This window comes from Rutidosis leptorrhynchoides, chromosome 11, assembly GCF_046630445.1.
Source record: "Rutidosis leptorrhynchoides isolate AG116_Rl617_1_P2 chromosome 11, CSIRO_AGI_Rlap_v1, whole genome shotgun sequence".
Lineage (NCBI taxonomy): Eukaryota > Viridiplantae > Streptophyta > Magnoliopsida > Asterales > Asteraceae > Rutidosis > Rutidosis leptorrhynchoides.
In genome coordinates this window covers 280,817,285-280,889,373 of record NC_092343.1, presented here as the reverse complement: position 1 = coordinate 280,889,373, position 72,089 = coordinate 280,817,285, and the positions used below count along the sequence as shown (strand labels likewise).

At 33.9% G+C, this 72,089-nt stretch overlaps 1 protein-coding gene across 1 annotated transcript; it reads left to right on the top strand.

Moving 5' to 3' along the window:
* The first annotated feature begins 52,744 nt into the window (after positions 1–52,744).
* LOC139876314 (GDSL esterase/lipase At1g28580-like) lies at positions 52,745–63,854 on the top strand. Its single transcript, XM_071863616.1, has 5 exons — positions 52,745–52,985; positions 53,091–53,315; positions 62,606–62,754; positions 62,850–63,126; positions 63,561–63,854. The coding sequence occupies exons 1-5, from the start codon at positions 52,769–52,771 to the stop codon at positions 63,791–63,793; spliced, it is 1,101 nt and encodes a 366-aa protein (XP_071719717.1). The 5' UTR covers positions 52,745–52,768; the 3' UTR covers positions 63,794–63,854.
* Positions 63,855–72,089: the final 8,235 nt, after the last annotated feature.

Sequence of the window (72,089 nt, the reverse complement as noted above, 5' to 3'; positions counted from 1 at the left end):
CCACATTCTTACTTATAGATCACTTTACCATTTTCCGAATATTGTCAAAAAGAATAGATTTCTTAAATCACAGTGGACCTCATAACATTGGCCCATAATCATATCATCATGTATCTGATAATTCAATCATTTGATATTTTCTCTTAATTCTATCGATAAATTTATCGAAACAAATACGTTCATGTAAAGTATCATATATATCAAATACTTTGTTAATGTTTTCAGTTATTATATATTATATATACATATCTATATACACATAATTGTTCGTGAATCGTCAAACACGATCAAAGGGTAATTGATTACATGAATGTAGTTCGAAACTTTTTGAGATTCAACATTACAAATTCTGCTTATCGTGTCGGAAACATATAAAGGTTAGGTTTAAATTTGGTCGGAAATTTCCGGGTCGTCACAGTACCTACCCGTTAAAGAAATTTCGTCCCGAAATTTGATCGAGGTCGTCATGGCTAACTATAAAAATGTTTTCATGACGAATATGAGTTGATAAATAGAGTTTTATCATCATTGAGTAATATAGATAAAACAATTTGATTACGCGAAGAGTATAAGTGAAGCTATCGCAAGAGAGTGAAATGAGTAAACGTATATTCGTTTTAACCGATGACGTAGTTATGATTGATTTCCAGAATTCATGGAATTTAAAGAAAATCTTTGCAATAAGATTTGGTTCTTTGGCGATTAAGGAAATCAGGATCTTATTTGATTAAATGCGATAATTTGTCTCGATTTCTCTGTCTGATATTTTACTATAAATCCGCCCCTTCATTTCTTTATTTCCACAGCTCACACCTTCTAGTCTTTCTCCCCAATTCATACTTTAAAGCATTCGTTAATATGCTTCATCCAGTATTGATTCTTGATATACTCTTAACTTTCATATCTGTCATTCTTCTTTTTTATCTACCACCGGAGGAAGTTATTTTCTTCTACCATTACCTTGGGGTTATTGTGTTTTTCATCCTCCCGTGTCTTTATATTGCTATACGCATTGATATACAAGGTTTGTAATTTCGGGGTTGTTATCGGGCTTTATATTCTCCATTATATTTCGGAGCTTCATGCTTTCGTTTTCTCTTCCCGACCTTAAGTCAAGCGGATAATGGTCCAGAATTTGTAGATATGAATTTTTGGATGAACATAGTTAATGTTCCAAGAAGAAAATCGTAATGGCACGATCTTGATTTGGCAAATTACTAGAATATCCGAAAATATAGAGCTATCAAGATGATATGTTCTTAATATGTTTGGAAATTGGGTAGAATGTAAGAGTCGTGTAAATAGTACATGATGACGGTATGTTCTGTGAATCATCACGTTCCATTAGAAACTCAGTATGACTTACTGTAATATAATCACATTGATCAAGTGTCATTATATTATACTAACTCATGCTTCAGTTCCCAATACTACTTCAAAAACATTCCTATTTTAAATTCGAATTTTTTTTCTTCAGAATTTAGAAACTAACACAGTTTCTTTTTATGTTGTAACGCAGATATTGCGAATAGATAGAAGATTTCGGATAAGAATAGTTGTGAAAATATCTTCAGGAATATCGAAGATATTTATAATAAAAGATACGATGATATCTTAGAATTCTTAACATAGATGGATGATGAAGAAGATTTGTCTGTGAAGGTTTAGAATAAGAAGTAAGGTGTTTGCTAACGATTTCAGTAGACACTGAATCATTTAGATCCTTTGAAGGCAGGTTTAGTCTTTGTGATTTGTCCATAGCCTCCTTCATGGTCTGCTCAATCTGTTTTCCAGTTTCAAACCTTCTCTTTTTCTTAGCTTTACCACCATACTATTCTTTATCATCAAACTTTTGACTGTTAAAGTCGTTTACAGTTTTTGCTGCTTCATCAGCATTTTTCCAATTTCGGAGAACTAGTTCATAGTTTGGGATGTTTTTCAGAAAATTCACATTCGAAGTATGTAAGTCTAGGAGATAGACGTTATATGTATACATATAACTTTTGATGTAAAATTGTAGCGAAATTCAAAATACTAATTGCTAATTCCCAGTAGTTGGTGTGACAATTATTGTTACAGGATGTAGGTAAGTACATGATGGGGTTTTAATGAATAAGTATAGTGGCTTTTCGGAGAGGCTTAAGTCGAAGGTTAATGAAGTTGTTGATAAGTTTACTGCTAATGTGGCGAGATATGAAAGGTTCCCCTGTAACAATGATGAAGGGGTAATTGTTATAATAAGGTTTATTTGTATAAACAAATGAAGGTGATTTGTTGAAGCTATGACAAAATTGTCTATTTTGGAAAGAGATTGAAAAATTATATTTGGTAATAAATATCAAAGGATCTGACACGGATACGTGTTAAACTATAACTTTGGTTTCGAGAGCTTTTCAGGTGCATGGCAGTGGGTAATGTATGGTTGGATCATCATCTCGCATGTCTTTAATAATTTCGAAGTGTTTGAACACATATTGTAATTGTTAATATACATATGATATTCTAAGATTTTGAATGATACAAATATTTTTGTGAGTTCCATGAATAGAAATGAGGTTCTAGGACAGTTTTGAAGTCAAAGTATAGTTTTGAAAGATGTAGAAATATAAGAGTGATGATTTCGGTTATATCTTGAATCGAATTTTGAGATTTCAAAATCAGAATATGTAATTAGATTTTGAAGGAGTATGGTTGTTTTGATTTCTATAAAAGAATGTATATTGTTGTGAAAGTAGGGAGTATAATGGATGATTTGCTGAATCAGATTCGAAGAATGTAACATATTAATTGTGAATTTATGTATCTCTCGGGTATTACCTACCCGTAAAAAAAAAATTTCACAATTAATATTTTGTACAAAAAAATTTTATTACAGTCTTTATGGAAATATATATGTGTATATTTCTTCAGATATAATATAGATTTAATGAGTTAATATTAAATTAAACTCATTTGATTTATGGTTAAGGCTAGCATAGATAATTTCTAAACTTTAGAAATTACATAATCGTCGTAGAATGTTTCCCCAATGAAGTTATGAATCAATAATTCATCGTTGTGGTATTCCTTGGTATCTACATGGCGTATGACGTCGATGCTCGTGGGACAGATTGTGAAGTTGAGGTTTGCGAAGTGGTTGTTGTTGGTGGTGGTAATGGTACTGTTGATGTTGTTGATGGTGGTACTGGTTATGCTGCTGGTGTTTGTAACCTTTGCACCATATTCTCCAAAGCCACTACCCGAGCGCGAAGCTCGTTGACTTCTTCTATTACACCGGGGTGATTGTCGGTTCGGACGAGCGGATAAATAAGATCTAGAATTTGGTGTAGTATATAATCATGACGAGATACTCTGGAAATGAGAGAGAAAATGGTGTTTCGGACAGGTTCGCCAGTAAGTGCTTCAGGTTCATTGCCAAGAGGGCAATGTGGTGGATGGAAAGGATCGCCTTCTTCTTGTCTCCAATGATTAAGGAGGCTACGAACCCATCCCCAATTCATCCAGAATAGATGATGGCTGATTGGTTGATCCATTCCAGTCACACTGCTTTCGGAGCTTGAGTGGGATTACATTTCGGAATCCGAGGAACTTGAACTGATGACGAATTCCATTTCGTACGATTTGATAAAGGATTTTTTTGATACGAAATGATTTTCCAGCTATCGGGTGGTATTCTAACTACATAGAATATCTATATATATATATATATATAGATCAAAAGATTTCATTGATTACGGAGGAATTTACGGAATATGTCAGGCAAAGTTTACGGTAATAGATACGATAAGATATGATTTAGCAGATACGCTAAGATATGAATTTTGTCTATACACTATTCATGCAATCAATGCAGCAAGACGTGTCTAGACTAAGAATGATAAGCAGGTAATTTTCGACAAGAATGATGAGCAAAACTTTTGAAATGTAGACACGGTCGAAGTACAGACTCACTAATGCATCCTAACGACTATCAGTTAGACACACTAATGCAGACCTGGTTCGCTAAGACCACCGCTCTGATACCAACTGAAAGGACCCGTTCATATACATTATAAACGATTCACAATAGTTGATTACATCGCGAGGTATTTGACCTCTATATGATACGTTTTACAAATATTGCATTCGTTTTTAAAAGACAAACTTTCTTTACATCAAAAATTGACGGCATGCATACCATTTCATATTACATCCAACTATAATTGACTTAATATTAATCTTGATGAACTCAACGACTCGAATGCAACGTCTTTCAAAGTATGTCTTGAATGACTCCAAGTAATATCCTTAAAATGAGCTAATGCACAGCGGAAGAATTCTTTAATGCCTGAGAATAAACATGCTTTAAAGTGTCAACCAAAAGGTTGGTGAGTTCATTAGTTTATCATAATCCATCATTTCCGTAATAGTAATAGACCACAAGATTTCAGTTTCTATAAATATCCGTACACTCGCAAGTGTATAAAAGTATTCTATAAGTTGTAGGCACCCGGTAACAAGCCTTAACGTTCATGTTATACCCTCTGAAGTACACCAGATCAGGTGTGTTTAATATAACCTTGAAGTACTAAAGCATCCCATAGTCAGGATGGGGTTTGTCAAGCCCAATAGATCTATCTTTAGGATTCGCGCCTGCCGTACATAGACAAGTAGTTTAATGTTACCAAGCTAAGGGTATATTTCTGGTTTAAACCCACATAGAGTTAGTTTTAGTACTTGTGCCTATTTCGTGAAACATTTATAAAACAGCGCATGTATTCTCAGCCCAAAAATATGTATATTGCAAAAGCAATTAAAAAGGGAGCAAATGAAACTCACAATACTGTATTTCGTAGCAATTATGTATATGACGGCACTGAACAAGTGCAGGGTTTGTCTCGAATTCATGAACCTATATTAAGTATATATATATTTATATGTTGGTCAATATCTGTCTAACAATTTAGGTCAGGTCGTAGTGTATCACAATCCTAATGCTCGAGACCGACATGCAAAAGTCAACAAAAGTCAACTTGACCCAAAATGACTTCCAAAATCTATACATGTTTATTATATAACTTATATATAGTCGTTTTATATATTTAAATATATTTATCAGATCTTATTATACTAAATAATACAAGTCATTTATTAATAAATAAAAATTTATATTTAAATTCATATATGATAAAAATATACTTTTATATATCTCAAGTAATAAAATTTATAAAATTCACTTAATATCATAAAAATATAGTGGTATGTATTATTAATGTAATTATATTACGTGTGGTAAATATATATTTGTACGCATATTTATTTGATTAAATAATATTGATAATAATAATAATGATAAAAATAATAAAATGATAGTTTCAATAAAAATATTAATTTTTAGTAATAAAGATAATTTTAGTAATAACATCAACTGATAACAATTATAATAATAGTTTTAATAATAATATTAAAATTAATAATAATTCAGTTGGCCATATCTTTTAATCCGTTCATCGAACCCACACGATTTCTAAATGAAAAGTTATTAATTTTTCTTTAGCTTTTTAACGACATGCATATCATATATCTTATCTCAGTAGCATATGTATCAAATTCGTGATTTATCATAAACTATTTAACGACAAAACTAAGCATACAAACATGCATAATCATATATACTCGAGCACTAGTCAGGGATACACTATGAATATAAAAAAATTAAGATATGAATGCTCACGTATCAATATTGTGATTCAATATTGCAGGAAAGTACGTAGACGCAACGAAAATGATAAACGTTAGGTTGACCTCACGAGCAATACCCTCGAACAATACCCATAACCTCCATAGCTATAACCCATAATTTCCTTAGCTCTATCCCGTTTGAAAACTTATTTTGAAATCGTCTGAATATAACTCCGTCGTAGTATTTTATGTATACTAATAATATCTTGAAATAATACTAAGTAAATATATATATGTAATTCGATTGAGAGAGTTTAGAGAAATATATTTTCAAGTTTCTATGAAATAATGAAACCTATTGAATTCTATTTATAATAGATTTTTGAATTATTAAAGTGAATTATTAAAGTATGAATTATTAAAGTGAATTATTAAAGTATGAATTATTAAAGTGAATTATTAAAGTATGAATTATTAAAGTATGAATTATTAAAGTGAATTATTAAAGTATGAATTATTAAAGTGAATTATTAAAGTATGAATTATTAAAGTGAATTATTAAAGTATGAATTATTAAAGTGAATTATTAAATTATGAATTATTAAAGTATGAATTATTAAAGTTAAAGTAAAGTAAAAGTAAAGTAAAGGTAAAGTTAAAGTATAGTAAAAGTATAAAACTATGTACGTATAATACGCGAATAAATATATTTAATATTAATTTAAATCGTTATATCATAAAACATTTTAGAAAAGTAGAATTATATATATTCATAATAGGTTTCAAGTTTTTAAATTACAGTCTGTTGGTGAAGCATGGGATAAAGTCCAAAGGTTTAATAAACGTATGAAATCGTCTTAATGAAAAATGTCGAGTTACTTAACTTGTCGATATCCAACATCTAAGTTATTTACACTCCACATTCTTACTTATAGATCATTTTACCATTTTCCGAATATTGTCAAAAAGAATAGATTTCTTAAATCACAGTGGACCTCATAACATTAGCCCATAATCATATCATCATGTATCTGATAATTCAATCATTTGATATTTTCTCTTAATTCTATCGATAAATATATCGAAACAAATACGTTCATGTAAAGTATCATATATATCAAATACTTTGTTAATGTTTTCAGTTATTATATATTATATATACATATCTATATACACATAATTGTTCGTGAATCGTCAAACACGGTCAAAGGGTAATTGATTACATGAATGTAGTTCGAAACTTTTTGAGATTCAACATTACAAATTCTACTTATCGTGTCGGAAACATATAAAGGTTAGGTTTAAATTTGGTCGGAAATTTCCGGGTCGTCACATATATATATTTGTATTTTTATAAAAGTAAACTAATCTAGCGTTAAGCCTTGTTTAAAAAGATTCCCTGTGGAACGAACCGGACTTACTAAAAAAACTACACTACTCTACGATTAGGTACACTGCCTATAAGTGTTGTAGCAAGGTTTAAGTATATTCATTCTCTAAATAAATAAATATCTTGTGTAAAATTGTATCGTATTTAATAGTATTTCCTGCTAAAATTAATAGCTATTTTATATACACCTCGTACGACATCAAGTTATTTTTGGCGCCGCTGCCGGGGACCCGCTTAAAAGCCGGAAGCGCAACGCTAATATAAAAAAAAAGAGAGAGATTTTTAGTTTACTTTTATTAAAATTCGTTTTTATAAAAATACGTTTTAAATATTCGAAAATATTAAAATAAAAACAAAAATATAAGTATTTTTAAGATTTTGTTAAATATTTAAATTTTATAAAGTTTCTTTTTTTTATTTTATAAAAATATAAGTCTTATTTAAATATTTGGTTTTTATTTAAAACATATAAAAAAAATAATAATAAAAAATAAAAACGCGTCGAATTTTAAACAAGCTGTCAGTTGAATTTTGGAACCCCGCGATTCGCGGAGTTTTCTGCTTCGGTCACCGCAACTCGCGGAGCCGTCTGACACGAACCTGGTCCAGCAATTAATTCGATTTAGGTTTTAATTATTTATTATTATTATTATTAAACCTAATTAGGTTTTATATATAATATTATTTAGTTTAAGTTTTTAATTAATTTGTAATATTAAATTTTAATTAGTTTTATTTATATATAAAAATTAATACTATTATTAAATAATTAATATAAAAATAATATTTTTATAAAAATTGTACTTTTTACAACTTTTTGTATATTTTTATATTTTGTCCCTTTTTATTCGTTTTAGCGTAATATTTGTATTTTTCGCTCATATTTAGTTTTAAACTTAGTTTTTGCCATAGTTATTTTTACTTCTAGATTTTTAGGCTTTGCCGTACAATTCCTTAAGTGCTTTTTCTTTAGACTAAGATTTAGGTACTCTAGAATTTTGCGACGCCTTTTTAAGTTTTAGTTTCTTTTTTAAGTTATTTCCATTTGGGATTTAGTTTTTCCTGTAAGCTTTAATATTTTTAGACGACTTTTACCTATGTATCAATTATCATTCCAATTAGTAATCTCAATTTGCGATTATAATTTTAAGTTAGTTGTAGTAATAAGGTTAGGTTAGTCAAGTATTTTTAAGTTTTATAAGTTTCTTTTATTTTTCCGTCACCTTTTATTTTTCAACCATTTTTCTTTTTCGACCTTTTTCGACGAACTCTTTTTCTTTCTTATTTCTCGCTATTCTAGTTTTAGGACATAGATTTTTATTCTACTTCTTCTCTAAATTTCTTAAAATTACGAAAATTTATTTTAAGTGGTTAAATTGATAGACATCAAAATTTTCTGGTTCGTAGTAATAGTTGGATTTGTACGTGGACCGGGTTATTGGAGCCAAACAGTCCTCAATTATATTGAGACCAAACGAATCTTGCCCCTCTGCTGCATCTTTTGGCTATTCGAAACGTGGGCAAAATCAGAAAATTCTATTGATTGGATAACTTATTATAATTTTTCTTTCCTTTTTAAAACTAATAGGATATTCAGTGAATGCACCGAGCAAGACGTTCACCACCTTTTGTACGTTCACCACATGTAACTAGATCAAGACATTTAGCAAATATTACTGCAGTTGATTTTTCTTTAGAATCGTCATCCAGTCGACCAAGTACTCCAGTTCAAATTTCCGATAATCCATTTTTTGAACCCGACCTCACAATTGAGAATCCGGAGAATATTCAGGAATGATTCGTAGATCCTGAACCACTAAACTTTCCCCCGGAACCACCAATCATTCAAACAGAGATTGTTGAGGAACGAACCATTAAATCAGAATCCTCTAGTGATTCGGATTCAACAAATTCAATTATGGAGAATCTGGAACCTTTAAGTATGGAAGACCGAATGAGAGCTAAACGCACTGGCCAAGGTCACGCAATTACTCATCCAGACATTAATGCGCCAGATTATGAAATCAAAGGAAAAATTCTACACATGGTGACAAATCAATGCCAATTTAGTGGTGCACCGAAGGAAGATTCAAATCAACATCTACGTACCTTTAATAGGATCTGCACACTATTTAAAATCCGAGAAGTGGAGGATGAACAGATATATCTCATGTTATTTCCCTGGACTTTAAAGGGAGAAGCCAAAGATTGGTTGGAATCGTTACCTGAAGGGGCGATTGATACATGGGATGTTTTAGTTGAAAATTTTCTTAAACAATTCTTTCCGGCATCTAAAGCCGTAAGACTTCAAGGAGAAATTGTTACGTTTACACAGAAACCAAATGAAACTCTATATGAGGCATGGACTAGATTTGGAAAGTTGTTAAGAGGATGTCCGCAACATGGTTTAGGCACCTGTCAAATAGTACAAATATTCTACCAAGGATGCGACATCACTACAAGGAAAGACATAGATATAGCAGCTGGTGGTTCTATTATGAAGAAAACCGAAACTGATGCTTACAAAATAATTGATAACACTGCTTCCCACTCACATGAGTGGCACCAAGAAAAAGATATCGTTAGATCATCTAAAGCAGCTAGAGCCGATTCTAGCCATGACTTAGATTCCATTTCCGTAAAGATAGATGCTGTGGAGAGACGAATGGAAAAGATGACTAAAGATATTCACTCAATACGAATTAGTTGTGAGCAGTGTGGAGGACCACATTTGACAAAACATTGTCTCAGTATTGAATTAACAATGGAACAAAGAGAGAATATTTCATACATAAACCAAAGGCCTGGAAATAATTATCAGAATAATTATCAACCGCCAAGACCGATTTACAATCAAAACCAGAATTATAACCGAAATATTCCATACAACAACCAACAAGGTCCTAGCAATCAACAAGTATCCAATAATAATTACAATCAGCAAAGACCTAATTTTCAAAACAAACCACCACAACAAACCGATGATAAAAAGCCGAATTTAGAAGATATGATGACGAAGCTAGTTGAAACTCAAACGCAGTTTTTCACATCTCAGAAACAAACCAATGAACAAAATGCTCAAGCATTTAGAAATCAACAAGCTTCCATTCAAAATCTGGAACAAGAAGTAAGTAACCTAGCAAGGTTAATAGGTGAAAGAAAACCGGGAAGTTTACCTAGTGATACAAATGCTAACTCCCGGAATGAAACAGCTAAAGCCATTACCACAAGAAGTGGTACAACACTTAAACTACCTGAAATACCTGTAACTTCTGATGAAGCTATTCCTACTCCACAAGAACCACAACCTGATCAAGATAAGGAAAAAGAACCGGTAGTTGAAAAGGTTAATGAAGATAACACAGTTAAGGCTAAACCTTATGTTAAACCATACCAACCACCACTTCCTTACCCGAGTAAAATGAAGAAAGAGAAACTTGAAGCCGAGCAATCCAAATTCTTGGATATGTTTAAACAGATAAATGTAAATCTTCCTTTCATTGATGTGATTTCAGGAATGCCTAGATATGCTAAATTCTTGAAAGATCTAATCTCAAATAGAAAGAAAATGGAAGAACTCTCGGCTGTTACTATGAATGTTAATTGTTCAGCAGTGCTGTTGAATAAGATACCAGAAAAACTATCTGATCCAGGAAGTTTCACAATTCCATGTTTTCTGGGTAGTCTTAGTTCAATAGAAGCATTAGCAGATTTAGGTGCTAGTATAAATCTAATGCCGTATTCACTATACGTTAAACTAGACCTTGGAGAATTGAAACCAACCAGAATAAGCATACAACTAGCCGATAGATCAATAAAATATCCTAGAGGGATAATGGAGAACATGCTAGTTAAAGTTGGTACTTTAGTATTTCCAGTAGATTTTGTTGTTTTGGACATGGAAGAAGATTCTCAAGTTCCTCTCATATTAGGAAGACCATTCTTAAACACGGCTAAAGCAATGATAGACGTGTTCGGTAAGAAATTGACCCTAAGTATAGAGGATGAGAGTGTTACCTTTTCAGTTGATAGAGCAATGCAACAACCGCAATCTGCAGATGATACATGTTATTATATTCAAACTTTAGATGCACATGCAGAATTATTAGAAGAATTTCCAGAATTACAAGGAACAGGAGAATGTTCTTTAGGAGAAGGTAATGAACCAATTGATGAAGCTGAAATGTTAGCTACACTTATAGCTAATGGATATGAACCAACAACAGAAGAAATTCAAATGCTAAAAGAAGAAGACAGATATCGATACAAATCATCGATAGAAGAACCACCGAAATTAGAGTTAAAGCCACTTCCAAACCATTTGGAATACGCTTATTTACATGGTGAATCTGAATTACCTGTAATAATATCGTCTTCTCTTACTAAAAATGAGAAATCACAACTCATTTCTGTGTTGAAAGCTCATAAACCAGCCATTGCATGGAAGATTCATGATATTAAAGGAATAAGTCCTTCGTATTGCACACATAAAATCCTTATGGAAGAAGGTCATAAAACATATGTGCAACGCCAACGAAGACTAAATCCTAATATGCAAGATGTAGTTAAGAAAGAGATTATTAAACTGCTAGATGCAGGTTTAATTTATCCAATTTCTGATAGTCCATGGGTAAGCCCAGTCCAATGCGTACCTAAGAAGGGTGGCATGACTGTCATTACAAATGAAAAAAATGAGCTTATTCCTACTAGGACTGTAACAGGATGGCGTGTGTGTATTGATTATAGAAAATTAAATGACGCCACCAGAAAAGATCACTTTCCCTTACCTTTTATTGATCAAATGTTGGAAAGATTAGCCGGAAATAGTTACTATTGTTTTCTAGATGGATTTTCCGGATATTTTCAAATTCCAATAGCACCCGAGGACCAAGAGAAAACCACATTCACGTGCCCTTATGGTACTTTTGCTTACAAACGCATGCCATTTGGACTTTGCAACGCCCCTGCAACCTTTCAAAGGTGTATGATGGCGATTTTTCACGACATGATAGAAGAATGCATGGAAGTTTTCATGGATGACTTTTCAGTCTTCGGTGATACATTTGAATCATGTCTAGTTAATCTGGAACGAATGCTCGTTAGATGCGAACAATCAAATCTAGTACTTAATTGGGAGAAATGCCATTTCATGGTTAAAGAAGGCATCGTTCTTGGTCATAAAATTTCAAAAGAAGGAATTGAAGTGGATAGAGCTAAAGTAGATGTAATTGCTAAACTTCCACATCCCACCAATGTTAGAGGAGTTAGGAGTTTTCTAGGGCATGCCGGTTTTTACCGACGTTTCATAAAAGATTTTTCTAAAATTGCCACTCCTATGAATAAACTCCTAGAAAAGGATGCTCCATTCATCTTTTCAGATGAGTGTATCAAATCTTTTAATATTCTTAAAGAGAAACTCACTAATGCACCGATCATGATAACACCAAATTGGAATCTACCATTTGAACTAATGTGCGATGCAAGTGATTTTGCAATGGGAGCCGTTTTAGGACAAAGGATTGAAAAACGATTTCAACCTATATATTATGCTAGTAAGACATTACAAGGAGCACAAACGAACTATACAACTACTGAAAAAGAACTCCTTGCTATTGTCTTTGCTTTTGACAAATTTCGATCATATCTCGTTCTAGCAAAAACGGTGGTCTATACCGACCATTCTGCTCTTAGATACCTATTTTCAAAACAAGATGCTAAACCAAGATTAATCCGTTGGATCTTACTCTTACAAGAGTTTGATATTGAAATCCGAGATAAAAGAGGAGCAGAAAATCTCGCCGCTGATCATCTTTCTCGTCTTGAAAATCTCGAATTAGAAGTTCTAAATGAATCGGCCATACAAGACAACTTTCCTGATGAATATCTATTGAAGATAGATTATAAAGAAATCCCATGGTTTGCAGACTATGCAAACTACTTAGTTTGTGGATTCCTTGAAAAAGGATTATCGTACCAAAGACGAAAGAAATTCCTCAGTGATATAAAACACTGTTTTTGGGAAGATCCATATTTGTTTAAAAGTTGTCCCGATGGAATAATACGCCGATGTGTATTTGGAGATGAAGCTAGTAAAATATTAAACCATTGTCACACAGGACCAACTGGAGGGCATTATGGGCCTCAACTAACAGCAAGAAAAGTTTATGATGCTGGATTCTATTGGCCTACAATTTACAAAGACGCACACCTTCTTTGCAAATCCTGTGATGCTTGTCAAAGAGCCGGAAAAATAAGTCAACGTGATGAAATGCCACAAAATGTCATCCAAGTATGTGAAGTATTTGACATTTGGGGTATTGACTTTATGGGTCCATTTCCAAAATCTCATAATAATCTATATATACTCGTAGCCATTGATTATGTATTTAAATGGGCGGAAGCACAAGCTCTCCCAACTAACGATGCACGAGTTGTAGTCAACTTTTTAAAACGTCTTTTTGCAAGGTTTGGAACACCGAAAGCTTTAATAAGTGATCGGGGTACTCATTTCTGTAATAATCAACTTGAGAAAGTTCTTAAAAGATATGGAGTAACTCATAAAATCTCCACCGCATATCATCCACAAACAAGTGGACAAGTTGAAAATACCAACCGAGCTTTAAAACGTATTCTAGAGAAAACCGTAGGAACAAATCCGAAGGAATGGTCCATTAAATTGGAGGATGCACTCTGGGCTTTTAGAACAGCCTACAAAACTCCAATTGGAACCACACCTTTTAGACTTGTTTATGGAAAAGCATGTCATCTTCCAGTAGAAATTAAACACAAAGCATTTTGGGCTTTGAAGACATGTAATCTTGATTTACATGAAGCCGGACGTCTACGATTAAGTCAACTAAACGAATTAGAAGAATTAAGACATGAAGCATACGAAAATTCGTTAATCTATAAAGAAAGAACGAAGAAATGGCATGATAAAAGAATCAGAAGTTCAAAAGAATTTAAAGAAGGAGACAAAGTTCTTCTTTTCAATTCACGATTCAAGCTATTTCCTAGAAAATTGAAATCAAGATGGTCTGGACCATTCATAATTAAAAGAGTTTTTCCATACGGAACGATAGAATTGATAAATTCAAATGGGATTGAATTTAAAGTTAATGGTCACAGAGTTAAACACTACATAGATAGTCCGATGGAAGTCGACAACGAAGTTAATCACAATTTCGACACCCCAGCTAACTAAGTGTGGGGAGAATCAAGTCTTTAAAGGATAATATGTATTTCTGTTAGAGTTAGATTGTCTGTTTTCGTGTAGTTCTCGAAAATGGAACCCGAATGGTCTTTCCCTAGCAGACCCTAAAGAACTAGTCTTCTCTCCCCATTCTGAATTTTTATTTTTTTAGGTTTTTACAAAATGAAGACTGCCTGTGAACTAAACCATGGTCTAATGCTACACGCTTTGATCACTAAACATAATAATGACACACTTCCGAGTGAAATAGTATCAGTAATCAGAGAAAGAATGGACGGAGTAAGAAAAGAATCCAGATGCGAAGATAATAAGTTACAATTTGGTAAAGGAAAATCAAAATCCGCAGCAAGAAGAAGAGCACGACACCTAGAAAGATGTCACAAATGCGGAAAATGGTCACATGGAGGTAAATGTTCAAATAATCAAACCTATTCAAATACCGAATTTGTTACTTTATGCAGAGACGGACCGTTCATATGTTTAGAAGAAAAGACACTGAATGCTCGAGGTTACGCCTATGTAGCTATGGAAAACCAATTAAACCGACTATCTTATGAATGGGATAGATCATATAACTAAGAAATCTATTTCACAGGTAAGTCTGTTCAGTTTTTTTTTTTTATTTTTTTTTATTTTTAACCTTTTGATAATAAACGCTAATTTGTTCGCTATAAAGTATTAAATTGGTATTGAATAAAATTAGGTTTGGCGACCGAAATTATTGATATCATTCAAAAATTTATTACATCACTGCGAAATTTAACGTTTATTCTTAAGGTATAAATATCTTTAATCAATCAACCCAAAATATTTCAAAAATTCGTCATGAGTTAAATTAGGTCTTGGAACCGAAATTACTTTACCAAAAAGAGGGGCGCATATTTTTGATAATATTTGATTGATTAAAGTGGGATAAAAAGCCAAAAAGATTTTTAATTTTATTTTTACCATGTTTTTAAAATTAATATATAAATCTTAAATTAATATTGTAAACTTTGTAAAAACAATATATTTAAAATTGTAAATGTTTAAAAAATTAATATAAGTTTGGTGTGAATTTATAATATGAATTTTTAAATTAAGTTTGGCATGAATTTTTAATTTTTAAAATATGAATTTTTAATTTTATGCATTTCAAATTTTAAGTTTGGTGTGAATTTTTAATATTAATTTTGAATTTTATATTTAAATTGTGTGAATTTAAAACCAAAAATTTACTTTATCTCATTAAGTTAAAAATATGATTTTTAAAATTCGTCGTAAATTGAAGACTAGGTCGTTGAACCGAAATTGCTTTACCCGAGGGAGGGACGAGAACTTTTATTATCATTATTTTTTTTTTAAACTTATTGAATTAAAGTATGCCAAAAACATAAATAAAAAAAAAAAAAAACCAAAAATCTTAGCTTTTAAAACAATCGCTACAAAAAGACAAATTTTAAAATTTTGTCGAGGGACGGACTAGGACATCGATCCGAAACGACCTCGTCCTAAATAACAAGGGAAACAAAATTTTAAAATTAATTACTTAATTATTTTAATTAGTATAAGATATATATATATATATATATATATATATATATATATATATATATATATATATATATATATATATATATATATATATATATAAAATACAAACTCCGCGAGTCGCGGATTTTGAAGGGTCCAAACACCGCGACTCGCGGGAGGACCAAAAATCAGAAAAAAATAAAAACGCAGAACAGCTCAGTCCACACCACAAACTCAAAAAAAAACTGCCAAAAAAACTGCGAAAAACTGCGAAAATACACCCCCAAAATCACAATTTTTAACCGTTAATCATCAAATCTTTTACTAAAATCATGTTGAGAAGGATGCTATCAAGGAATTACTCAAGAAAAACGGTAAATTTCTACACCTAAACACCATTTAATCCGAAAATTAGTGTTCTTGAGCAATTTTTTCCCCAATTTGATTTTGATGCTTTTTAGTGTAATTATGCTTAAATTGTAGTGACCCAAACTTTTCCATGTTTATATATATTAATTGAGATTGATATTTACATGATTAAATGTTTCCAACATGTTAAGCAATCAAACTTGTTAAGACTTGATTAATTGAAATATGTTTCATATAGACAATTGACCACCCAAGTTGACCGGTGATTCACGAACGTTAAAACTTGTAAAAACTATACGATGACATATATATGGTTATATATATAGTTAACATGTTTTTATTATAAGTATGTATCTCATTAGGTATTTTAACAATGAGTTATATACATAAAAATGAGACTATTAATTTAAGAAACTCGAAAACGATATATATAACGATTATCGTTATAACAACGTCTTACTAGGTACATATGAATCATATTAAGATATTGATACACTTGGTTAATTATGTTAAATGATAAGTAAATATATTATTAAGTGTATTAACAATGAAATACATATGTAAAAATAAGACTACTAACTTAATGATTTCGAAACGAGACATATATGTAACGATTATCGTTATAACGACATTTAACTGTATATACATCATACTAAGATATATTATATATCATAATATCATGATAATATAATAATTTAACATCTCATTTGTTATAATAAACAATGGGTTAACAACATTCAACAAGATCGTTAACCTAAAGGTTTCAAAACAACATTTACATGTAACGACTAACGATGACTTAACGACTCAGTTAAAATGTATATACATGTAGTGTTTTAATATGTATTCATACACTTTTGAAAGACTTCAAGACACTTATCAAAATACTTCTACTTAACAAAAATGCTTACAATTACATCCTCGTTCAGTTTCATCAACAATTCTACTCGTATGCACCCGTATTCGTACTCGTACAATACACAGCTTTTAGATGTATGTACTATTGGTATATACACTCCAATGATCAGCTCTTAGCAGCCCATGTGAGTCACCTAACACATGTGGGAACCATCATTTGGAAACTAGCATGAAATATCTCATAAAATTACAAAAATATGAGTAATCATTCATGACTTATTTACATGAAAACAAAATTACATATCCTTTATATCTAATCCATACACCAACGACCAAAAACACCTACAAACACTTTCATTATTCAATTTTCTTCATCTAATTGATCTCTCTCAAGTTCTATCTTCAAGTTCTAAGTGTTCTTCATATATTTTACAAGTTCTAGTTACATAAAATCAAGAATACTTTCAAGTTTGCTAGCTCACTTCCAATCTTGTAAGGTCATCATCCAACCTTAAGAAATCTTTGTTTCTTACAGTAGGTTATCATTCTAATACAAGGTAATAATCATATTCAAACTTTGGTTCAATTTCTATAACTATAACAATCTTATTTCAAGTGATGATCTTACTTGAACTTGTTTTCGTGTCATGATTCTGCTTCAAGAACTTCGAGCCATCCAAGGATCCGTTGAAGCTAGATCCATTTTTCTCTTTTCCAGTAGGTTTATCCAAGGAACTTAAGGTAGTAATGATGTTCATAACATCATTCGATTCATACATATAAAGCTATCTTATTCGAAGGTTTAAACTTGTAATCACTAGAACATAGTTTAGTTAATTCTAAACTTGTTCGCAAACAAAAGTTAATCCTTCTAACTTGACTTTTAAAATTAACTAAATACATGTTCTATATCTATATTATATGCTAACTTAATGATTTAAAACCTGGAAACACGAAAAACACCGTAAAACCGGATTTACGCCGTCGTAGTAACAACGCGGGCTGTTTTGGGTTAGTTAATTAAAAACTATGATAAACTTTGATTTAAAATTTGTTATTCTGAGAAAATGATTTTTATTATGAACATGAAACTATATCCAAAAATTATGGTTAAACTCAAAGTGGAAGTATGTTTTCTAAAATGGTCATCTAGACGTCGTTCTTTCGACTGAAATGACTACCTTTACAAAAATGACTTGTAACTTATTTTTTCGACTATAAACCTATACTTTTTCTGTTTAGATTCATAAAATAGAGTTCAAAATGAAACCATAGCAATTTGATTCACTCAAAACGGATTTAAAATGAAGAAGTTATGGGTAAAACAAGATTGAATAATTTTTCTCATTTTAGCTACGTGAAAATTGGTAACAAATCTATTCCAACCATAACTTAATCAACTTGTATTGTATATTATGTAATCTTGAGATACCATAGACACGTATACAATGTTTCGACCTATCATGTCGACACATCTATATATATTTCGGAACAACCATTGACACTCTATATGTGAATGTTGGAGTTAGCTATACAGGGTTGAGGTTGATTCCAAAATATATATAGTTTGAGTTGTGATCAATACTGAGATACGTATACACTGGGTCGTGGATTGATTCAAGATAATATTTATCGATTTATTTCTGTACATCTAATTGTGGACAACTAGTTGTAGGTTACTAACGAGGACAGCTGACTTAATAAACTTAAAACATCAAAATATATTAAAAGTGTTGTAAATATATTTTGAACATACTTTGATATATATGTATATATTGTTATAGGTTCGTGAATCAATCAGTGGCCAAGTCTTACTTCCCGACGAAGTAAAAATCTGTGAAAGTGAGTTATAGTCCCACTTTTAAAATCTAATATTTTTGGGATGAGAATACATGCAGGTTTTATAAATGATTTACAAAATAGACACAAGTACGTGAAACTACATTCTATGGTTGAATTATCGAAATCGAATATGCCCTTTTTATTAAGTCTGGTAATCTAAGAATTAGGGAACAGGCACCCTAATTGACGCGAATCCTAAAGATAGATCTATCGGGCCCAACAAGCCCCATCCAAAGTACCGGATGCTTTAGTACTTCGAAATTTATATCATATCCGAAGGGTGTCCCAGAATGATGGGGATATTCTTATATATGCATCTTGTTAATGTCGGTTACCAGGTGTTCACCATATGAATGACTTTTATCTCTATGTATGGGATGTTTATTGAAATATGAAATCTTGTGGTCTATTATTATGATTTGATATATATAGGTTAAACCTATAACTCACCAACATTTTTGTTGACGTTTTAAGCATGTTTATTCTCAGGTGATTATTAAGAGCTTCTGCTGTCGCATACTTAAATAAGGACGAGATTTGGAGTCCATGTTTGTATGATATTGTGTAAAAACTGCATTCAAGAAACTTATTTTGTTGTAACATATTTGTATTGTAAACCATTATGTAATGGTCGTGTGTAAACAGGATATTTTAGATTATCATTATTTGATAATCTACGTAAAGCTTTTTAAACCTTTATTGATGAAATAAAGGTTATGGTTTGTTTTAAAATGAATGCAGTCTTTGAAAAACGTCTCATATAGAGGTCAAAACCTCGCAACGAAATCAATTAATATGGAACGTTTTTAATCAATAAGAACGGGACATTTCAGTTAGTATCCGAGCATTGGTCTTAGAGAACCAGAATTTTGCATTAGTGTGTCTTATCGAGTTTGTTAGGATGCATTAGTGAGTCTGGACTTCGACCGTGTTTACTTGAAAAATGATTGCTTAACAAATTTTGTTGGAAACTATATATTTTTAACATGTGAATATTATGTGATATATTAATCTCTTAACGCGTTTGATATTATGTGATAGATGTCTACCTCTAGAACAAGTCCCATTGACTCACCTAATAATAATGAAGAGTCAAATGTAAATTGGAATGATTCGTGGACTGATTCACAAGTTCCCGAAGAGGAACCGGAAGAAGAGTCGGAACCGGAAGAAGAATCGGAACCGGAAGAAGAATCGGAACCGGATGAAGAAATAGAACCGGTGGGCGAAATAATAAAACGGTTAAGTAAAAGAAAATCCTCAACCAACCGAAAAAAGGTTAATTATGGTCAATGGTGTTTCCGCCAAGGAAGCAAAATATTGGGAGGATTACCAATTCTCCGATGAATCGGATTCCGACGAGAATTCCGATGATGTTATAGAAATTACCCCAACTGAATTTAAAAAGGCAAAAGAAAATAATAAGGGAAAGGGCATAAAAATAGAGAAATCTAATTCCAACCCCGATGAACTTTATAGGTATCGTCAACCCCCGAAGTCCTTAAGTTGTAACAATGACCCGGGAACCTCTAAACCACCAGGTTTTTCTAAACCAATGTGGAAAACGACGGCTCGTATTAGGGGAACATCATATATCCCTAGAAACTTGGCAAAACGAACCAAAACCGAAGAAGAAGAAACGTACGAGTCAGAATAAGATAGTTGTATTCGTGTGGTGTAATATAAGTAATATAGTGTGCTTATGCTTTATGATATATGTAAAAATTGCTTGTATTAATAAGTATTTTTTTTTATGAATCTAACTCTTGTCTATTTTACAGTATAAAAACACAAAATGGATAGACAACCCAATATTTTAAGAGACCTACCCGGAGACATGATTGATGAAATCTTGTCTAGAGTCGGTCAGAATTCTTCGGCACAACTATTTAAGGCGAGATCAGTTTGTAAGACATTCGAAGAACGTTCCAAAAATGCCTTGGTTTATAAAAGGCTTTCGTTCGAAAGATGGGGGATATCACATTGGGAAATCCATAAGTTACGATGTGTTTACTTTGACGCATATATTGCGGGGAACCCAAATGCTATTTTACGCAATGGGTTAAGAAATTATTTTGACTCAATATATCCGAATATTGGACTTCGTGATTTAGAAAAAGCGGCTAACATGCAACATAAAGAAGCATGTTATGCTTACGGATTAGTAATGTTCGCTTCTCACCAAAGTGAGAACAAGAACATCGGGCTACAACTATTAAACAAAACGTTCCCACAAGTGACGGAGTCGGTAATTGGGGTAAGAAATGAGGTTTTTAGATTGTTACTTGACTGTTGGACATTACGTAACCCTCGTCCCTTTGACGACGTTACAACACGCTGTCTTATCAATGGCCATAACGGTTATGTTCCACAAGACCAAGGATGGGAAGTAATCCTAGTAAAACCAGAATGCATGACTTGTTTCTGGACGTATGAATTACTTGTCTTTATTGCCTTTACTGAACGACTTGTGTACTAGCTAGAATTATCTTCACAACTATCTTGTATCAAAGTTATTGTGTGCTATATTTCATGCTATATGTAAAATAAGCGGTATTGTAAGTTTGTAAAATATTGTGTAAAAGTTTGAACGCGAAATATTATTATAATCAGTTTTTCATATAGAATTGTAGTAGTTGAATTGTATATTAGCTACTAAGTATGAACTTAACGGGTAGGTACTACCCGAATTTAAACTTATAAAACGCTAATATGAAGAAAAAGCTTTTATAAATGAGTTCATATTATGCTACGAAATACTATTAACTACTCTTAATATTCTGTATGATTAACTTGTTCCATTTGACTATTTTGAAGGAAATGGCACCGACTACTCGACACACCGTGAATATGAATGAAGAGGAATTCCGTACTTTTCTAGCTTCAAACATAGCCGCAGTACAGGCTGCGCTACATACCAACAATAACCTTGGATCTAGCAGTACAGGAAATCGTGTAGGATGCACCTACAAAGAATTCACTGCCTGCAAACCTTTGGAATTTGATGGAACCGAAGGACCGATCGAATTGAAACGGTGGACCGAGAAGGTCGAATCGGTGTTTGCCATAAGTAAGTGTACTGAAGAGGACAAAGTGAAGTACGCTACGCATACCTTCACAGGTTCTGCGTTAACATGGTGGAATACCTATCTAGAGCAAGTGGGACAAGACGATACGTACGCACTACCGTGGTCAGCATACAAGCACTTGATGAACGAGAAGTACCGTCCCAGAACCGAGGTCAATAAGCTCAAGACAGAACTTAGAGGGTTACGAACCCAAGGATTTGATATTACCACGTACGAAAGACGATTCACAGAATTGTGCCTATTGTGTCCGGGAGCATTCGAAGATGAGGAAGAGAAGATCGACGCGTTTGTGAAAGGATTACCGGAAAGAATCCAAGAAGATATAAGTTCACACGAGCCCGCCTCTATACAACAGGCATGTAGAATGGCTCACAAACTAGTGAACCAGATTGAAGAAAGAATTAAAGAACAGACTGCTGAAGAGGCCAATGTGAAGCAAGTCAAAAGAAAGTGGGAGGAAAACGGTGATAAGAATCACCAATACAACAACAACAGCAATTACAACAATAATCGCAACAATTATCCCAACAATCGCAACATCAATCGCAACTACAATAAACGGCCCAACAACAACAACAACAACAACAACAACAACAACAACAACAACAGTAACTACAACAATCATCCCAACAACAATAATAACCGCAACAACAACAACAATCAGAAGCAGCTATGCCAAAGGTGTGAAAAGTATCACTCGGGGTTCTGCACCAAATTTTGCAACAAGTGTAAAAGAAATGGTCATAGCACGGCGAAGTGTGAGGTCTACGGACCAGGGGTTAATAGAACGAAAGGAACAAATGGTGTCGGAACGAGTAATGGCGGAGCAAGTAGTGTCGGAGCAAGTTATGCCAATGTAGTTTGTTATAAATGTGGAAAACTGGGCCACATTATTAGAAATTGCCCGAACCAGGAGAACACGAATGGACAAGGCCGCGGAAGAGTTTTCAATATTAATGCGGCAGAGGCACAGGAAGACCCGGAGCTTGTTACGGGTACGTTTCTTATTGACAATAAATCTGCTTACGTTTTATTTGATTCTGGTGCGGATAGAAGCTATATGAGTAGAGATTTTTGTGCTAAATTAAGTTGTCCATTGACGCCTTTGGATAGTAAATTTTTACTCGAATTAGCAAATGGTAAATTAATTTCAGCAGATAATATATGTCGGAATCGAGAAATTAAACTGGTTAGTGAAACATTTAAGATTGATTTGATACCAGTAGAGTTAGGGAGTTTTGATGTGATAATCGGTATGGACTGGTTGAAAGAAGTGAAAGCAGAGATCGTCTGTTACAAAAATGCAATTCGCATTATACGAGAAAAAGGAAAACCCTTAATGGTGTACGGAGAAAAGGGCAACACGAAGCTACATCTTATTTGTAATTTGAAGGCACAAAAACTAATAAGAAAAGGTTGCTATGCTGTTCTAGCACACGTCGAGAAAGTACAAACTGAAGAAAAGAGCATCAATGATGTTCCCATTGCAAAAGAATTTCTCGATGTATTTCCGAAAGAATTACCGGGATTACCCCCACATCGATCTGTTGAATTTCAAATAGATCTTGTACCAGGAGCTGCACCAATAGCTCGTGCTCCTTACAGACTCGCACCCAGCGAGATGAAAGAACTGCAAAGCCAATTACAAGAACTTTTAGAGCGTGGTTTCATTCGACCAAGCACATCACCGTGGGGAGCTCCTGTTTTGTTTGTCAAGAAGAAAGATGGTACATTCAGGTTGTGTATCGACTACCGAGAGTTGAACAAACTTACCATCAAGAACCGCTACCCACTACCGAGAATCTACGACTTATTTGATCAACTACAAGGCTCGTCTGTTTATTCAAAGATTGACTTACGTTCCGGGTATCATCAAATGCGGGTGAAAGAAGATGATATTCCAAAGACTGCTTTCAGAACACGTTACGGTCATTACGAGTTTATGGTCATGCCGTTTGGTTTAACTAATGCACCAGCTGTGTTCATGGACCTTATGAACCGAGTGTGTGGACCATACCTTGACAAGTTTGTCATTGTTTTCATTGATGACATACTTATTTACTCAAAGAATGACCATGAACACGGTGAACATTTGAGAAAGGTGTTAGAAGTATTGAGGAAGGAAGAATTGTACGCTAAGTTTTCAAAGTGTGCATTTTGGTTGGAAGAAGTTCAATTCCTCGGTCACATAGTAAACAAAGAAGGTATTAAGGTGGATCCGGCAAAGATAGAAACTGTTGAAAAGTGGGAAACCCCGAAAACTCCGAAACACATACGCCAGTTTTTAGGACTAGCTGGTTACTACAGAAGGTTCATCCAAGATTTTTCCAGAATAGCAAAACCCTTGACTGCATTAACGCATAAAGGGAAGAAATTTGAATGGAATGATGAACAAGAGAAAGCGTTTCAGTTATTGAAGAAAAAGCTAACTACGGCACCTATATTGTCATTGCCTGAAGGGAATGATGATTTTGTGATTTATTGTGACGCATCAAAGCAAGGTCTCGGTTGTGTATTAATGCAACGAACGAAGGTGATTGCTTATGCGTCTAGACAATTGAAGATTCACGAACAAAATTATACGACGCATGATTTGGAATTAGGAGCGGTTGTTTTTGCATTAAAGACTTGAAGGCACTACTTATATGGGGTCAAAAGTATTATATATACCGACCACAAAAGTCTTCAACACATATTTAATCAGAAACAACTGAATATGAGGCAGCGTAGGTGGATTGAATTGTTGAATGATTACGACTTTGAGATTCGTTACCACCCGGGGAAGGCAAATGTGGTAGCCGATGCCTTGAGCAGGAAGGACAGAGAACCCATTCGAGTAAAATCTATGAATATAATGATTCATAATAACCTTACTACTCAAATAAAGGAGGCGCAACAAGGAGTTTTAAAAGAGGGAAATTTAAAGGATGAAATACCCAAAGGATCGGAGAAGCATCTTAATATTCAGGAAGACGGAACCCGGTATAGGGCTGAAAGGATTTGGGTACCAAAATTTGGAGATATGAGAGAAATGGTACTTAGAGAAGCTCATAAAACCAGATACTCAATACATCCTGGAACGGGGAAGATGTACAAGGATCTCAAGAAACATTTTTGGTGGCCGGGTATGAAAGCCGATGTTGCTAAATACGTAGGAGAATGTTTGACGTGTTCTAAGGTCAAAGCTGAGCATCAGAAACCATCAGGTCTACTTCAACAACCCGAAATCCCGGAATGGAAATGGGAAAACATTACCATGGATTTCATCACTAAATTGCCAAGGACTGCAAGTGGTTTTGATACTATTTGGGTAATAGTTGATCGTCTCACCAAATCAGCACACTTCCTGCCAATAAGAGAAGATGACAAGATGGAGAAGTTAGCACGACTGTATTTGAAGGAAGTCGTCTCCAGACATGGAATACCAATCTCTATTATCTCTGATAGGGATGGCAGATTTATTTCAAGATTCTGGCAGACATTACAGCAAGCATTAGGAACTCGTCTAGACATGAGTACTGTCTATCATCCACAAACTGATGGGCAGAGCGAAAGGACGATACTGTAAAGACCTCGACCTTATCCTCCCGGACGAAGTCTTCAACAGTTGATCCCATCGCGATGATCGACTCCAAGTAATATTCTTTAAATGAGCAAATGCACAGCGGAAGACTTAATTCGTACCTGAGAATAAACATGCTTTAAAATGTCAACATAAAGTTGGTGAGATATATAGGTTTGATGCTAGCAGCGTAATAACTATGGACCACAAGATTTCATATATAAACATTTTAATGAAAATATTCTAAGTGGTTGAGCACTTGGTAACCATACTTAACATTTAATCACGTCGCATATTCCCTTTATTATAAAATCTTACTATACTGTACCAAGTATAGTCACGAAACGAAGTACTGTGCAACCGTTGAATACTGGTCGTCCAGTCCGGTTGGGGTTGTCAAGCCCGATAGATCTATCAACGGGATTCGCGTTTACAATACCGCTGTAAATAGTAGTTACCAAGCTACAGGGAAGTATGCCAGTGGTACAACTCAACGTAGAATATATTTTTCAGTTACTTGTGTCCATAACGTAAAACATAAAATACATGTATTCTCATCCCGAAATATTTAGAGTTTAAAAGTGGGACTATATACTCACCTAATGTATTTTGTAGTAAAAATACATATAACATCATTGTAGGGTTGGCCTCGGATTCACGAACCTATATCATTCGTATCTTTATTAATACACATAATCGTATTCGAACACATTTATTTATCATGTTATGTATTAAGATTAATATATATTTTTTTTTATAATAATGATACTTATAATAATAATAATAGTACAATAATTAATGAAATGATAATTTTTAATAAAAATAGTAATTTTAATAATAATGATAATGAAAATAGTAGTTTTCTTTTTAATAATAATAATAATAATAATAATAATAATAACAATAATAATAATAATAATAATAGTAATAGTAATAATAGAAAAGAATAACAAGATATACCCTTTAAAATTTGATTAAAAAGAGTTGTTGAAGATGGGACTCGAACCCTAGACCTCACGTTAACTAGAACAACACCTTAGCCATCCTTCCATCTCGACTTTTCTGTTTTAATTCATCATTTAATCCTTACTAACCCGTAATTATCATAATCATAATGGACCTGACTTGAGTAGCTTAAATAAAAAAATAAACGCAGCATGTGAGAATCGAACACAGGACCATTCGTTCAACACCCCAACCCTTAACCATCTCTCTGATCATGCCTTTCTGACTTAGCTACAGCCTAAAACGTTTTAAAGTGTTTATATCTGTTTTCCTTTTCTTTTCAAGAAACAAGACCCAGAACTATTAACCACAATCATCATCTCATCAATATTTTAATACTTAACCTCTTCACTGCATCAATAATCCTAATTTCGTATCATAATCATCATTGTCATACTCAACAGAAAGATAAATTTAGCGGTTCATGTTCGGTTATAATGAAAACTGAATCACCACTCCATAATCCAAGGTTCACAAGTAATAAATGTCTTTGGTGTATGTACGTATCAGAAGGCAAAAAGAAAAAGAAATTGGAGTATTGCAAGTGGGTGGGGTTTAGAATTCACTAACTTGTTCCATCAGGACCCTTCTCCTCTCATCTTTTAAAATGTAAAAGTAACCTTCAATTCAATCCATAAGTTCACGGCCTATACATATTTTAAATTAAAGTGTTCGATTGTGTTTATGGTGGGGTTTTTATCTGGTAATACCGACACAATCAAAGTCATAGCTTCCTCCTTTACAGCTCATTACTTACCCCATTATCTATCTTATACATCTCAATCACATCATTATTATCTAGCCTCACCCTCAATAAACCTCATCGTCATTTGTAATTCACTGTAAATGAAGATATATCAACGGTTCATAACAGGTGATCGAAGGTGGATAGTTATGGGTTTTATGTTTGTCGGCCATGAAAAGAAATACGTAATAGCAGCAGTTGCAGCGAAGGAAAGGAAAATATAATGATAGAATGATGGTTTCGGTTAATATCATGTGATAGCAGATGTAAGCTTGATCAAATAGGGTTTCGGTTCTTGATGGGTTGCAACCGAATCAATAGATGATAGTGGGTTGAGATTGTGGGTTTGTGTAAGTCGGTTTGGTTACAACGAATAACGGTCACAAAGGAAGGAAACATAAAGGAAAGGGAGATGGCTTGGTGATATTTACGATGGTAATAGAAAATAGAGGGGGAAGAGAGAGAGGTTAACGTGATGGATTTCATGGTGATTTGTGGTTGTGTTTTTGTGATCGAACGAGAGAAAGAGGATGACTGCTGTGGTGGTACTTGAGAGAGAGGAAAAAGGGTTTGTTCTTGTTAGTCTTCGAAGATGATGGAGGTTATGATGATTGAAACAGTAAGCAGAATTTAGTGATTAAATGGTAATTGTTGTTGTGATCAAGTGTGGTCTCCGGTGATCGGTTTATAAGAGGTTCTTGAGGAGGCTTTATTGTTTAACAACGAAAGGAAGTAGAAGAAAGGAGTGTAGTAGCAAGTTCTTGGTGGTTCAAGGTGATTATTCGGCTAGTAACAGTAGTAAGGTAATATGTCACTCAATTGATTATGTTATCTCTCTCTCTCTCTTGTAAGTGTTTTAATGTAAGTATTACTATGTATGCAGATTACAATCGACAGCTTAAATCATTCAAAAAGAAGGTTAGAAAGAAGAAAGAGACGTGAAACAGATTTTGGATTTACTCTCTTGGTTATATTGTAATTCGTATCAATTTGAAACAGAAAAGCCAATCAACTACAGTTTAAGATTACATTGAAACTGTATTTCATAATTTTTCTGTATTTAGATTTATATAAATTTATATCATTATTTATTTATTTAATTGTACACATGTATCTATCTGTATATCTAATCTGTATATATATATATGTGTATCTAATTTGATAATAATAATACCTAATAATAATATTAATTTAATATGAATCATAAAAATAAAAATTTTATTTTTACTACTAATTACAATAATGATATTAACGATGATAATAATAATATCATAAATCTATTGCATCTAATATTAATAATATTGATATTATTATTATCATTAGTATTTGTTTTAATAACAATAATGAAGGTAGTAATATTAACATAACAACTATATCATATAACAATTTAGTAATGCATTCAAGTTATAATATATATACATATCTAATTACAAACAGTTGTTCATGAATCCTCGGGAATGGTCAAAGGGTAATTGATTATCCGAATAGAGATTTCAAACTTTCTAGACTCAACATTAAGGTTTTTGCTTATCGTGTCGGAGACATATAGAGAATAAGGTTTAAATTTGGTCGGAAATTTCCGGGTCGTTACAGTACCCACCCGTTAAAGAAATTTCGTCCCCGAAATTTGATTGAGGTCGTCATAAATAGCAATAGGAATGTTTTTATGACGAATATGGGGTAATAACGGAGTTTTATCATTATTGGGAGATATAGATAAAACGATTCAATCATATGAAGCGCACGAGTGAAGCTATCACAAAAGAGTGAAATGAGTAAATATAAAATCGTTTTAACCGATGACGTGGTTATGATTGATTTCCGGATTTTAAGGGATTTAATGAAAATCTTATGTAATAAGATTTGGTTCTTCGGCGATTAGAATCTTCTTTGATTTAATGCAGCTATCTGTTTCGATTCCTTTGTCGGATATTTCACTATACATCCACCCCTTTGCTCCCTTATTTTCATTATTTCTCGGGGCTCCATGCTTTCGTTTTCTCCTTTCGAATTCGTGTCAAGCGAGTAATGGTCCGGAATTCATAGGTATGAAGTTTGGAATGATCATAGCTAATGCTCTTAGAAAAGAATGGTAATTGGCATAATTTTGATTTGTCAAATTACCAAAATTCAGAAGATAGAACTATCAAGATGATATATTCTTGATATGTTTGGAGATTGGATAGAATGTAAGAGCCGTGTAACATGGCACATGATGACGGTACTGTGAATCATCACATTCCATTAGAAACTTAACATGACTTACTGTAATATAATAAAGTTGATCAAGTTTCATTATATTATACTAATTCATGCATCAGTTCCCAACACTACTTCAGAACATTCCTATTTTAAACTCGAAGGTTTCAAAATTTAGAAACTGACACAGTTTCTTTTATGTTGTAACGTAGATGTTACGGAGAGATAAATGATCCCAGATAAGAATAGTTGTGAAAATATCTCAAGAAATATGGAGAATATGTATAACGGAAGATACGAAGATATCTTATAGTATCTAAGATAGGATGATGGTGATGAATATCATCTGGAAAGATTTAGAATAATGAGTAGGGTTCTTACTAATGATTTCAGCAGGCACTGAATCATTTGGATTCTTTGAAAGAAGATTCAGTTCTTGTATTTGTTCTTCGTTTCCTTCACGGTTAGCTCAATCCGTTTTTCATTACCAAATTTGCTATCGAGTGTTTCTAACACTTCCTTCTTTATCATCAACTTTTAACCATTAAGACCATCTACAACATGCTGCTTCGTCAGCATTTTTGAAATTAACAGATCCGAGTCATTGGTTATCAAACCGAGGTGATTTCAGGAGCATTGTGTTTTTAGATGATTAAACGCTGATGGTAGTATGGTGGATTATAAAAGGTTCTCTGGTAACAATAAATAAACACGTATATATTCCGAGGTTATAACAAGGTTGTTTTGAACGAAAAATCGAAATCAACTTGCTGGAGCTGTGACAAAATTTGGCTAATTTGAAAAGGAATTGCAAAGTTATTTTGGGTAATAATAACACTAAAGGAATTAACACTGCTACGTGTTAAGCGTTGACTCAGATTCCGAGAGTTTTTCAGGTGCATAACTATATGCAAGAATCTTTTCTTCCATAGATGAGGTGCAGTTGGTTCAACTTCTCGATCGAGGTGTTTTCAAGAATCATGAAAGGTTTGAACACGAATTGTAACTGTCGAGGTACAAATGAGGTTTAGAATGAAATCAAGTGGCAAACTTGAAGAATTGTTTAGTTTCATATGTTATAATCAACATTTTAATTCATTTTAATTGTCCAAAGTTAGCAGTCCAATAGTCCGATTATCCAATGGTCCAATAAATTCATATATAAATTAAATATATACTATTCGAATTAATTAATACGTATCGTGACCCGTGTACATGTCTCAGACTCGATCACAACTCAAAGTATATATATTATTTGAGAATCAACCTCAACCCTGTATAGCTAACTCCCGCATTACTGCATATAGAGTGTCTATGGTTATTCCAAATAATATATATAGATGCGTCGATATGATATGTCAAAACCTTGTATACATGTCCCGATATTTAAAGTGCGTAAAAATAAATAACAGAAATTAAATGACGATATATTAAATGCGTAAATTAAATAACAGAAATTAAATGACGATAAATAAAATTGCGATAATTAAATTGCGATAAATAAAATGTAATCAGTTAGCTAGGAACAGTTAGCTGGAACAGTTAGCGTGGATTCTTAACAAAAATTTCAATTAGTTAATTCGTTTGTTTCTAACAAATTTTATTTTGTCCAATGTTTTCTTCATTATGCCACTTGTTGGATTCTGATAGGTCAAAATCCAAATATGAAATTGAACGAAAATGGATTCTGTGGTGAACGGATACGTATATCTATGGATACAAGTAGGATAGTGACTGACTGTTGAATCAGAGTCGAAGAATGTACCGTGTACCTGATTAATGTGAAATCTAAATATTCCTCAGGTATTACCTACCCGTTAAAATATTTTCACCATTAACAGTTTGTACAAAAGAATTTTAATTACAATCTTTATGAAAATATATATTTGCATATATATTTTCTTCAGATGTAATCATGGATTTAATGAGTCAATAAGATATTAAACTCATTTGATTTACCATTAATACTAGATTACATAATCTCTAAAACTTTAGAAGTTACATAATCGCCATGTCGAGCGAAGATAATCGATGTAGAACGATTCGTAGAACGATGATTATACTCGAGGTGCAGAATGAGATGGTGAGGCATGGATTGTTGAAACTTGGGTTATTGGTGGTACTGGTACCGTTGGTGCTGAAGCTGGTGATGTTACTGGTGTTGGTGATACTGCTGGTGCTTGCAAATTGTGTACCGTGCTCTCTAAAGTTAACACTCGAGCTCGGAGTTCTTTAACTTCTTCTACTAACCCTGGTTGGTTATCAGTGTGAGGTAAAGGTCGAATATCTTCTCTAGTTCCGTTAATGGTAGCCTCAAGACGAAAAATTCTTGCAAAAAGGGTATAAACGGTGTTGCGAACAGGTTCGCCGGTGAGCGGGTCGAGCACTCCGACGTTAGGTGGTAAATTCGGCTCGTGATATGGAGTACCTTCTTCATTTCTCCATAGGGTAAGTATTTCGCGAACCCATCCCCACTTTCTAAAGAAATCACGATAGTTGATCGGTTGGTGCGCTCCCGTCACGCTATCTTCGGAGTCAGAAGAACTTGGTCGATTCGTAGAGGCCATCGTACACGATCACAGAAAAGATTTTTGGTATGAAAAGCTTAGTGACAGCAAATAATAGTTGGATGGTATTCTCAATGCATAATATGCATAGATATATATAGTACCAGGATCCCTTAAATTACGGAGAAATTTACGGAAGATATTAAGCAAAGTCTATCGTAATAGATACGCTAAGATATAAATTTGTCTATACACTATCTATGCAATAAAGGCAGTAAGGCATGTCTAGACTTAAGAATGGTAAGCAGGCAATTCCCTAAGGATGATAAGTAGATGATTTCCGACTAGAAATGATAAGCAAAACTTTTGACATGTAGACACGGTCAAAGTCCAGACTCATTAATGTATCCTAACAACTACTAGTCAGACACACTAATGCAAGACCTGGTTCGCTAAGACCAAAGCTCTGATACCACCTGTAAAGACCTCGACCTTATCCTCCCGGACGAAGTCTTCAACAGTTGATCCCATCGCGATGATCGACTCCAAGTAATATTCTTTAAATGAGCAAATGCACAGCGGAAGACTTAATTCGTACCTGAGAATAAACATGCTTTAAAATGTCAACATAAAGTTGGTGAGATATATAGGTTTGATGCTAGCAGCGTAATAACTATGGACCACAAGATTTCATATATAAACATTTTAATGAAAATATTCTAAGTGGTTGAGCACTTGGTAACCATACTTAACATTTAATCACGTCGCATATTCCCTTTATTATAAAATCTTACTATACTGTACCAAGTATAGTCACGAAACGAAGTACTGTGCAACCGTTGAATACTGGTCGTCCAGTCCGGTTGGGGTTGTCAAGCCCGATAGATCTATCAACAGGATTCGCGTTTACAATACCGCTGTAAATAGTAGTTACCAAGCTACAGGGAAGTATGCCAGTGGTACAACTCAACGTAGAATATATTTTTCAGTTACTTGTGTCCATAACGTAAAACATAAAATACATGTATTCTCATCCCGAAATATTTAGAGTTTAAAAGTGGGACTATATACTCACCTAATGTATTTTGTAGTAAAAATACATATAACATCATTGTAGGGTTGGCCTCGGATTCACGAACCTATATCATTCGTATCTTTATTAATACACATAATCGTATTCGAACACATTTATTTATCATGTTATGTATTAAGATTAATATATATTTTTTTTTATAATAATGATACTTATAATAATAATAATAATAATAATAGTACAATAATTAATGAAATGATAATTTTTAATAAAAATAGTAATTTTAATAATAATGATAATGAAAATAGTAGTTTTGTTTTTAATAATAATAATAATAATAATAATAATAATAACAATAATAATAATAATAATAATAGTAATAGTAATAATAGAAAAGAATAACAAGATATACCCTTTAAAATTTGATTAAAAAGAGTTGTTGAAGATGGGACTCGAACCCTAGACCTCACGTTAACTAGAACAACACCTTAGCCATCCTTCCATCTCGACTTTTCTGTTTTAATTCATCATTTAATCCTTACTAACCCGTAATTATCATAATCATAATGGACCTGACTTGAGTAGCTTAAATAAAAAAATAAACGCAGCATGTGAGAATCGAACACAGGACCATTCGTTCAACACCCCAACCCTTAACCATCTCTCTGATCATGCCTTTCTGACTTAGCTACAGCCTAAAATGTTTTAAAGTGTTTATATCTGTTTTCCTTTTCTTTTCAAGAACCAAGACCCAGAACTATTAACCACAATCATCATCTCATCAATATTTTAATACTTAACCTCTTCACTGCATCAATAATCCTAATTTCGTATCATAATCATCATTGTCATACTCAACAGAAAGATAAATTTAGCGGTTCATGTTCGGTTATAATGAAAACTGAATCACCACTCCATAATCCAAGGTTCACAAGTAATAAATGTCTTTGGTGTATGTACGTATCAGAAGGCAAAAAGAAAAAGAAATTGGAGTATTGCAAGTGGGTGGGGTTTAGAATTCACTAACTTGTTCCATCAGGACCCTTCTCCTCTCATCTTTTAAAATGTAAAAGTAACCTTCAATTCAATCCATAAGTTCACGGCCTATACATATTTTAAATTAAAGTGTTCGATTGTGTTTATGGTGGGGTTTTTATCTGGTAATACCGACACAATCAAAGTCATAGCTTCCTCCTTTACAGCTCATTACTTACCCCATTATCTATCTTATACATCTCAATCACATCATTATTATCTAGCCTCACCCTCAATAAACCTCATCGTCATTTGTAATTCACTGTAAATGAAGATATATCAACGGTTCATAACAGGTGATCGAAGGTGGATAGTTATGGGTTTTATGTTTGTCGGCCATGAAAAGAAATACGTAATAGCAGCAGTTGCAGCGAAGGAAAGGAAAATATAATGATAGAATGATGGTTTCGGTTAATATCATGTGATAGCAGATGTAAGCTTGATCAAATAGGGTTTCGGTTCTTGATGGGTTGCAACCGAATCAATAGATGATAGTGGGTTGAGATTGTGGGTTTGTGTAAGTCGGTTTGGTTACAACGAATAACGGTCACAAAGGAAGGAAACATAAAGGAAAGGGAGATGGCTTGGTGATATTTACGATGGTAATAGAAAATAGAGGGGGAAGAGAGAGAGGTTAACGTGATGGATTTCATGGTGATTTGTGGTTGTGTTTTTGTGATCGAACGAGAGAAAGAGGATGACTGCTGTGGTGGTACTTGAGAGAGAGGAAAAAGGGTTTGTTCTTGTTAGTCTTCGAAGATGATGGAGGTTATGATGATTGAAACAGTAAGCAGAATTTAGTGATTAAATGGTAATTGTTGTTGTGATCAAGTGTGGTCTCCGGTGATCGGTTTATAAGAGGTTCTTGAGGAGGCTTTATTGTTTAACAACGAAAGGAAGTAGAAGAAAGGAGTGTAGTAGCAAGTTCTTGGTGGTTCAAGGTGATTATTCGGCTAGTAACAGTAGTAAGGTAATATGTCACTCAATTGATTATGTTATCTCTCTCTCTCTCTTGTAAGTGTTTTAATGTAAGTATTACTATGTATGCAGATTACAATCGACAGCTTAAATCATTCAAAAAGAAGGTTAGAAAGAAGAAAGAGACGTGAAACAGATTTTGGATTTACTCTCTTGGTTATATTGTAATTCGTATCAATTTGAAACAGAAAAGCCAATCAACTACAGTTTAAGATTACATTGAAACTGTATTTCATAATTTTTCTGTATTTAGATTTATATAAATTTATATCATTATTTATTTATTTAATTGTACACATGTATCTATCTGTATATCTAATCTGTATATATATATATGTGTATCTGATTTGATAATAATAATACCTAATAATAATATTAATTTAATATGAATCATAAAAATAAAAATTTTATTTTTACTACTAATTACAATAATGATATTAACGATGATAATAATAATATCATAAATCTATTGCATCTAATATTAATAATATTGATATTATTATTATCATTAGTATTTGTTTTAATAACAATAATGAAGGTAGTAATATTAACATAACAACTATATCATATAACAATTTAGTAATGCATTCAAGTTATAATATATATACATATCTAATTACAAACAGTTGTTCATGAATCCTCGGGAATGGTCAAAGGGTAATTGATTATCCGAATAGAGATTTCAAACTTTCTAGACTCAACATTAAGGTTTTTGCTTATCGTGTCGGAGACATATAGAGAATAAGGTTTAAATTTGGTCGGAAATTTCCGGGTCGTTACAGATACAAACGCTTGAAGACATGCTACGAGCATGTGTTATTGATTTCGGAAACAGTTGGGATCGACATCTACCGTTAGCAGAATTTTCCTACAACAACAGCTACCATTCAAGCATTGAGATGGCGCCGTTTGAAGCACTTTATGGTAGAAAGTGCAGGTCTCCGATTTGTTGGAGTGAAGTGGGGGATAGACAGATTACGGGTCCGGAGATTATACAAGAAACTACCGAGAAGATCATCCAAATTCAACAACGGTTGAAAACCGCCCAAAGTCGACAAAAGAGCTACGCTGACATTAAAAGAAAAGATATAGAATTTTAAATTGGAGAGATGGTCATGCTTAAAGTTGCACCTTGGAAAGGCGTTGTTCGATTTGGTAAATGAGGGAAATTAAATCCAAGGTATATTGGACCATTCAAGATTATTGATCGTGTCGGACCAGTAGCTTACCGACTTGATTTACCTCAACAACTCGCAGCTGTACATAACACTTTCCACGTCTCGAATTTGAAGAAATGTTTTGCTAAAGAAGATCTCACTATTCCGTTAGATGAAATCCAAATCAATGAAAAACTTCAATTCATCGAAGAACCCGTCGAAATAATGGATTGTGAGGTTAAAAGACTTAAGCAAAACAAGATACCAATTGTTAAGGTTCGATGGAATGCTCGTAGAGGACCCGAGTTTACCTGGGAGCGTGAAGATCAGATGAAGAAGAAATACTCGCATCTATTTCCAGAAGATTCGTCAACACCTTCAACAGCTTAAAATTTCGGAACGAAATTTATTTAACGGGTAGGTACTGTAGTGACCCGAACTTTTCCATGTTTATATATATTAATTGAGATTGATATTTACATGATTAAATGTTTCCAACATGTTAAGCAATCAAACTTGTTAAGACTTGATTAATTGAAATATGTTTCATATAGACAATTGACCACCCAAGTTGACCGGTGATTCACGAACGTTAAAACTTGTAAAAACTATACGATGACATATATATGGTTATATATATAGTTAACATGTTTTTATTATAAGTATGTATCTCATTAGGTATTTTAACAATGAGTTATATACATAAAAATGAGACTATTAATTTAAGAAACTCGAAAACGATATATATAACGATTATCGTTATAACAACGTCTTACTAGGTACATATGAATCATATTAAGATATTGATACACTTGGTTAATTATGTTAAATGATAAGTAAATATATTATTAAGTGTATTAACAATGAAATACATATGTAAAAATAAGACTACTAACTTAATGATTTCGAAACGCGACATATATGTAACGATTATCGTTATAACGACATTTAACTGTATATACATCATACTAAGATATATTATATATCATAATATCATGATAATATAATAATTTAACATCTCATTTGTTATAATAAACAATGGGTTAACAACATTCAACAAGATCGTTAACCTAAAGGTTTCAAAACAACATTTACATGTAACGACTAACGATGACTTAACGACTCAGTTAAAATGTATATACATGTAGTGTTTTAATATGTATTCATACACTTTTGAAAGACTTCAAGACACTTATCAAAATACTTCTACTTAACAAAAATGCTTACAATTACATCCTCGTTCAGTTTCATCAACAATTCTACTCGTATGCACCCGTATTCGTACTCGTACAATACACAGCTTTTAGATGTATGTACTATTGGTATATACACTCCAATGATCAGCTCTTAGCAGCCCATGTGAGTCACCTAACACATGTGGGAACCATCATTTGGAAACTAGCATGAAATATCTCATAAAATTACAAAAATATGAGTAATCATTCATGACTTATTTACATGAAAACAAAATTACATATCCTTTATATCTAATCCATACACCAACGACCAAAAACACCTACAAACACTTTCATTATTCAATTTTCTTCATCTAATTGATCTCTCTCAAGTTCTATCTTCAAGTTCTAAGTGTTCTTCATATATTTTACAAGTTCTAGTTACATAAAATCAAGAATACTTTCAAGTTTGCTAGCTCACTTCCAATCTTGTAAGGTGATCATCCAACCTTAAGAAATCTTTGTTTCTTACAGTAGGTTATCATTCTAATACAAGGTAATAATCATATTCAAACTTTGGTTCAATTTCTATAACTATAACAATCTTATTTCAATTGATGATCTTACTTGAACTTGTTTTCGTGTCATGATTCTGCTTCAAGAACTTCGAGCCATCCAAGGATCCGTTGAAGCTAGATCCATTTTTCTCTTTTCCAGTAGGTTTATCCAAGGAACTTAAGGTAGTAATGATGTTCATAACATCATTCGATTCATACATATAAAGCTATCTTATTCGAAGGTTTAAACTTGTAATCACTAGAACATAGTTTAGTTAATTCTAAACTTGTTCGCAAACAAAAGTTAATCCTTCTAACTTGACTTTTAAAATTAACTAAATACATGTTCTATATCTATATGATATGCTAACTTAATGATTTAAAACCTGGAAACACGAAAAACACCGTAAAACCGGATTTACGCCGTCGTAGTAACACCGCGGGCTGTTTTGGGTTAGTTAATTAAAAACTATGATAAACTTTGATTTAAAAGTTGTTATTCTGAGAAAATAATTTTTATTATGAACATGAAACTATATCCAAAAATTATGGTTAAACTCAAAGTGGAAGTATGTTTTCTAAAATGGTCATCTAGACGTCGTTCTTTCGACTGAAATGACTACCTTTACAAAAATGACTTGTAACTTATTTTTTTGACTATAAACCTATACTTTTTCTGTTTAGATTCATAAAATAGAGTTCAAAATTAAACCATAGCAATTTGATTCACTCAAAACGGATTTAAAATGAAGAAGTTATGGGTAAAACAAGATTGGATAATTTTTCTCATTTTAGCTACGTGAAAATTGGTAACAAATCTATTCCAACCATAACTTAATCAACTTGTATTGTATATTATGTAATCTTGAGATACCATAGACACGTATACAATGTTTCGACCTATCATGTCGACACATCTATATATATTTCGGAACAACCATAGACACTCTATATGTGAATGTTGGAGTTAGCTATACAGGGTTGAGGTTGATTCCAAAATATATATAGTTTGAGTTGTGATCAATACTGAGATACGTATACACTGGGTCGTGGATTGATTCAAGATAATATTTATCGATTTATTTCTGTACATCTAATTGTGGACAACTAGTTGTAGGTTACTAACGAGGACAGCTGACTTAATAAACTTAAAACATCAAAATATAATAAAAGTGTTGTAAATATATTTTGAACATACTTTGATATATATGTATATATTGTTATAGGTTCGTGAATCAACCAGCGGCCAAGTCTTACTTCCCGACGAAGTAAAAATCTGTGAAAGTGAGTTATAGTCCCACTTTTAAAATCTAATATTTTTGGGATGAGAATACATGCAGGTTTTATAAATGATTTACAAAATAGACACAAGTACGTGAAACTACATTCTATGGTTGAATTATCGAAATCGAATATGCCCTTTTTATTAAGTCTGGTAATCTAAGAATTAGGGAACAGACACCCTAATTGACGCGAATCCTAAAGATAGATCTATCGGGCCCAACAAGCCCCATCCAAAGTACCGGATGCTTTAGTACTTCGAAATTTATATCATATCCGAAGGGTGTCCCGGAATGATGGGGATATTCTTATATATGCATCTTGTTAATGTCGGTTACCAGGTGTTCACCATATGAATGACTTTTATCTCTATGTATGGGATGTGTATTGAAATATGAAATCTTGTGGTCTATTATTATGATTTGATATATATAGGTTAAACCTATAACTCACCAACATTTTTGTTGACGTTTTAAGCATGTTTATTCTCAGGTGATTATTAAGAGCTTCCGCTGTCGCATACTTAAATAAGGACGAGATTTGGAGTCCATGTTTGTATGATATTGTGTAAAAACTGCATTCAAGAAACTTATTTTGTTGTAACATATTTGTATTGTAAACCATTATGTAATGGTCGTGTGTAAACAGGATATTTTAGATTATCATTATTTGATAATCTACGTAAAGCTTTTTAAACCTTTATTGATGAAATAAAGGTTATGGTTTGTTTTAAAATGAATGCAGTCTTTGAAAAACGTCTCATATAGAGGTCAAAACCTCGCAACGAAATCAATTAATATGGAACGTTTTTAATCAATAAGAACGGGACATTTCATAAATTATTTATGTATTATGCTTGTATAACCTAGATTGATGCTATTTAACATGATTAGAAGCCTTAAACTTCAAATTTTGAGTAATCTAGGGTTTGTGTTCTTGAGCAAATTTGGGGCTTTTTGATATAAACAGGTTATGGCCGATTTTTGTCATGAATTGTTGCTAAATTAAGTAGTGTAACATATTTAGGTAGTTAAATGATCCAAACTTTGAGCCTAAACATGATTTTGAGAATTAAAGTGGACTTTTTCAAGTCTAAAATTCATGAACTTGATTCTTGAAAGATAATGCCATTTGAAACTTGTTTAATTGCTAGTAATGATTATTTTGACATGTTATTTGAGTTAAATGCTTATGAACTTGGCGAATATTTTCGTATATGCTTATTTGAAAAAGTGTAGATTTGATAACAATGGGAAAATGAGCTTAAGTTTGATATAAATTGATCATGTCATTGTAATTATTTTGATTGATGATTTTGCTGACACTAATGCATATTTGGATGCACAAAAATTGTGTTTGATGTGTTTTGCAGACTGAAAGGGGTGAATCTTCATCCCAAGCTCGCAATGCTCCTGCTGAGAATGCGGAACAACAGGAGGTGGATAACTACTACAAGCAAGATATACCTCATCCAGTCATGACATTTTCTGATATGCACTTGGAAGATTTGCACCCAAACCTGAGATTTGACAGACTTTGGATAGATTATCCAAAATACCAAAGGGGTTTGCATACTCTTCATTCTAAAGTTGTTGAGGTACCTAGGGTCATAGAATGGGGACCATTAGAAGCTGTAGAATTGGCCGGGCCAATTAGGGAATTACTTGCACAGAGGTATGGTAATTCTACTTTTAACGACTGGGTACGTTTATTCACCATGCGTAGACCTGTATATAAAGTATGGTGTGAAGAATTGTTGTGTAGTATAGAATTAAATGATCGGGTAGCTAGTTTAACCGATCGATCTTTTATTAGATTTTTGTTAAGAGGTTCGATGCGCCACATATCTTTATTAGACATGGCTCAGGCTTTACGTATATATACGCCTGAGGAGTTAGCATCTGCCGATTGTAGAGGGTTGATACTAAATGGTAGAAAGATAGATGAAAATTTTGATACACATGGTGTATGGAGTCAAATGACAAGCCATCACCGATTCAAAGGGGGAAATTACTCTTATTTGGATATAGATAGAGCTGAATTAAGAGTAATTCATAGGTTTTTAGCTAATTCGATTACACAAAGAGGTAAGAACAAGGAAAAGGTAAATGAACAGGATTTGTTTTACCATATGTGTATTCGAGACCCACAAAGCGCTGTAAGTATACCTTATTGTGTGGGTTATTATTTATCAACTATGGTTAGGGGGATGAGACCGCATAGCATAATAGGAGGTGGTATTTTTATTACTTTGATTGCTGAATATCTCGGTGTGGATATAAGTCTGGGGGGGATTATTAGTCGAAGAACCAGAACCCCGCAATACTATAGGTTTAAATGTATACCATGGTGCGAAAGTTTTGAAGAGGCGAAATAACGCCGCAGTACAATACCATGGTAGACATCCACAGGTTGAGAGAAACCAACAGCAAGGTAATGTAGGAGGGGGAAATGAAATGCAAGAAATGCAAATGTTTATAGCTTCACAGGAGTACGAAAATGCTAGACAGAGAGCATTTGAAGATTGGCAAGTTCATCAAAACCAAATCATAGCTCATTGCCAACATATAGGTAGAAACTATATTCCTACTCCGAAACCCATATTCCCTCCCTGGTCTATAGAGATGCAACCACCGTATCCTACGTATAACCCTGCCGAAGCATTTTATAGCACCTATGGTTATGCATGGAACCCCTATTGGTATCAGTATCATCCCTAGTCTACTTAGTTTTATTTATTTTGTAATTTGTAATGTTGATACGTTTAATACTTATGTTAATATTGTAATAGTTTTTATAATTTTCTAACTTTTATTCTTAGATTTTAATAATTTTTGAATGTGGAGTAATATACCAAACTTCAAAAATATGTATATATGTTTGCAGTTTATCTTATGTACACAACAGGGTAAAACAACGCATTTTCAAAGACTGGCATTAAGTTCAGCAAAAGCAACTAATTTTGACGACAAGATGCAAAATATATGTGAAATAACAACAAGACGGAATGAACAAATGATGTGCATCATTTATCATTCAGCAAACAAACGCCAATATGTTTGGAAACTTTGGTAAAATTTAATCATTTTCACACAAATCACCCTCAATAATTTAAATTGTTACTGATTTCTTGCAAATGAGGGCATTGCAAGATCTTAAGTGTGAGAAGGGGTTAAATTCTTTCGGATTTTAAAATTTTTATCTTAAACACTGGGTTACCATTAAAAATACTAGTAAAGCAGTAGTTGTATTAGAACCTAGTGCTCTCTGATAATAAAGAACAGCCCTAGTCTTATATACTGACTACCCAATTCTAGTAAAATTTTTCAAAATTTTCAATTAAATGAACTCAAAATCATGTTTATACATATTTATGAACGATAAAACTAGGTTTTAACACCGAAATTGTTGTAACCTCGGAAAGGACATAAATTGAGAAACAAACCAAAATGTTAAAATTCATTTAAAATGGAATAGAGGACGATAAAAAGGAAAATAAAAGCCAAGTGTGGGAAAATTCTCCAAGTTATTCAAAACATATATCACATATTTTTGTACAAATAACTGAAAATACTTTTGCTTTGGACTAAACTAAAAAGTTTTACCTGATTTACTGTAAGAAAGATGGATCTACATGATGAATCAATTCCATCATTAAAAGGAAGTAAAGTCTTCCGAAAAAGAAACACGCTTCTTGATTTAGGTCAAGAAGTTGTCGTCCAGACCAGCTGTAGGTTGACGAAAAATCTAGAAAAGTCATCACTAAAATCAGCAGGAAATCCACAGACCTCAGCATTAAATAGGGTCGCCAAGTGGTCAGATTTATCCTAACCATGAGAAAGATTTATCTCGTAAAATGGGGGGCACCATGCAAATTAGCTGGATAAGACTAATGAATCAGATCCCCAGAAAGGATAATCTCCTTAAAAGATCAAAAATCAGCTTTTAAGCCTGATATTACTCAATCCTTGAGATTGACCTTAAAGATTGAGAATTACAAACTCATGGAATTCAATGATGTCTAAACTCGAGCTTGAACGAGAAAATATTTTGATCAAAATTACAAACCGATTTGTTTTCTGAAAACCCTATTTTCAATGCGTTCATTACCATTGAACGTAAAATCCTAGGAATTCACCTGGAATTCATTAGGTCACCTGAACCAAATCGGGTGTCAACCGTAAGAACGGTGGTTGCATAGTGGTCAAAGACATGACCTTGTGCCAGACCGAAAAATTATAAGGGTGAGCTTTACTATTGCTCCTACCAAGGATAGTAATTGCGTCCGACACGTTATAGACCATAATTAAAAGCATGTCAGGGGACATTGCCTTAACAGTTGCTTGTTCAACGCTTTCCATTACAACCGGACGGTAGTTTATCGAAAGGTAATATACAGGACAAGTAAACTGGACGTGTTGCTTTCCAAATACAAGGTTAGCAAGTGGGTGACACAAAACCGCAAGTTTTGAGCTAAAATTTTCAAATCTGAAACCCACCAAACCCGCAAAAATATTTTGCAAACACCGGTGAAGGGTTATTCCGGAAAACTTATCTAGGGTAAAAACTAGATTTAATTTTCAAAAGATCAAATGTTTTCATAAAGATCCAATTTCCTTAATGGATCTAAATTTTTATAGTCATGTGGGACTGTAAACCATATCGTTACTACCATTGTTTATACCGCCGTATAGAAATCACTGATGTACAAAGTGTGAAGAATAAAGAAGTGATTCTAGTATTTCAAGACGATATTGCTTGAGGACAAGCAACGCTCAAGTGTGGGAATATTTGATAATGCTAAAAACGAACATATATTTCATAGCATTATTCCTCAAGAAAGACAAGCTTTTAGTTGCAATTGTTCTATTTAAAAGTGATATTCGTTTAAATAATAAAAGGTGAAGACAAAATACAGATTCGACGAATTGAAGACGCAAACGACCAAAAAGCTCAAAAGTACAAAAGACAATCAAAGAGGTTCCAATTATTGATAAGAAACGTCTCGAAATTACAAGAGTACAAGATTCAAAACGCAAAGTACAAGATATTAAATTGTACGCAAGGACGTTCGAAAATCCGGAACCGGGACCAGAGTCAACTCTCAACGCTCGACGCAACGGACTAAAAATTACAAGTCAACTATGCACATAAATATAATATAATATTTAAATAATTCTTATAATTATTTATATATTATATAAATAAATAAAAACCGTCGGCAAGAAAGACTCCAAATTGTGTGAGCTGTATTTACAAACTCCGCGACTCGCGGAGTTTGAAGGCAAAAAGGGCCGCGAGTCGCGGAGCCCCAAATTCTGCAATTCCCTATAAAGCCAACCGAATTCTGATCATTTTTTAATCATCTAATATCCATCTCTCTATCTATATCGTATATATTTATATTTATATTTTAATTTTAATTTTAATTTTAATTTTAATTTTAATTTTAATTTTAATTTTAATCCTAATAATAAGGGTATGTTAGCGAATGTTGTAAGGGTGTAAGTCGAAATTCTGTTCGTGTAACGCTACGCTATTTTTAATCATTGTAAGTTATGTTCAACCTTTTTAATTTAATGTCTCGTAGCTAAGTTATTATTATGCTTATTTAATCCGAAGTAATCATGATGTTGGGCTAATTACTAAAATTGGGTAATTGGGCTTTGTACCATAATTGGGGTTTGGACAAAAGAACGACACTTGTGGAAATTAGACTATGGTCTATTAATGGGCTTTATATTTGTTTAACTAAATGATAGTTTGTTAATGTTAATATAAAGATTTACAATTGGGCGTCCCTATAAATTACCATATACACTCGATCGGACACGATGGGCGGGGTATTTATATGTACGAATAATCGTTCATTTAACCGGACACGGGAATGGATTAATAGCCACTAGAATGATTAAAACAGGGGTGAAATTATGTACAAGGACACTTGGTATAATTGATAACAAAATATTAAAACTTTGGGTTACACTCAGTCGACATCCTGGTGTAATTATTAAACGAAGTATTAAAATCTTGTTACAGTTTAAGTCCCCAATTAGTTGGAATATTTAACTTCGGGTATAAGGATAATTTGACGAGGATACTCGCACTTTATATTTATGACTGATGGACTGTTATGGACAAAAACCAGACGGACATATTAAATAATCCAGGACAAAGGACAATTAACCCATGGGCATAAAACTAAAATCAATACGTCAACCATCATGATTACGGAAGTTTAAATAAGCATAACTCTTTTATTTCATATTTAATTTCCTTTATTTTATATTTAATTGCACTTCTAATTATCGCATTTTTATTTATTGTTATTGTATTTAATTGCACTTTTAATTATCGTACTTTTTAATTATCGCAAGTTTATTTTATCGCACTTTTATTATTCGCAATTTCATTATCGTTATTTACTTTATGCTTTAAATTAAGTCTTGTATTTATTTATTATTTTACATTTGGTTTTAACTGCGACTAAAGTTTTAAAATCGACAAACCGGTCATTAAACGGTAAAAACCCCCTTTATAATAATAATATTACTTATATATATATATATTTGTATTTTTATAAAAGTAAACTAATATAGCGTTAAGCTTTGTTTAAAAAGATTCCCTGTGGAACGAACCGGACTTACTAAAAAAACTACACTACTCTACGATTAGGTACACTGCCTATAAGTGTTGTAGCAAGGTTTAAGTATATCCATTCTCTAAATAAATAAATATCTTGTGTAAAATTGTATCGTATTTAATAGTATTTCCTGCTAAAATTAATAGCTATTTTATATACACCTCGTACGACATCAACACAATAGACCTGTGCCCCGAATGAAGAGCGCGTGCACCTTCATGCACATCGCGTATAACCTCCTCTGCCTCTTTCGGGCCAATACACCGTAAGGGCGGCCCTAAATAATTTTTTCGATATAGGACATCACCCTCAAGGGTATATAGTGGTGCCTTGGTGCGGACCTTCTTCGCATCAACGGAGTCCGCAGGTGATGTGCCGTCCCGCAGGAAAGCAATAATGGGTGTCATCCATGTTGAGCTGGATTCCTCGACAGGTGCTACCAAAGGCATCATAACGATGGATTTTGCATGCAGTTCTTCTATAAGAACTTTCTTCCCCAGATGATCAAAAGCCAAAGCGGCCAATTTGCTAAGCGCATCCACTTTCTTATTTTGCCCCCGCTTTATGTGGGAGATTTGAAAAGATTCAAACTGGTCAGCGAGGTTATGAACAAGCGATAAATATTGCTGCATGGCAATGTCGTGTGCTTCAAAGTCCCCGCTGACTTGACTACATACCAGCTTTGAATCCACATAAGCGTGCAGAATTTTAACATTCAATTTTTGCGCAATACGCATACCCACTAACAGAGCCTCGTATTCTGCTTCGTTGTTCGTAACAACAAAATTAAACCGTAGCGCATATGTATGCTCTTCGCCATCTGGACCAGTTAAAATTACACCCGCGCCAGCTGCGCTGTAGGCACCATCGGTGTATAACTCCCATGGTGACATAGTTGGTGCAGGCGTATCTTGATGTTCTACTGATGCCTCGACATCTGCAGGTAACTCTGCTAGGTAATCCGCAAGTATTTGACCCTTAACGGCGCTGCGCGAAGAAAAATTTATTTCATGTTCTCCTAACTCAACTGCCCATTTAGCCATTCGGCCAGAAATCTCAGGCTTGTATAACACCTAAAAGAAAAATGATTACGTTAGTCAATGCGGTAACCCCGGACATTGCCGCAAATTAGGCATGTACCAACCCGTTTGATCGGTTGATCAGTTAGAACCACGATTGGATGTGCTTGAAAGTACCAGCGCAAACGTCGCGCCGTGTGGACTAGCGCCTATACTAGCTTTTCTATTGGTGAATAGTTTACTTCGCTTGATGTCAGCGTCTTGCTTACGAAGTAGACCGGAATTTGCATCTGAGAAAACCTCAGCGTTATATTTCTGCGAAATAAATAATGCATGTAAATAAAAGTGGATTACCTTTCCGCGATCTGCGATAAGGACCGAGCTGATAGCCTCTTTCGATGCCGCAAGATACAGCGTAAGCGTTTCTCCTGATACTGGCACGGTGAGTGTTGGTAATTCAGCGAGCACCTTCTTCATCTCCTGAAAGGCTGAATCTGCTTCCTGAGTCCACACGAAGTCTTTTTTCTTTAAACAATTCTTCAAAGTATTGAAGAATGGCAATTGTCGCTCTGCGGCCTTCGACAAAAACCGCGTGATCACCGCAAGCTTCCCGGTTAGACTCTGCACGTCTTTCTTTGTCTTCAGAGATGGTAAACTATCAATGGCTTCAATTTTTTGGGATTTGCCTTGATTCCCCGCGCTGTCACCACATGACCTAGAAACTTGCCTTCCTCTTCCCCAAAACTACATTTAAGCGGGTTAAGCTTCATGTTTATCCTGCGTAGAGACGCAAACATTTCTAGGATGTCCGCAAGCATTTCTTCTTCAGTGTTGCTCTTAATTACCAGGTCGTCAACGTACGCTTCAAGATTCCTACCAATTTGGTGTTTGAACGCCGCATCAATTACGCGCTGCTAGGTTGCACCTGCGTTTTTTAATCCGAAGGGCATCTTCGTATAACAGTAAATACCTTGCGGCGTATGGAAAGCAGTCTTGTCCTCATCATCCACAGCCATTAAGATTTGGTGATAACCCTTGTACGCGTCTAGAAAACACTTGTACCTGAACCCTGACAGTGATTCCACCTTCCAATCTATTTCCGGGAGAGGGTAGTTGTTCTTAGGACACGCTTTATTAATGTCTTTAAAATCAACACACATCCGCCAATTATCATCAGCCTTTTTGACTAACACAGGATTAGCAACCCATGTCTGATAACGCACCTCCCGTAGGATGTTTGCTTTAACAAGATTATCTACTTCTGCGCATAGCCAATCACTGCACTCAAGAGCCATATGCCGCTTCTTTTGTCTAACGGGCGTGAGTGATGGGTTAACATTCAATTTATGTTCCGCAATGTCTCGCGGTACCCCGATCATGTCTGATTCACGCCACGCAAAAACATCTACGTTAGCGGTCAATATTCTGTGCAATTTGGCCTTTGTTTCGGCTGACAAGCCTGCGTCGATTTTAATCCGCTTATCCGGATGTAAACGGTTTGCTATGACCGTATTGCTTGCGAGTTGTTCTCCTACGCTGGGAATGTTTACTGGCACAACTGAACCACACAACTCGGTTGTTTGATGTGAAGCAATTATGGCAACCCCTCCCTTCGTAGAAAACTTTATTAAACCATGCACCACCAACGGTATAATGTTAAAACGTCGTATGAAATTTCTCCCGAGCAACGCGTTGTACCGCGAAGTTGAACGAACCACGTAAAAGTCAACTAACTCGTGTCGAACCAATTGCGGATTCTTGTCATCCGCGAGTTCTATTATTAGCTCTATCCAGCCTAGCGGCCATGAGCTTTCCCCGGAGAACCCAGATAACGTAATATCAGACTGGCGTAGCTATGTTTTAACTTCTGCAGGGAGGAAACGATAGCAATGCTCGTACATAATGTCCACGCCACTCCCGGTGTCAATATGCATGCGTTTAACTTGTACTCCGCAAGTAGGGATGCGACACTTGATGATAATGGGCTCGTTAACTGTGTCGATTGACATTACAGGAGGAAACGTGATTGGGAGAAGTTCCCAGTCATGGTGATCATTGTACTTTCTCCGCTGGCTAACTTTCTCTGCGTTGACCATATTAATGGTTAAGTCGGTGTTTTTTGTTTTATCAACTTTTTGCCATGCGAAAGTTTTTCCCTTCGACCCTTCTTATGCGGATTTTCCCTTGTCCTTCTTAGGTGGTTTTAGGTGATCCAATTTACCTTTGCGTAGTGCCTCGAGCACTCGTTCCATCAAGTTTTTGCATCGATTAGTGTCATGCCCGTAATCGTCATGGAATTCACAATACTTTGTTTTATCCCGCTTACCGAATTCTGTAAGCGGAGTTGGAACCGCAAAGGTTGCGCACATTGGTTCGATTGCCAAAATTTCTTTTGGCGTTTTAGACAAACTTTTAAGCAGCGCATAGTTCTGATTATTGATGCCGCGCTGATTATTGTTTCGATAATTGCCACTTGATTTCCCTTTATCATTCCTCATAGGACCACCGCTAGGATACCTTCCGCGAGAGTTGTTGCCACGATTTTGATCACGCGAACGATCATCATCGTCTTTCCTCTCGTTGCGTGAACTAGCTGTTGGAATATCATTATCTTCACCACTCCGCATATAGTCATGGCATTCATTAAGCGCTTCCGCATAAGTTGTTGGGACCGTATGGCGCAGACGCCTTACCAGTGTTGGATGACGTTCTGAGTTTATACCATGTATGAGTCCAGAAATCTGTTGCTCTGGCTTGAGATCTGGTATGCGCAGACACTCATTAGTATATCTTGTGAGAAATTCACCTAAAGATTCCTTGGATTTCTGCACAATATCATGACATTCGATATGAGTGCGTTTGCGTGGCCTCTGATTCTGATATTGCAGCAAGAATTTCGTCCGCGGGTCCATAAACCCGGCTATACTACGCGCCGGCAGCTTATTAAACCATTCACGAGCAATACCCTGCAGTGTCATTGGAAATATCTGACACGCAACCGGATCCACCCAACCTTGAGTGCGCATTGCGCCTTCAAAACGCTGTAAGAAGTCATCTGGATCAGTTAAGCCATTGTAAGTACCCAACGTATGAGGTATCTTTGGCGCAGTTGGAAACGGATATGCAGTTATATGCGGAGGAAACTTATCGAAAGTAGTTGGTAGCTCAAAAGGTGGTTTAACAGGGTCACCTTTGAGCCCTGCGAAGAAACGCCTCATCATATCCTGAACAAAATCAGGTTGTGAAAATAGGTGGATCATGTCAGGAGGTGCCTCCTGCATAAATTGGCTTGCGAGGTTTGCCTGCCCCTGAATATTTTGCCAGGGCTGCCCTGGCGTCTGCGGATACAACCAAGGCTGATTTGAAAAAGAAGGCAGGCTTGCTGACGCAGAGTATACGTGTATCTGAAAAGGTGCCAAAACCTGTGGCGCAGATGCCTGCGAGACCTGAGGATATGCCGCTATAAGCCCAACCGTATGCGCAGTGCTTTGCTGTTCTGCGGTTATCGGCGTCCAATGAGAATTGGCATCCGGAATGACACCGAACCCCCAACTATTAAGTAATGCCTGCGCATCCGCAGGAGTCAAAAACTGCGAAATTGGAACCGGTGGTTGCTAAGGTTGCAACGGTGTAAACGGTGAATTCTGCTGAACACTTTGCGTCTGCAGAGGGATTGAAACCGTGGTACTATAAATAGGTACCTGGCCGCAGCATACTACGTGCGGGCCTACTGTTTCACCGCTAGTGCCTACCAAGATGACCCTTGGATCCACTGCGGAAAAATCCAGCCGCGTGGTGGTAACTGGCGAGTTTGCCCTTGACGGTGTAATCCCATCTGAATATATCGGCTTATACCTCTGAAAAGGCTCGTCGGATACAGGTGGAAGATATGGCGCGTATCCCGCCCCCGTAGTCATAGCCTGCGTATGCTGACTACCAGGTGGTGTGTTCTGATTATCCGTTTGAGTACGTTCCGACGACCCCCCGGAAGTCATGATACTGTTAAAAGAAAAAATTCAAAAAATTTCGTGAACAATAAGCCTTATAATTCAAAACCTTTTAAAAGAGAAAGCAATTAAACAGTCTTGAATTAATTCGTCTCTCAATGAAAGCACCACTTGATCATGCATATTTTTACCATAGGGCTTAACATGCCTGCTCAATACGTTAGTGGGGTTTAATGATCTTAGAACGAGTCTCTCCGGTCCGGCTACCGTGAATAAACCCCGGCCGACATGATGATGTCGGCGGAGTGGCCAAGTGATTAAGTCCACCTTTTAATGACGATCGTCGATTAAAACGCCCCAAATAAGGTCGTAGGTGCTAGTTAATCAAGAAACTAACCTGTTAACCTTGAGAAGATGCTAGATGATGTTGTTACGTAAGACGTGTAGCAGATGATGGTTACGTAACGTGATGATGTTTAGAATTATAGTTAGGGTTTGTATATATAGGAAAACTCTAATTCTAGAACCATCCGAGATAATGGCAATCATTTCCATAACAAACTCCCCCGAATCACGGATGTAATTATGGAAAAGATATTCACTTGATAGCCAAGTAATCGCTGTTCCGGGAACAAAGGCATTAGATACGAATCTGCATACCGCATAACGCACATGAGCACACGCATACGCACCCTAGAGGGTGCCCGCATAGATATGGGTGCGCATGCGGATTGCGGTATCATTAAGTATAGGATCCAAACGTATTCCCAACAGTGCGAACTTGGAACGTACTGTGTTTCGTAATATGTTTTATGTGGTCAATAAAAGTTGACTTTGATCTTTTTTGCAGTCATTAATTAGTTAGCAGAACTGGTATAACAATATTGAAATATATTGATATTTGATATTGATTGATATTTGATACTGATTTATATTGAATATTTAATATAATAAATGTTGGTCCCAATTAAGTGACCTAGAACTTAAGTATTCAAATAAACAAGAAACAAGATATTAACGATTAATGGAATGATCTAAACAATATCAAGTGCGGAATTAATTGAATTAAATAAATAATTATCTCAATTATATTATAAGTAATGTATACACAATTACAGAGATTGATAATCATCGATGATGTACTTAAAACAAGTAAATGAATGGTCTTATTTATAGACTTAGTATTTAAAAAGTATAATCCCTCAAATTCTGTTGATCTAGTTTCCTAACAAACTCGATTATAATCATGGAAACAAAATTATATTATATCAATCACAATCTTCGATTTGAATGACCTCTACAAAACATCATGAAATCTCTTAAGTGGAATATCTTTATTCTAATCTTCACGCATATTCACTAAGTCTATAATTCTAAATTTATCTTGTCAGATTATGTACTTTGAATTCATGTATGAGTCTATGTTCTTCACTACATAACAAATTATGATTATCCAGACTCTGACTCTTCATACTAAAAAATACTTAGATTTACTAAAAGTACTTTTAACTCATCAAATTCCAAACAATGATTTTTCAAACAATAAAAAAACTCATTAACGTTTATGTTCAGTCATATTTCCTTTTATGTATCTAATTGTACTGAAAAGGTGAAAATATAAATACAAGGATAGTTCTTGTAAAATGGTGTAAATAACAGGACCATTAATGTATTTTACTCTAATAATTGCAGTGAGGATATTAACACAATATTTCATGAAGATTCTAATCGGAAAAAAAATATCAGATAAAATATATTAAACTATATCAAATAAGTGGTTGTATATTTATTTTTCATTAGGTTGTGGGTTGAAGAGGTCCCAACTTTTGTGATGCAAAATGGTCACCTAATATCATATATCGTATAAATATAATATAATACTCCAAGGACAATAATGTAATTCACTAAAACTCTACTTTATGAATAAAGAAACATGAATCAAGTTTCTTTAATCAAGTGTCCAAATGGCCATTTCCTTCTTTCTTTCTTGGATGATACTGTTGGGTTGCATATCATCCATCTCTAACGGATGTTACACCTCTATTATTAGCTTCGGTGACTCGTTAGCTGATACGGGTAACGCGAAAGTACTTTCGAAATATGATAAAGTCGACCCACCTCATTTTTTGTTCCCTCCTTATGGCGAAACGTACTTCCATAATCCCACTGGTCGTTGCTCCAATGGTCGTCTCATCATTGATTTTCTTGGTACAATATTCGATTGACCTCTTTAGTGAAATTTTAGTTTTACATGACCTTCGCTTATTTTTAATGTTTAATTGATTAAATTGTTTGTTTGCTTATGAATTGAAGCTGAGAGTCTTGGATTACCAATGATATCACCGTATTTTCAACGTGATGGAATTGAGGATGTTGTGAATTCTAGAATAGGACTAAATTATGCTGTTGCAAGTGCAACTGCATTAGATTCGTCGTTTCATGAAGCGAGAGGATATAATGTTCCTACAAATGCATCTTTAGGAGTTCAACTCGGGTGGTTCAAACTATCTTTGTCATCTTTGTGCGACTCATTTTCAGGTAATTAAACCAACATCCATTTAATCGAGCGTTGTCATAATGTTTTATTATAGAATTAGATTTTATAGAATAACTTTTTTTGGGGAATTATATAATTGGTTATTTGATAATAATGAATTTTATGGACAAGAAAGTAGATACTCGTATAACGTTCTAAGTATTAAGGAGTTCTAAGAGAATTCACAACAAAAATCAAGTGTATATTTAGGCAACATCCTCAACATCTAATAAAAAACTATAGTGTAATAGTAATATTTATTAAATTGTGTGTTTTTTATATTTGAGAATAATAGAATAGAATTGGAATAGAGAGTTATTATTTCGATAAAACTACGTGGATAATTCTTATGGTTATAATTTTTTTCATACGTGGTCCCCGAACTTTTATTTTGAATTGACGGTTCTTTGAATTGTAATTTTGTTTCAACTGTACTGACTCGCTTCGTCAGTTGACCGTTAAACTCCTCATTAAATCATCCCATCCCATATGCCAAGCATACGAAAGTAATTTTACCTTTTTATATTTTCTGCCATTTTCTCCCTCTTCTCCCTTTTACTATCTTCTCCATTCTCTTCTCAAAATCATTATCCTTAAAATTTTCAAATCGTCCAAACTACTGTATCTAATTTCTCAAAGAATAAAACATGTAAAGTGGGTGTTGATGAAAATGGCCAGAAGTAAGAAGTATGTTTTCGGTGTTGAGTCACGACGCCAAACATACATGAAGCTAAACAGATCTGATGCGTAGTAGCTTTCTGGGATTTTATTTGTTTGTTAAAACACTTTGTGGCTAGATTCATTAAGTTAATTAAAATAAAGCCATCCTGATTTCTTTTGCTTCTACGAATACTGTTTGAATCTATTTGATTTGTTTTACTTTGGGGATTATATTTTGTTTATGTAGGAAAGGAATGTTTATGTTTATTTTGAAACGGGTTTCCTGAGAAAAGAGGGATGATAGAAAGAGTAAAAATGGAGGAAGAAATTGTCAAATGGCAATTATACCCTCTTGTGCCAGGCACATGATTGGATTTAACAAGGAGATTTAACGGCCAATTGACGGAGGGATTACAATATAAAAAAATTATGTATTTAAAGGGCTGCTAATGCTAAATTAAAAGTTCATGAACTATGCTTATAAAAAAGGGTAAACTGTGGGGATAATCCTCACAAAAATTAATGATAAAAAAGATTATTATTAGTATTTTTAAAATATCAATTTTATATATTTTCTAAATGTCAACAAATGCAGAATATCAAGTAAATTATAAAAAGTTGTTTTTACAGGTAAGAAGATACAGTATGTCAAATAAAATATGTGATGTTATGTTATTTGATGTTTAATTCTTAATATCAGTCCAAAAGGGGTTTGTAGTTATATGGATGAAATCATAGAAAATGAAATATTGACTTCATAGAAAAGGACATACGGACTAACTGAAGATGAATTCTTAATGATTATAAAGTATGTAATTTTATATAATTTGATGTTTTTGTCTACGTAAATAGTTTAATTTCGTCTCACATATAAATATTTTTCAGTGTTAATTAATATAACATCACCTTTTATTCGTATATACAATAACAAGCTATTGTAATAGATGAAATATCACAAATGAAGGATTTCTTTTATGTAAAACTGATGTTTTTTTTTCCCTATGTAAATAGTTTAAAAAACTTAACTATATACTGTACAAATCAAAAACCTTAACTATTGGTGTATATATTAATATACAAGTTATTGGATTTTTTCCATGATTTAAACCCAATAAGTTTTCTTATAAGCCCAAATTTTGCCTATAAATAGAGGAGTTCCCCAACTCATTTGAGACTCGATCAGACATTTCGCTTTCTCTCTCACACACACTTTCTCACTTTAAACCTTCTCTCTCAAGTAATGTCGCTAGACATCAGTAGTGTCGTTGTATATCAAGTAGTGTCGTTGGCCATCAATAGTGTCGTTGGACATCAGTAGCGTCGCTGGCCATCAAGTAGTGTCGCTGGCCATCAAGTAGTGTCTCTGGACTTCAGGCCTTCATCCTTCAAGACACATAATTCAAGACGCATGAAGCATTGCATACTTTCTCACACATGACGCAGACAATACATACCCTCGAGATTGACTTAAGTCACCCCATGGTTTTAGACCAAGATCCGGGTCTGCAGGGATTCGTCCGAAAGGTAAACATCAAACGGCAAACTACCCCTCGCGTAGTACATCTACCTTGCACTGGTACACATATCTACTCTTTAGTCGGAAATACGTACCATCATATGGCGCCGTCTGTAGGACTCGAACCCACGTCCACGTTAGTATAATATGATATATGAAACTATGGTTTAATATGATACACATAAAAGAAGACAATTTAGTTTAATATGATACGCATTAACATACATATCACATCAAACTGGGGGGACTTATTAGTGTATATATTAATATACAAGTTATTTGGATTTTTCCATAATTTAAACCGAGTAGGTTTCCTTACAAGCACAAGTTTTGCTTATAATAGAGGGGTTCCCCACCTCATTTGGGACTCAGATGGAAGATCAGACATTTCACACATTTCACTTTCTCTCTCACACACACTTTCTCACTCTAAACCTTCTCTCTCAAGTAACATCGTTGGACATCAGTAGTGTTGCTCGACATCAAGTAGTGTCGCTGGCCATCAGTAGTGTCGTTGGAGATCAGTAGTGTCGTTGGACATCAGTAGTGTCGCTGGACATCAAATAGTGTCGCTGGCCATCAAATAGTGTCGCTGGCCATCAAGTAGTGTAGCTGGACTTCAGCCCTTCATCCTTCATGACACATAACTTCAAGACGCATGAAGCATGACATATATACTTTCTCACACATAACACAGGCAATATATACGTAAGCCTTATCTCGAGATTGACTTAAGCCACCCCATGATTTTAGACCATGAACCGGGTTTGCAGGGATTCGTCTCAGGAGTTACCCCTCGTGTAGTACATTCTACCTTGCACTGGTACATATATCTACTCTCTAGTCAGAAATACGTACTATCATTAACCAAAATAAAAAATATAAAAACAGAAATTCAAAATCCTAACCAATATCCTCGAATGTATAATAAATGAACTGAAATGAAAAACTACAAGGTATATAATTTTTTTTCAAAAAACAAAAAAAAAAAAGATTATAGGATTAACGGTTCAAAAAAATCAACAAGTATAACTCATACATTAGGACAATTTAGCTGAACAAGTGGCAAAACTAAAGTAATCTACCATACAATTCGACGGCATGTAGAAAAACGTATTTACTAGAATACTAATTAAAAAATAAACATAAGATAATGTAGAAAAACGTATTTACTAGAAAACTAATTAAAAAATAAACATAAGATAATATAACAGTCAATTCCATTAAAAAAAATCAATTGTACTAAAGGTATCTGAATTGATATATTTACCATTCAAATTACTTCATCCACCATAAACTGTGAATTAGTAAGTTATACTGTATACAATTAAATAATACATGCATTTGGTGGAAGAAGTAATTTAGATGTGGATATATCATTTTCCGAAAGGTATACACTTTTAATTGTAGTAAAGGCACATACTTAATTACTACTCCTAATACAAGTAACTAATTACTTCAGACATCCTAATTTAAGGTCGTTATTTAATGAATTGTATTTCGTGGAGATGACATGTGACAAATTTGTGGTTAATAGAGAGGTAAAGTTGATTAAGATTAGATCATCAATGTTGTAACTAATTCGTTTTTTCATTGTTTGTTTAAAAAAAAATATGATCATATTAATATTGCTTTTCTTGAGAAATATTCAAATGAAACTAACTTTTAAGTTGAGATTCAAGGGACTAATTAAAGTGCAACATGTGGCGCGATAATCATATGTTATTGAAACAAAAATAATAATAATAAAAAAAATTTCTAAAAATTTTTTTTTCCCGAAAATTATTTTTTTCGAAATTTTTTTTCGAAATTCACATGTGATTGGATTTGACATGCAGTAAATCACATGTGATTCTGCATGTCAATCACATGTGATTGTAAATCCCAATCACATGTGATTCTGCATGTTAAATTCAATCACATGTGATTGAATTTTTTTTTTAGTAAAATGAAGAATTTCAGTAAGTTTGTGCTAAAACCTTCAAAAACCAAGTTTTTGATCAAAACTTGATTAAATCACTGAATTAAAGTCTGAAATTTTGAAGATATGATCACGAAACGATAACAAACTTGATCAAATCACCGAATTAAAGTCTGTTTTCGGTTGAAAAGTTTTTTTGAAAAAAAATTAGTTTTTTTTTTCAATCACATGTGATTGGATTTGACATGCATAATCACATGTGATTGTGTTTTACAATCACATGTGATTGAATTTGAAATGCAAATTAAAAAAAAAAAAATTTCAAATTTTTTTTTAAATTTAAAAAGAAAAAATTAATAATTTTTTTTTTCAATCACATTTAATTGTCGCGCCACATATCGCGCTCTGGTCTGTTGAATTTCAAGTAAATTATTGGTTTTTACATCTCTGCTTTTCTTACCTAAAATTATCAAAAGTTCCATGTCACATATGCATCTGATGTTTATCCACGTATGGTATTTATCGTTCGATTTTTTTCTTTGTATAATATTAAATTCTCGGTTTCTTAAACAAACTCCAACTTTACGAACTGGCGTTCTTTATGAGTTAATATGCTATTCATCTGGATGAAAAAACAAACCAATCATGTATAATTGGTCTACAATTACTCGATCATAATGCGGAATTGAGGATCGATGGCTTAAACAATAAAGATAAATAATGATTAAACCTCCGCAGCTTAATCGAAACACAACCTTCACGGTTGCTAACAAAACCTTCACTAGATAAGGTCTCAACTTGAATTTTAAAAAAATATAAAAACTAGATATGGCTATGAATGGATTTCTTTTGCATGCTTCCCATGTGTTAATTCTTGCTTCCAATTTAATTCTTGCTTCCAACCATGTGCACGGTGAAGGTTAAAAAAATACTTCCAATTCATACGGCCCAAAACCCAATTAATAATACAATAAGCCCCCTGGATCATACGAATATGCATCATTCTTCCTTTCTTCGAAAAGACTCGTCCTCGAGTCTATAACATTAATGACGGACATCCTCGGACATTGCTTAAAGCGAACAAGCACCATCTCAATTACATCATCACAATTCAGAATATATGTACCCTTTTCAATTACCAGATTGCTATGAACATATGGCCCAACCGAGACACCCATGTTTCCTGTCTCCACCCCCACTTCAACGTCCTTTTCATCACTATCACTATGGAGAATATATTTTGGACTTCCACAAATGACGGACTCATCTTCCGGTTTTTGACAGGCATCCAAAATCGCCAAAGTGAGGTTCATCGGTGTTTCTTCTTCCTCATCTTCACCGTAAGTATCATAAATAGGTACGGTGTCTTCACCCATACAAGACTCGGGAACGTACTCCATGTTAAGAACTTCATCAACCGAATCATCAAAGTCATTCGGTTGAGCCTCCTCTAAAAATTTAGGATTTTCAAGCTTAATCTCTATTTGACGCAAGAGATTTTGCATGTCATCCAACTCTTGAATCTTGCGATTCAGCTTCTCGATTTCAAGTTGTTTAGCGATACCTGAAATCTGATACCACATAATGCGGAATTGGGGATCTATAGCTTAAACAGAAAAGATAGAATCGTTAAACCTTTGCGGTTTAAATTGGGACAAACCTTCACGGTTTAATTAGACGTCACGTCTATTCTTTTTTATTTATCAAAACTTCAAAAACTGAATGAAAACTAAAAGTGTCGTCCTATATATAACTATACCTAGATAACTAGATAATAAAAGACTTGTAACTAATACTCCGTACCTAACTAATAGTAGGTGCTTGAAAAGCAATACAGAGTAAACATCTATCTACGGAGTATTAGTTTTCTACTTATCTATTATTTATTTTAATTTAAAATAAAAATCACTTGATGACTTAAAAATAGAAACAGACTCCAACTAACTCAAAATAGCTTTGCTTTCACGTATCCTTATCATCCAATTCCCTTTCTTTGACCAACACTTTTAACCCACTCTAAACTTTGTGGCCCAAAAGCTACAAAATACCCAATAAGCTTTGTTAATGGATCGCCTATTATTGTTTGACTTGGCCCCCATGATTCACACATAATTCTGCATCATTCTCCCATTCTTCAAAGAGACTCGTCCTCGAGTCTAAGTCGTCGCCATCACCACTATAATTGTCATGTGATGATAAATTAGCAATCTTAAAAGTGGCGAATACATTATCACGAACCGGGAGTTCAATCTTAAACGTGTAGTCATTAACGTTTTCTAATACACGAAAAAGACCATCAACTGTCTCATCTTCACTCTCATGACCGATTAGCATGTTCAACCCATCCTCTTGTGACTCGTCTTCCTCTTCCTCAACGTCAGTATCATAAATCGGGACGGTATCTTCAACCACACAAAATTCAGAAACATACTCCATCTAACTCAAAATAGCTTTGCTTTCACGTATCCTTATCATCCAATTCTCTTTCTTTGAACAACACTTTTAACCCACTCTAAACTTTGTGGCCCAAAAGCTACAAAATACCCAATAAGCTTTGTTAATGGATCGCCTATTATTGTTTGACTTGGCCCCCCATGAATTATCGTTATATTGTTGGCATAAGAAGATACAAAAATATTTAAAATTTAATTTCTACTCATGCTCAAGTTACAACTGTACAAACAATAATTCTTGCATGAGTTATGTGAAATGTCTTTTTTGGGGTTATCAAATCTTATGTGCACACCCAGCCATATGTTTGGCATGTTCCCCTGAAGCAGATCCGTTAAACTAGAAGGGCAGAGTTTTTATAGCTTTATGCAACGGAATGCACTTCGAATCATTCAAGCATTTTGACAGTTGATCCAATCGAGCATACACTTTTTGTTAGAAATCCTACATTTTTGCTCTCCAGTGGCTTGGTTTTCGTTCTTATTGGTCGCAGACGACGGGTGTAGTGGTTCTCTGAAGTTCAGACTTTAACCGATGAGTTTTTGTTGCTGTAGTTTGTTCGACTAAAATCTCCATCTAGAATTTCTTCACACGCGTTTTCTTCTACTTCCACGATTCTTATCTTTGTTTTTTCTGCCTGTTATCGTTCTTTCTCTAATATGTTTCCTCATTTTACTCATTTGTCTTGTTCTGTCTCCATAGTCTTCGATCTATGTTCGGCCGGAGTCGAGGTTTTTTACGTCCTTGGTTGATGCGCTTGAATTTCAGGTTTCTCTAGTTTATTTTGGCATTTTTATTCGACTTTGATTTATTTGGGTTTTGGAGGTGGACTCTCGGCAATTTTATAGTTGACTGATGACAGTTTTTTCGGCTTCCTACTGGTCTTTAGTGACTTTCAGTGGTTCCTTATCATTAAGTGGGTTTTGATATCGCTCAAATAGTCGGTTACATTTTTCATTGGATGAGCTTGGCAAAGAGTCTCAGAAAGGCTAGTTCGTTTATTTATAGTTGCGGGGCCTAAATATGTTCTTTCTTTCTAAGAGTTGGCAAGGGAAAATGTGACCCGGGTCGTATTTTTAATAGATTATGCGAATTGAAACTAGGAATTGTAGCTGTCTTAAGAAATTCAACAGTTTTAAAAGGGTTTTAGTTTGGTTTTCTATAACCCTATGTGCAGGAAAACAATCCTAAGGAAACAATTGGACAAGAACATGTAATAAGGTCAATCATACATTTGGATGCGGACAGATAAGTCGTAAATGCTTTGAGATCTCTCTCGGGAACATTTATCAAACATTCTAGGTCTTTCTCATCTCCATTCCTATGTTCTGTGTCTTAGAAACGTAAAGGATACATACTAGGAACATCGGCCATACCGATTTCATAGATGCTTTATAAATATAATAATTTAGTGTCCTGGGTTCTATGGAGTAGCCAATTTTATATATTTGGGTCAGACTAAACCACAACCTTAGTTGGATAGTCCTCATAAAACAACCTCAAACCAACACCAGAAAAATGACAATTTTTTTAGCAGGCTTGTGCACGGTTTGCACCACCACTGTGTACTTAGTGGGATTTTCACTACAAATATGTTCACTTTTTGACGATTCCATTATTTTTGACGCTAAAATATATGAATAAATTCGCATGTTTTTAACATCTATAAATGTCACAAAGTTGGAAGCGTGAAAAAATATGGTGTCAAAAATTATGTGTCAAAAATATGGTGTCAAAAATTATTAACTTTTTGACATTTTTAAGTGTTAATGAGTTTTTCTTTTTGACGCTTTTAAGTGTCAAAAACTTTGTGACACTTATGAGTGTCAAAAACATGTCAAATTATTCACATTTTAAGGCGTCAAAAATTAAGCAAATGTCACAAAATGAAAAGTTTTTTGTAATGTTTCTAGAACTTTGTGCAAAAAGTACATGAACATTTGTGATGAGACGGAAGTAGAATAATGCTACATAGAAGCCTATCTTTATATATGGTGACAATCTAAAAGAAGAAGGCAGATAGTGAAGAAGAATGTGAGCAGGAGGATGAGTTGGTTAAGGAGTTAGCTACTTCGTCAACAACGAAATTCCCGGTATCTTCAATATTGGGGAAACTTATTCAATTCACCAAAGTTGAAGAGAAACTCATTCAACCGTGATTGAAGAGTAAGAAAGATAGCATTGCCGCGAAATAGTTCGGTTTTTTTTATGGACTACTTTGTAGTTGCAACTGGCTCAAAGGTTTAGCTTGTTTCGCCGTTGTGCCGTTTGGTTGCGGTTTTTACGTGTATATGTGTTTTATCATCTTGTCTTGTTAGTTCTTGCATTGGTCTCTTTTGTCGGATAGTTCTATTACTTTGTCTAGTTCGGTCTGGGTAGATTGAGCATTTTGTTTTTGGTTTAAGTTCCTTGTGACTCGGTGGTTGAGTATAGCTCGTTGTATTGTTTTGTCTGCTTTTTTTCATCCTCGGATGAAGTTTCCGTTTCGTTTTTTCTTTAACACTGTTTGTTTGTAAAAAATATCTATTAAATTCTCGGTTTCTTAAACAAACTCGATCTAACGTTACGAACTAACGTTCTTTATCAGTTGATATGATATTCATCAGGTGAAAAACAAACCAATCATGTATAATTTGTCTACAATTACTTTGTCATATAAGTTTTACATATGATTCGTGTACAATTACTCAACTACTCCTTAATATTTTTATATTTCGTTAAGCTTTACTTATTATTGTTCCCAGATTGCAGAAAACTACTTCAAGGTTCTCTGATTCTTATGGGAGAGATTGGAGGTAACGATTACAATCACGCATTAGTTGCCGGAAAATCAATTAATCAAATTAAACCGTATGTTCCTCTTGTCGTCAACACGATAATCTCAACTGTTATTGTAAGAATCAATTATATTTGAGTATAATCATGTTTTAGTTAAGTACTCTGTAGTAGTTTTCAGGCTAAAGATATAAATTGGCGAAATGCATACAGGACCTCATTGATCTAGGAGCACAAACTCTTATTGTTCCTGGAAACTTACCAATCGGATGCTCGCCTGTCTATTTGACAATCTACGCTGGCTACAATAGTGATGAGTATGATGCAGCAACAGGTTGCCTGATTCGGTTAAACAAGTTTGCAGAGTACCATAATGAACTTCTCAAGATCGAATTAAATAAAATTCAAGAGATGCATCCCAGTGTCAATATTATCTATGGCGACTACTATAATGCTGCATTGCAGTTTTATATCTCTCCAAATGAATTTGGTACCCCAAATTTTCACCTTTTTAACTTTATATCAATATCAATGACATAAATCATAAAACAATTTCTTCATGAACCCACCCTAGTGGTCCAGTGTTTCACCCTACTACTTAGGTGGAGGTGGGGGTTTGTGGGGGGGTGGGGGGGGGGGGGGGGGGGGGTGGCAAGTTCTCGAGTTTGAGTCACATTTCCTTAAAAATACTCGTGGACTTTAATCCGATAAGCCGGGTTGTCTTATGGGAGATTTTACCGACCATATTCAGGATTCAGGTCCGACCAGCCTGCCCCTCGAGATGGTTTAAAGTTCGGATCCCTGTAATATGGTTCGAGTTTGCGCCCGAAAGTGCATGTGTGCGTGGCAAATGAGAGTATTCAATGCCAACTATTGCCTTAAAAAAACATTTTCTTCATAATGAGACGGTATGTAATATTGTAGGTTTTTCAAATGGAGCTTTGAATGCATGTTGTGGAGGTGGAGGGCCGTTTAACTACAACCAATCAGCAGAATGTTCATCTTCAACAATTACATGTGCAGATCCGAATACTTATGTTAATTGGGACGGATTACATCTAACAGAAGCAGCATACAAACTGATTTACACGAGTTTATTTAATGGTTCATACACCATACCACCGTTTAATTCTTTGTGCTCTATGTGTGTCACTTAGAAGAGATCAATTATCATTGTTTGCATAAAAAGATACAAAAATATCTAAAATTTAATTTCTACTCATGCCTAAGTTACAATTGTACAAACAATAAATCTTGCATGAGTTATGTGAAATGTTTTTTTTTCGTTATCAAATCTTATATGCACACCCGGCCATATGTGTTGAAGGTGTGAAGAATTTGATCAAAGGAACAAGTCGAAGAGAGCTTAACTTGGTGAACAAGTCGTAGGGAGCTTGACTTGGTGAATAAGTCGTAGGGAGCTTGACTTGGTGAACAAATTGTAGGAAGCTTGACTTGGTGAACAAGTCGTAGAGATTTTGTTGCCTTAATTAAATCTTTTAGTAGGAATGGAGTATGGAGCAAGTAATAGATATTTATGGAATGTCTTTTGTTTGAATGACAAGTTTAACTTGGTGGACAAGTTTAACTCTTCCTATAAATTGTAACCCCTAGCCTCATTGTAATGTGTGCACAATAATATAAGAAAATCTCTTGTTTGCGCCCGTGGAGTGAACCCTTCTCCGTGTTTTGGAGTTGTGATATAACCACGTTAAATCTCGTGTTTTGGAGTGGTGAACAAGTCGTAGGGAGCTTGACTTGGTGAATAAGTCGTAGGGAGCTTGACTTGGTGAACAAATTGTAGGAAGCTTGACTTGGTGAACAAGTCGTAGAGATTTTGTTGCCTTAATTAAATCTTCTAGTAGGAATGGAGTATGGAGCAAGTAATAGATATTTATGGAATGTCTTTTGTTTGAATGACAAGTTTAACTTGGTGGACAAGTTTAACTCTTCCTATAAATTGTAACCCCTAGCCTCATTGTAATGCGTGCACAATAATATAAGAAAATCGCTGGTTTGCACCCGTGGAGTGCACCATTCTCCGTGTTTTGGAGTTGTGATATAACCACGTTAAATCTCGTGTCGTTTATTTATCGTTATGGTTTAATTATTCGTTTGTCGTTCGTGGGTTAGTGATTCGCATAAATCACTTGTCTTGTTAGGGCCTACCGAATTCCTAACAAGTGGTATCAGAGCTCAAGGTTCGAGTATGGGCACGATGGCGAATTGAAAGTATGGTACGTGAACGAACGACGGGTATATGATGTGATGCAACATGTATCATGATCATGGGATCAGTCAACGGGGTCGATGATCGGATCGATGGGACTTGATGCTGATAGATTTTAGAGAAGATCCGAGTATCGGATCTAAGTTATCATTCCTTGCGGTCCTGTTCGACGGAATGATGAACTTTCAAAATTCTCTATCTACTACGCAGATGGAAGAGAAAAACCGTAACAGGTTCGTTAACCGTTGGATTGGTTTGAAATTTTTAACGAAGGTGCTAGATACATAGGTCCAGTGGCCGTAAAACTTTAAGGATGATCAAACCGTTAGATCTCGAGATATAGTTTTTCGAAGCTGCTGCCATTCAGGTTTAAACTGTTAGGATTCGGAGCTGTTAGAGAAGAAAAATCATTACAAGTTCGTTAACCGTCGGATCGCCTTGAAAATTTTACTATAAATAAAAGACGAATAGATCTAGTGGTTTTCAAGATTTGAGTGTGATCAACTGTTAGATCTGGAGTTATGTTTTTTCAAAGTTACAGTTGTTCGGGTTTGGCGCTGCAGTGAGAGAAAAATCATATAGGGTTCGTCTACCATTGGATCCACGTGAAACTTGAACTGTAGGTTCCAGAAGTACTGATCTAAAAGTGGTAAAATTTTGGTGATGATCGAACCGTTGGATCGTGAGATACAATTTTTTATGTTGCGACAGTTTTATGAGAGAGTTTCGGTTTTGATGTTGCGAGTGACGAGACGATTTGTTTTGCGAATCTTCGGACGATAAAGGCTGTGATTTTTTCAGAGATGTAGCTTTGTTAAGGGAGCTAAAATATATTTCGGATGTGATGGACGGCGCTGTGGGCGCACCTCTCAGCGTGCGTGCGTTCCCTTGGTAACGTTGAGTTGATCCTTAAGTCTTGTATCGAAATCTCACTGGTCCGCACACAGACAGTTTGAGAGTTTCGTTTGGCGGCGGTAAAGGTTGGGTTCGAACTATCGTTGGAAGGGAGGCCCATATGGACTTGGGTTTGAGAGGGGGTTTGTTATGGTGCAAACCAAAGTCATACATCGGATATGAGGAAGAAACATATGTGTGCTTAAGAGGTGGTTTCTCTCAGGTTTGGACAGTAAGGTAGCAAACAGTAGGGACATTCTTTTGGAAATTGACAGTGGGAGTTATCATGAATGGTTAGATACCCGCAGGTTGTAGTCTGGATGTGTGGATAACGCAACGTGACATTTGCAGCATGTCAACGGTTGGCTTAACCCCTTGGTTGGCACACACGGTTGTGCACCCTCAGTGGATGAGTTGATCTTGGAGCCTTGTACCGTAAGTAGACTTGAGGTGGTTCCATTCAATTGCGTTCCGAGGTTGCGGTAGGTACTAAAGAGGGTTGGATCTTGAGTATCATTGGAGGGATGCCGAGTTGAACTTAGGATTGAGGGGAAGTTTGTTATGGTGCAAACCAAAGTCCAACATCAGATTATTGAACGGGTCGACTAATGTATTTAGTCGAATATTCTATAGTATATGGAATATGTGGGCAGGGTTAGAGCTTCTCTCACTGAAGAAATTGGTTTGAAGTTGTCGGATATGACGAGTTCGACTGGCGTTTTGGGTTTGGTTGACATTAGTATAACAAAGAAAGCGGGTTTTCTTCAGGGTGACCAATTAGGAATCTTCAGGTGATGGTAGAAGTGGATAATCTTGTAAGTCCTGAAACTTGAGCTTTCTAGAGGGTGTCGGGAATTCGCTGGGAGTTTGGTAACCTGCGGAAGTACTGACTAGTTGGAGTTTGACGACTAATTGGAGTTATGAAGACGATTATGCAACGTGGGTCTCTGGTATTCACATGATTAGTGTGTATAACACTAAGGTACTTGGATGCTGCAAACATACCCTCAAATGGCAAAGAGATTTGCAACTGACCATGGTACGAACCAAGTTTCTTCTCGAGTAGCCGCAGTTTTATTTCTTACTCATACAGTGGGAGCGTGCTTGGGATGAGAAGATGAGGTTTGCGAAATTCATAGCTATGATGAGGTCAGTGAACCAGCAAGAAAGCGGAAAGTTGAAAACTTAGTAGATTATTAGGTTGTGACTGCGTTCTCACTCGAGCCTTGATGAAGAGTCTACGAGGGCGTCTATTAGATTTTCTGATTGCTGGGAAGGAAAATCATAGATAGACGGCGAAATCCTGTACGAGGGTGATCATTGACATGTGTGTTCAGGATTGGACATGTCTAGAGTGATCAGTGAGGCAGTGTAGTCTCATGAAGAATCCTATAATTGAAGAGTTGCATACTTCAATTGGTCTTCTGGTGTAAGAAGATGATCTTCGGGTAAGAAGATGGTGGTGCAAGAAACCTAGATAGTTCATGTTAGTAACTGGAGATCGGGTTGAAGCTTAGCGGTTTTGAAGTCGAAAGACTTCCTTCCCTCATGTGTGGAAGAGCGGCGTGACCCGGATGTTTGATTCCGGCGGTATAAAAAGTCGTAGCTGAGAGGAGACCGGGAGTTACTATGGGTGTCTGAAAAACATTAATAGTTGAGGCGCTTATTGGTTTCTAGTTCCGATAAGTAGTGTTGAAGACCTTGTATCGAAAGTCAACTCATTCGACATATGTGATGAGTGTGCGTGTCCCAAATGGAGTTTGGCGGTATAATGGTAGTTTGACTTTCTTGGATGGAATGGAGATTAATGTTCGGGTTTGATTAAAATCTTCAAATGGGAGATTGTTGAGTAGTGAAGAGTTTGCTCAAAGTCTTCAAGTGGGAGATTGTTGAAGGTGTGAAGAATTTGATCAAAGGAACATGTCGAAGAGAGCTAGACTTGGTGAACAAGTCGGAGGGAGCTTGACTTGGTGAACAAGTCGGAGGGAGCCTGACTTGGTGAACAAGTCGTAGGAAGCTTGACTTTGTGAACAAGTCGTAGAGGTTTTGTTGCCTTAATTAAATCTTCTAGTAGGAATGGAGTATGGAGCAAGTAATAGATATTTATGGAATGTCTTTTGCTTGAAGGACAAGTTTAACTTGGTGGACAAGTTTAACTCTTCATATAAATTATAACCCCTAGCCTCATTGTAATGTGTGCACAACAATATAAAAAAATCTCTGGTTTGCGCCCGTGGAGTAAACCCTTCTCCGTGTTTTGGAGTTGAGATATAACCACGTTAAATCTCGCATCATTTATTTATCGTTATGCTTTAATTATTCGTTTGTCGTTCGTGGGTTAGTGATTCGCATAAATCACTTGTCTTGTTAGGGCCTACCGAATTCCTAACAATATGTTTGGCATGTTCCCCTGAAGCACATCCGTTATACTAAAAGGGCAAAAAGTTTTATTGCTTTATGCAAAGGAATGCACTTTGAATAATTCAAGCATTTTTACAGTTGGTCCAATCGAGCATATAGTTTTTGTTAGAAATCCTACATTTTTGATCTTCAGTGGCTTATTTTTTGTTCTTACCGGTCGCAGATGACAGGTGTGTAAAGGTTCTCCACTACAGCCTGTGTTTCGGTAGCTTCTATTAGAAACGTTTTTTTGGAAAACGGGTTCCGTTGTGACAACCCAGAAATTTACGACCAAATTTAAACTTTATCTTTATATTATTCCGACATGATAAGCAAAGTTTGTTAAGATAAATCTCAAAAATTTTAAACTGTGTTCATATATTCATTTACCCTTTGACTGTTCTCGACGATTCACGAACATTTATGTGTATATAGATATGTATATATAATATATAGTTATATTAATTGAAAACATTAAACAAAGTATTAGATGTATAATACTTTACATAAACGTAATTGTTTCAATATATGTTTAATATATTTATCGACGGAATTAAAAGATAATATCAAATGATCGAGTTATCTGTTACATTGTGTTATGATTACGGGTCTTTTTTGTGAGGTCCACTGTGATTTAAGAGATCATTTCACTTTTAACGATATTCTGAATAAATGGTAAAGTGATTTACAAGTGAGAACAAAATGTCAATTATCGAGTACTAGGCAAATATTAGTGGACATTCCTGTTTGATTTCCAATTCATGCTTTACAACATTTTCCTCGTGACTTTGATAAGATAACTATTTTAACTTTCATTTTATTTAAATGAAAAAGTAAAAATGTGTAGGGTAAGTAACTTAGATATTAGATATTGACAAGATAAGTAAATCAACGTTTTACATTAAATGATTTTTAACCATTGAACCTTATCTTATGCTTCACCAACAAACGACGATTTAGAAAATTGAAACTTGCTATGTGTCATATATGATTTTACTTTTCTAAAACATTTTATGATATAATGATTTCCATTATTCTAACCTTTTGAAATGATTCTTAAATATATTTAATTTTGGGAAAACAAAGTTATCATATTTATTTGAATTAGTTTCAAACGTACAAAAATATTTTCAGTTTAAAAAGAACTTTATTATTAAAACATTTTACAAGATAATCGATCTATGAATTTTGAGGAACTTAATTAAAAGTTGTGTATTGTGAATATATATATATATATATATATATATATATATATATATATATATATATATATATATATATATATATATATATATATATATTATTTCAAAAACGTAAACATGATACGACATAATATTTTTTTCTATTATTTAAACGATTAAATGAACTTTGAAATATAATTAGTTTTGAAAAACTAAATATTATATTATTAGATAAATATTTCAATTATATATAATGTGTATAAGTTTATATTTTAAATGACTATATATATATATATTTTACAAAATATAGTATTAACTATATACAAAATGTTCTGATTTAAATTAATATTATCATATATAACGAGACGTCGATTTAAAGAAGCAAATAACCAAAACACTCAAATGAATAAAGTTACATTTCAATTAGTATAATTATTGGTGAAATAAGTCTAGTTATTGATAAAGGTACGTGTTGCGAAACGTAAAGTATAAGTTTTCTAAGCGTACGAAAGGACGTTCGAAAAACCGGAACCGGTACGTAAGTCCAGCGTCAACGTACAATTCATCGGTGCTAAAATTACAAATCAACTATGCACGAGAATATAATATAATATTTAATTAATTCTAAAGATTAAATATATTATATATTAAATAATATATATAAAAAGTGTCGGTTGCGTTTGTTGATCAAATGTTAGCTGGAAAGGTAGCTTATGCACTCGCATGAGATTCCTCTCAAAAACTCATGCGAATGCATGGGAGGGGTAGGTGGAAAATGTGCTTATATAACGAACTCGATTTTGATCTGATTCATTTCATCTCTTCCTCCGTAAGTTTTATTAATTATATTATTATTATTATTATTATTATTATTATTATTATTATTATTATTATTATTATTATTATTATTAGTATTATTATTATTATTATTATTATTATTATTATTAATATTATTATTAATCTTATTGTTATTATTATTAGTAGTACTAATATTATTAGTAGTAGTATTATACATAAAATACTAGGACGAGGTCATGAGCAAGTTATTTCAATCGGGTTTTGCGAGCGGGATAGAGCTAAGGGAATTATGGGTTATAGTTATGGAGGTTATGGGTATGGTTTGAGGGTACGCTCGTGAGGTCAAACTAGTGTTTGTCATCTCCATCGCGTCTACGTATTTTTCTGCAATATTGAATCACAATATTGATACGTGAGCACTCATATCTTAACTTTGATATATTAATAGTGTATTCCTAACTAGTGCTCGAGTATATATGATTATGCATGCTTATATATTTAATTTTGTCGTTAAGTAGTTTATGATAGATAATGAATTTAATACATATGCTATTGAGATAAGGTATATGATATGCATGTCGTTGGAAAGCTAACGAAAAATTAATAACTTTTCATTTAGAAAGCGTATGATTTCGATGAACGGATTAAAAGATATCGTCAATTGAATTATCTATAATTTTAAGTATTATTGTTAAAATGATTATTATTATTATTGTCGTTATCGTTATCGTTATCGTTATCGTTATCGTCGTTATTATCGTCATTATTATTATTATCTAATAATCAATATTATTATATTATTATTATATTATTATTATTATTATTATTATTATTATTAAAATAATTAATATTTTTATCAAAACTATCATTTTTATTAAAATTATGATTTTTAATAAAAATATCATTGTTATTATAAAATATCATTATTATTATCATTTTAGTATTATTATTATTAAAAATTATCATTTTGAATAGAATTATTATTTTTATATAAAATATTATTATTATTATCGATAATATTAAAAGTATCGTTATTATTAAGATTATCATATTTGTTAAAAAAATGTATTCATTTAAATTATCATTTTATGAATATTATAAGCATTATTAAAAACAACAATATTATTATCACTGTTATTATCATTAACATGATTATAATAATTATTATTATCATTAAAAAACATAAATAATGTTATTATTATTATTATTATTATTATTATTATTAAAATAATTAATATTATTATTATTATTACAAAATAATACAACTTTTGTTCATTATTATTATTATTATCAATATTATTTTATCAAAGAAATATGTGATACAAAGACATTTTTACCACACGTAATATAATTACATTAATAATACATACCACTATATTTTATGATATTAAGTGAACTATATAAATTTTTTACTTAAGATATATAAAAGTATATTTTTATCATATATAAATTTTAATATAACTTTTTATTAATAAATGACTTGTATTATTTACTATAATAAAATCTGATAAATATATTTAGATATATAAAACGACTATTTAGGTTATGTAATAAACATGTATTAATTTTTAAAGTCATTTTGGTCAAATATACTTTTGTTGAATTCGGCATGATAATCTCGAGCATTAGAATTGCGATACACTACGACTCGACCTAAATTGTTAGATAGATATTGGCCAACATATAAATATATATATACTTAATATAGGTTCGTGAATCAGAGGCCAACCCTGCACTTGTTCAGTGCCGTCATTTGCATTATTGCTACGAAGTACAGTATTGTGAGTTTAATTTGCTCCCTTTTTAAATGCTTTTGCAATATATATTTTTGGGAGTGAGAATACATGCGCTTTTATAAATGTTTGACGAAATATACACAAGTAATTGAAACTACATTCTATGGTTGAATTATCGAAATCAAATATGATTTTTATCTCTATGTATGGGATG

What these genes read in the sequence shown, in the direction of transcription:
- LOC139876314 (XM_071863616.1), top strand. Translation starts at nt 52,769, where the DNA reads ATGATACTGTTGGGTTGCATATCATCCATCTCTAACGGATGTTACACC. An exon ending in TTTGTGCGACTCATTTTCAG is followed by an intron (nt 53,316 to 62,605) that starts GTAATTAAACCA and finishes TATTGTTCCCAG; the next exon opens with ATTGCAGAAAACTACTTCAA. An exon ending in CGATAATCTCAACTGTTATT is followed by an intron (nt 62,755 to 62,849) that starts GTAAGAATCAAT and finishes AAATGCATACAG; the next exon opens with GACCTCATTGATCTAGGAGC.